The sequence below is a fragment of the Choristoneura fumiferana genome, chromosome 4 (assembly GCF_025370935.1).
Source record: "Choristoneura fumiferana chromosome 4, NRCan_CFum_1, whole genome shotgun sequence".
NCBI classification, from domain to species: domain Eukaryota; kingdom Metazoa; phylum Arthropoda; class Insecta; order Lepidoptera; family Tortricidae; genus Choristoneura; species Choristoneura fumiferana.
In genome coordinates, this window is record NC_133475.1 from 4,573,311 (window position 1) to 4,645,399 (window position 72,089).

The window sequence follows — 72,089 nt, forward strand, 5'->3', positions numbered from 1 at the left end:
TTTCACAACTTTAACCATCTCAATATTGCGATGAGAACTCATTTTAAAAAATAATTACGATAATCAGCAGATTCAACTTGAAAGAGACGATCAAACGATGTTGCAAGCAGCTGAACAAGTAGCAAAATCTTTGTAATAAAAACTTAGCCTGGTAGTTTGAAGATCTTCAGTCTACCCTCTTTAAGTTTCGTTAAACACGCATGACTTACCGATTAATTTTAAGACGACCCGATATAGATCCGATTTTCATCGCTTATGATAACAGTAATATGGTCAAGTGGTTATGAACTTCGTTCTTCGTTCGTATGTCACAAGTTCAAATCCCACCAGGCGATAATATTGAGTTTGTGTTTTTTGTAAATTTACTGCTAGATTTGGAGATTACTAAAGTTGACACTCATTCGCAACATGGGTCATCATAAATAAAGAATTTCATTATCATCAGCCTCCCAGCCTATAGATACACGTCCCACTGCTGGTCACAGGCCTCCTCTCAGAATGAGAGGGCTTGGGCCGTAGTTCCCACGCGGGCCCAGTGCGGATTGGGAACTTCACACACACCAAAGAATTGAACAAGAAACGATAGTAATGCGAATAATAATATTCTCCTTCTCTTACGATAAGTACGAAAGAGACAGAAAATGTCGTTACGCGATTCGCGGTATCATCCCACGGTGTCCCACCCAGGCAGGGACATAATTTAGTTACTACGGCAGCGAAATATAAAATTTCTAACATGAGTATAAAATATTTTTTTAAGGTCAGCGCCAGCGCCATCTAGTGAGATATTAATAAACTACCTAAGTTAGTAAATAAGTAAATACCGCTAATACACTTCAAACACATAGATGGCGCTGTTTCTCGCGTCAGACGATTATGTTTTGGAATTGTCCATCGACTTTTGCAGGCCATAGTACATGGTGACTGTAGTACTGGATCTGGATAAATTTTATTAGTCACTGAAATTTTATCGCGTCTTTTTGAGAACGTAAAAAAGTACCTACGGTTTAAGAGCCAAATTTTTTTTTATCCACATGAATATGCTACACGAATCCGTATCAGCCTATTTGGTTCGAAGTGAGAGATCCATAAAACACGCAGTAGGAGGTTATTTTACATTGGTTATTCACATGGACAAACAGGCAGAAAATTAAGTTTTTTATTGGTTGTGGTATTAAATTAAATACCTTTATATAAAGTTTCGAATATCAAGGACAACCCTGGAAGTACCGTAACCGGGGTGAGTAGGGACAAAATTTAAGTTCAAACCTCAATAAAAAATCTACCTATACCTACTAATTTCAAATGTAATTAAATAATTACATTTGAAATTACCACGAGCTTTGCGGTGAAGGAAAACATCGTGAGGAAACCTGCACAAACCTGCGAAGAATTCAATGGTGCGTGTGAAGTTCCCAATCCGCACTGGGCCCGCGTGGGAATTATGGCCCAAGCCCTCTTGTTCTGAGAGGAGGCCTGTGCCCAGCAGTGGGACGTATATAGGCTGGGATGATGATGATGATACCTACTAATATTATAAATGCGAAAGTGTGTGTGTTTGTGTGTTTTTTGGCATAGAGATAGTTTATGCGGGCCCGAGAGTGACATAGGCTACTTTTTATCCCGGAAAAATGCACATTTTGCCGCGAGCAAAAGCTATATTTTCATATGTGGCAAGTTGATTTATTATATTTATATAAAAAAAAATGTTCTGGTGTTATGAACTTTACTTTAATAATGATTACCTGTCGTTTAATTTCATAGCTAGTTTAAAAAATAAACACTATTATATAAGCAAATCCCAGCTCACCCCTAGTGGGGTCAGAAGGGATAGGAACTAATAAAAAAATAACGAGAACAAATTACCAGAAAAAAGGAGATATTAATAAGTCTAAAAATCTTCTTCTTCTTCTTACGGTGTCTCTCCACTACTGGAGGTTGGCTGTCAGCTCCGCATATCTCTCCTTATCTCTCGCCAGAGAAATCAGTTCTTCCACTCTGGCGATACCGGTCCACTCTCTGATGTTTCGAAGCCACGATTTCTTTCTTCTTCCGACGCGTCTTTTCCCCTGAATTTTTCCCATCATTATTGTCTGGAGTAAATGATAACGCTCATGCTTTAATACATGTTCTAGATAGGCTACCTTTCTTCTCTTGATGATCAACATGACTCTACGGACCCAGGTTATGTGTAACATACAACGGTAAAAGCAAATTTCCAGTGCCTCCAGTTTTTGGCGTATGTGTTCCTTAATGGTCCATGCCTCTGGTCCATAAAATAACTATTGGCCAGATGTAACATTGAAGCATTCATAAGGTTGATGTCGAGTTGCTTGTTACAGAGTACCTTTTTAATTTTGTTAAAAGACGCACGGGCTATTTCCATCCGGGCCTTGTCCTCGTTGTCGGACTCCCATGCTTCATTGACCCATGCTCCCATTGCAGATATTTGTACTGCTGGACTCTTATAAGAGGTGTTCCTACAACGGTTATATTGGGACTAAAAGTTTGGTTCCGCGATATCACCATGAATTTTGTTTTGGATATGTTCATGCAAAGACCCGCATTCAAACTGCTTTCATTAACGGCATCTAGTATACTTTACAGGTCCTCTGGCTTGGAAGCAATAAGAACCGTGTTATCGGCATATCTAAAATTATTTATAACTTTCCCGTTGATAACGACCCCCCCACGCTCGCCACTCCAGATCCTCTGAGATAGCCTCTGAGTACACGTTAAACAAAAGTGGCGACAATATGCACCCTTGTCTCACACCCCGATATATAGCCACGTCATCCGTTTCTTTTCCCTCAACTCTCACTGTTTCCGTTTGGGGCCAATACAGATTTTGTATAATTCTGACATCCTTGCCGTCAAGTCCGATATCCAATAAATGCTTCAAAAGTACCTCGTGACGTGACGAACACGGTCGAAAGCTTTCTCATAATCTATGAAGCTTAAGCGTGTTTGCATATCTCTACACTTCTGTACAAGAACGCTCATCGCGAATAGTGCTTCCCTCGTACCAACGCCTGATCTAAAGCCAAACTGATCTTCGTTCAGTTGTTCATCACACTTCGCTCTAATCCTTTCATGAATGACAGAAAGGAATAACTTTAAAACGTGACTCATAAGGCTTTTGGTTCGGTATTTAGTACACCTTTTGGCTGCGGGTTTCTTCGGAGGAGATGTCAAAAAATATGTATAACTAAACTCCTTTTAGAGCAAGCTGAGCCAGAAATTTTAAGTAGCAAAGGAAAACAAAATATTAGTTCCATGTCTATTCCCCCTGCAATCCCTTCTCACTCCGTTTCATGGTACCCTATAATAATAGGTTTCGATTCCCTGTGAATTTGAAGGTACATATATAGACGTATTTATTAATGACTGTCTCTTCATTGAGTTTGATTTTGTCAATGTTCCAAGAAGCAGCAGATCTGAATATTTTATATTCAGCTTGATACCTCCATACGCTTTTGACGGACGGATAGACGCAGAAAGCAATCCTATAAGATTTCCGTTTATGCCGGCTGAGGTACTCGTACAAAACCCTAAAAAAAATTAAATCTAATTTTTAACATTAAATTAATCTTACATGAACTAAGTTTCTTTGTATGACAAGATTATGACTGACTATGTTGATAACATATTGTTTAATAAATACGAGGAATTATTGCTATAATATATATATATATATATATTATCGCCGTGTTGCCAACAAGGTAGAGGCCAAACGTTGTTTAAACATTTGATCATCTCAATCTGTATATACATAGCAATGATCAAACAATTCTTACTTTTGGTACTGTATGAGGAAATTAATAATTTAATAGCTACATTTAATGCTGACTTAATACATAAGTACGATTACTCACAATTTCACATATTAACAACCAATATTTAAACAAGTCGGAAGGCGGAACTCTAATAAAATAAATTGCGTGTTATATAAGAAAGCTGGAAGAAATAAATCTCCTCTCTAGAGACATTTCCTTTTGTTACTTAAGAATAAGATTCGAATATTTAAATTGTCTTTAGCAGTGTTTTTTTTTTTGAGGATGAATTTTGAACAAACAAGGTGTATCTCAAGGTATATCTGGCTATTAAATATAAGGTTGATTATATTCGCATAACTAAGCTACATTTGTTTTGTAACATTTTTATGTAACTTGTATTTATTTAGGTGAACTATTAATTCTTACAGTTTAATCAAACCGACTTACACTTATTAATTAGTGAAATTAATAATTACCTACTTAGCAAAAAAAATAAAGTTATGATTGAATTAAATTACACGGTACGGACGCCATCGCATATTCATCGATTCCTTTGATTCCTTCCCTAATGCTGTATTATAAAATAACAGGATCCTGTACCATTACTATGAGTTTACGTGACCGTACTCGATAGCGACGGCGTAAATTATTTGTATGGGGAATTGTACAGCGCCTCTACAAATAATTTACGCCGTCGCTATCGAGTACGGTCACTGTAAACTCATGGTAGTGGTACTGGTATTAATCATCGCCAAGTTGGAAATGAAACATCAATACACATAAATGAAACATCAATACACATCATTATTTTGTTGTTTTTACACTTCCCTTTCCGCTCTGTATGTATCCGAGAATTATCTTTGATGTTTTTATTTATTAACGTATTTAATATGTAGTGAAAATACCACAAACATGACTTATCACAGTTATCACGCTAAACACACGAGTAATATTTACCTTGACGATTCGACCACATTGCGCAGTGGCCGTGGTCACATTTAGACTGAAGTGTAGAGTGTCAAGGTCTGCCTAGCAGCGCGAGTTCTTCGAACTACCCGCACTTGATCGCAAATAGTACCGGCACTCGGATCTCGTGTCATTTTTATTTGTCACCCCATCACACCGAGACACACAACACTAACAATGCCCTATCGTCCCTCCGAACATTCATCCCGACACCGACACTTATTTATAACAGGATTCCACGAAGATGAAAGCTTATATCCATCGTCCTGGTTGAAATTTTTGTGCTTTTTAGGGTTCTGTACCCAAAGGATAAAAACAAAAACGGAAACCCTATTACTAAGTCTTTGCTGTCCGTCCGTCCGTTCGTCCGTCTGTCACCAGGCTGTATCTCTTGAACCGTGATAGTTAGACAATTGAAATTTTCACAGATTATGTATAACTATGGCCGTTATAACAACAAATACTAAAATAAAATAAATATTTAACGAGGCTCCCAAACAACAAACGTGATTTTTTGCCGTTTTTTGCTAATGTCTTACTAATTAATGTTGTATAGATGGTACGGAACCCTTCATGCGCGAGTGCGACTCGCACTTGGCCGGTTTTTTTTTATTTCAACCGCTTCACGCATCATTCTTGAGTAGAAATGACGGTCCGCGGTGTTTAATTATGTACCTACTAGCGATCCGCCCTGGTTTAAACCTAGCCCCAACTAGGTAGGTAGGTTGGTATAGTAGGTATTTAGACTCTTCTTCAGACAAGAAACGTGTTTATTCGGCGCGTTATTTATCTTAATTGTAATTGTTGTGCCTTCTGCTTTCTTAAGGGGGTTGCTCTTCCATACAAACCTACGGACAACGCGCATAGCTTCCACGGACATGTTTTCTTAGAGGATTTTTTGAGAATAGTAAATTATGGATATGCTCTTCAAGCAAAATCCAAAAAAAGTAACTTTATTGCATCAAAAGTGCAGCGTGATGCAGTAAATTTTGATGCATTTTACCATTGTATGAGTACAACTGTACTTCGTGTGCGACTCTAACTCACACTTAGAACGCTCGAATAAGATATGGCATTACAGTAGTTATCCTTGTAGGTATACGACCTCAATCGTTACACGCTAGTTTCGTGGCGTGTCTTGTAAAGCCTAGTTACTAAACGCCTAACCTTTTTCGTCGGGCTTTATTCCACTTGGCAGTTTACTACATTTTTGCATTCTCACAGAGAAAAAGTTTCTTCTGCTGAACTACGGTAAAGTGCATTGCATCGCTCTCTCTCTCTTCAAGTGCCTCTCCAACTAGTGAAGGTTGGCAGTCAGCTCCGCATATCTAATTCGATCTTTTGCCAGTCTAAAAAGCTCTGCGGCGCTCTTAACTCCCGTCCATTCCCGGATATTGCGTAGCCACGATTTCTTCCTACGACCCACTGCTCTTTTGCCTGCCACTTTGCCCATCATTATGAGTTGCAAGAGTTCGTATCTGTCATGTCTTAATACGTGACCCAGATAGGCAACTTTTCTTTTTTTGATTGTTTTTTGGATGGTGGTATTGCATCGCTATACTACCACAATACACATAACTACGTATGTTGAAAATAGCCTGAATGGCTTCGAGAAAAGTATGGTACGGCCGTGCCTTTGTTTTTGTTTTACTACTGTGATACTACTAAGTACGGTGTGGTATGGTGTGGTAGGCAATTGGCAAAAAAAAAAATTAAGGGCACACCGAGCTTTTAGCGCATTTATCGCATTCATTGCTGAGCCCCAGTACTGAGATTTTATAAGTTTTATCATAATTATAAATGTGTTCCGGCTGTTGAATTTTAAGTATTTAACTTGATTCTAGACCGCACTAGGTAGAAATTTCAATTTTCGATATTTTATCCATCGTTATTAGGATTTTCGAAATTTTTGCAGTTGAAATTTTAGCAGTCGCTAATTGTACCGTTCGATAATTTATACATTTTGAATTTTGACCTCATGATCGTTTGACATACTATTTTATTTTATTTTCGATATTTTGAGCTCATAGTATGTAGGTGAGGTAGACGACTATTGTTCCAATCCTGCTGGCTCGTGCTGAGCACCGACTTCGAGCTAGTAGGTACCTGGAAAATATTTTTAAGGCTTTTGTAGTCGATTCCATTTTTTGATATTTTTTATTGAATCGGTTTTATTTTTTTTTGTCTCTGCGGCTGTATGGAACTGTAGTTTTTATGAAGCTTTGTCACTGTGCAGTTATTACTCGTGTGTGTTTACAGCCATAAAACATCAAAAGGGATCATGCGACTTTGACCTGTCTTATCTAGTTCGCGAGGATAACGTGTTACCCGGTTTATTTGAATGAACGTTACGCCTCTTACCTATAAAGTGCCTAGTATAAAAGACTTTTGTGTACAGAGTGGTTCATTCACTGTAAAGTAAAGTTGGGTTTTAAGCTATAATACATATTACTTAATTAAGCTATCATCGTGAACCATTAAACGATTAAACGGTTTAGCTCGCGACGATAATTTACGAGTACATTTTTCCAACTTATCGAAAAATGTTCTTTTCAGAAAAAGTCGAAACCAGCGATATCGTGAAATAAACCGTTTTTTTTACATTTTAAGCTGCTGAGTTTCGTTAAGCTCACTATTACTCAACATTACTGCCGATATTTTACTGTGAATTAAATTATGATAAACAAAATCTGCCTAATAAGATTAACTCTAGTAATCTTTTTTTATAACCAATTAATTCTTGTTCATATAATACTATTAAGACTGTATAGTAGCTTCCACATTTTTTTTTCATTGCTCCTTTCATCTACTCAAAGGTTGACTGGTAGGGATCCCTTAAAGGGATAAGTCCGCCTTTGTACATACAAGTATCTCAAAGTTTGTCAATTGTGTTTTGTTTATTTTCTTTTGTACAATAAAGAGTTTACATACATACATACATGCATACATACTATTGACATTTCTCACTGCATCACTTTACAAACCAGTCAGCACCAGAAGATTGGAATAAAGCACAGTGTTAAGAATGAAAAAAATTGGAATTATTATACTTTAGTAAATTATCACAATATTCTTTTATCATTGCGACAATATAGATTTTGAGGAATAAAATAGTTGTGTTTATATCTATTTGATTTTTATCAGAAAATAGAAAATGCAACTGTAGTTGCTTTAACGGTCATTGCATATTGCAACGTTGGAGATACGGAGTATTGGAGTATACAAGCTAAGAAATAAGTACCTACCTCAAACACGGACCCAATATTTTTGTAAGACTAACATACAATGTTACTAACGTTTCTTCGACTTCAAAAGAAGGAGGAAGTTATCAATTCGGTTGTATTTTGTTTTGTTTGTTACCTCAGAACTCCGTCATTTATGAAACGACTTGAATTTTTTTTTTCGTTCGTGTTTTACCTTCAATTAGGTCCCATAAGCACCAAATTAGGATCTGATGATTGGATTCTAGGGAAATCGAGGGAACTCTTCAAATATTGTAGGGTAATTTGGATATATTTTGTAGTAACTTGTGCATTTGCTCTTGAAAATCATCATTTGGTGAAGTGGAACTGATATTTTCTTGATATTGGGTTGAATTTCAATTACTTTAATAAAGCAATCTTTCGTAAAAGGTGACGAGCAGTTGATATTAAACTATTGTACTAATCTTAGATTATTTAAACTAAAAAGCGTGAAAAAAAATTTAAAACAAAAAATTGAACCAACTACAAAAAAACCATGAAAATAATTTTCTACCAGTCTGAAGTCGGTGCCTTAACACGAGCCAGCAGGAATGGACCTATAGTCGTCTACCTCACCTACATCAATCATTCAATCACTCCTGCTGGCTCGCTGAGGCACCGACTCCAGACTGGTCGATAATTATTTTCATAGTTTTTTGTAGTTGGTTCAATTTTTTGTTTAATATTTGAATTAACTAGGTCAAGCGGATAGCAATGTATGTTCTTTCAATAAAAATGATAATCAGATTATCTACAGGAAACTACAGGAATCTAGAATTTAATACTCTGCTAATTTTACTAAAGCAAGATTTAGCGATAGACACGCCTGTCGACGTCATGTACTATTACGAACCGTGGTTGTTGAGCCACTCGCCACTGCTCATAGTTAAGCCGAGTTATACATTATTTGTAATAAGAATTTTCATTAATAAACCAGAATAACGTTATACAGCTAAATGTTCGCGACTGTACCTCATCATCATCATCATATCATGATTGGTTAGTAGCGACATCTCTTGTCTGGGTGAGCGGTTGGTTCCGAAAGAGTGTGACGTCTCTCGATGAGAGCGGAACATGGATGTCGCTAGTGCTGCTGCATAAGTAGCGTAGTAGAAATAAGCAACCTGAGATATAAAAATTCGTGTCTATATTCCTGTCCAGCGGTGGTGTAGGGGTTATAGCACGCAGCACGGACTGCTGAGGACCTGGGTTCGATTCCCAGCGCTGGTCTCTTTTTCTGGTTTTTCTGTGCATCCATGTCTCAGTTTGTATTTTCGATATCATCATATAAGCCGTAGAACGTCGACTCTTAGACATAGGCCTCCCCCATAAACCTCCAGTTGCTTCGGTTGGAAGCGGCCTGCGTCCATCGTGAACCTGCCGCTTTTTTATTCTTTCTATTTTCCGTATACAAGTGGTTCATCTTGCATTTAGCGTTTTAATGCGGAACTCTAGCAGTCTTGAATAACTAATGCGGCCTGTCGCAACTTTACGACGGTCCAGTAATTACTCACGCTATAGGGATAGTCGTTACTCGTATTAGGAAAAGTAATTACTACTCCGAATGTTATCTCAGCGAACGAATGGATACAGCATCAGCAAAAAAACAATCTTAATTTGATTGCTTAGTAACGATATCTCTTGTCCGGGTGAGCGGTTAGTTCCAATGGAGTGCCGAAAAAAGTTTCTCGATGAGGGCTACGGCATAGATGTCGCTAGCGTCACTGCTTAAGTGGCTAAATAAGAAACAAACAAGCTGAGATATGAGGTGCATAGGGGAAATTCGTGTCGGTACCGTTGACCATCAGTGGTGTAGCGGTATAGCACGCGGTACGGAATACCGAGGACCTGGGTTCGATTCCCAGTGATGGTCTTATTTTTCTGGTTTTTCTGTGCCTCTATATTTCAGTTTGTATTTTCAATTTACAGCATCAGCTCTTTTGAGATCCAAGCAGCTTTCAAAGCAATCATTTTAATTAGTTTTTTCAAACTCAAACTAAAGTTATTTTCTTTTCTTCTAGTTCTATTTAACTTGCAATGTTTGTTTAAATTGACGACCTGACAGCCAATTGGTTAGAGAACTTTATTATGAAGCTTGAGGTTCCGGGCACAGATAGATAATAGTACCCGGAGAAGGACATAAGATAATCCCGGAAAATTGCATAGCTTCCGTGGGACAGCCATAAACAAACTTTACGCAGGCGGAGTCGCGAGTAACGGCTAGTGTAGAAATACTACAAACAGAAAATGCTTATAATGAGAGTGGGCAGCAGCGCTCCCTATCGCCAACTACGAACATCGGATTCCAGCATGGCTCTGTAGAAGGTAAAGGGAAATCACCACACTATTTCCTTTAAAACAGCTATTTTATTTAAAACAGCGTTGCGGCTTGCCGTAACATTATGCTCCATCCATGATCCACTGTATACTATTCGATGTTATTTATATGTGTATCGAATATGTGTAAATAAATGTTTCTCTCTCTCTCTCTCTCTCCCTCTCTCATTTCCCCAAGATAGCCGTCATAAAAGTACACTCTTGACCCTCAGCCGGCGACCATTACCACTCTGTCAAGAGTCTAGTGAATTAAAAGAGAAGTGGAATTTGAATACCTACAATAAAATTATATATTTCCTGAAAAAAAAAAATTGCCGCTTTCCTATCCCCTCAAGCAACAAATCTAAAGCGCAATTTAGATATGTAAGAAAAATCGTGCATGAAGTTACATTGCTGTGCTCGATCGACCACTTCAATTCAAACTCGTTCTCTTTTAAGCCCCGCATTGTTATATAACTTGCACCACTTTTCTTGCAAGTCTAAACTGGGCTATAGTCATAAAAAGAGGTTTAGATACGCGTACTTTATGTAACCCATCCCGTATTTCTTGGTGTCATCATGTCTTTTTATTGTAGATAAATGCGTCTCTATCTTACAAAAGCAGTTAAAAGAGGACCCAATGAGATGCCCGTACTGGTCGCTAGGGATTAGTTAGATCTATTGTCTGTCAGCAGCTGTGTTAGGATAAGTTCACACTAAAGTTCAACGCGACAAGCAATTCATGAAGAAGCCAGAGGTCCTATTGTCTAACCAATATAGTATCGGTTCATTTCGCAACTAAAGTTTGGCAACCTAATTCATTTCGCAAACTCTAAAACTGTAAATATTTCAGGATCATCGTATAGAACGCTTTAGGTTAGGTTAGGTTAGTTTTATGAAAATCCTGAAATATTTACGAGTACCAACAGTTTTTTTTTTTTTAAAGCCGTGGTGGCCTAGTGGTTTGACCTATCGCCTCTCAAGCAGAGGGTCGTGGGTTCAAACCCCGGCTCGCACCTCTGAGTTTTTCGAAATTCATGTGCGGAATTACATTTGAAATTTACCACGAGCTTTGCGGTGAAGGAAAACATCGTGAGGAAACCTGCACAAACCTGCGAAGCAATTCAATGGTGCGTGTGAAGTTCCCAATCCGCACTGGGCCCGCGTGGGAACTATGGCCCAAGCCCTCTTGTTCTGAGAGGAGGCCTGTGCCCAGCAGTGGGACGTGTATAGGCTGGGATGATGATGACCAACAGTTTCAGAAATATTAAACAGTCGCGAAACGAATCAGGTTACCAAACGTTAGTTGCGAAACATTAGTGAGCCGTGTAACATACTTAGGATCGCAATCGTTTTCGTCACTTTTTCCTGTCACACGGTATAACACGAGGGTAGAAAGAGACGGCAAATGCCATCGCGAACGTAAGTGCGTTAGACAATACAGCCTGTGTTTTCAAATGCACCTTTTTCCGCTATGAATAAACAATAAGTCAGGCAATAAACTAAAAGAATTTCCTTGCTCACCGCGACCTTACGATAGCTAAGCTTATGCAAAATATGCGTGTTCATGCAGTTCCTCCACTCCACACTGTAAGAACACACACAAATGTATTCTCAAATTTACTTATTAATATGCTAATATGAAGCGGTAAACTAGAAAGAAAGAAGAAAGAAAGAAAATACATTTATTCACAACACAAGACAACAATATTATTAGGTACAAAAAAAACAACACAAAGGTATGTGTCATTGCGGTTGTGAATCGGACACTGGCACAGAAACAGTCTATTTCATAAATATGGCTTGATTTCTAATAGTTATGTGTTAAATAAAAATATATTGTATCCGTGAACTTGAGCATTTACGGCGTAGAGTTTGAATATTTTTTATCGATACTTATATCGATATTCTTCCAATAAAGATTATTATTATATAGCCTATAACTGTGTCCCACTGCTGGGCAAAGGCCTCTCCTCTTGACTTCCACATCTCCCTATCCAGAGCTACATTTGGCCACTCACTCAATTCCGCGTCCAGGTCATCTCGCCATCTCCGCCTCGGCCTGCCTTGCCGTCGGTGCCCGTCATGTGGTATCCACCATGTGGCTTTGTGCGCCCATCTTTGTGGGTGCATCCGACAGACATGCCCGGCCCAGTCCCACTTAAGTTTGGCGGTCGCTTTTCCAACATCAGCTATTCGAGTCTTGGAGCGCAATGTGGTGTTCCGGATACGATCAGTCCTTTTTGCCCCTAATATGCTGCGCTCCATAGCTCGTTGGCAAACCTTCAGTCTGGATTTCTGATTCTCAGTCAAAGACCATGTTTGCGCACCGTAGGTCAGGACAGGCAATACACACATGTCAACGAGTTTGCGCTTCAGCGTTAAAGGAAGGTTACCCTTCATGTGTTCCTTCATGGACCAGTAGCTCTTCCAAGCATTTTCAATACGCCTTTCAATTTCTTTGTCTTGCCTGTTGCTGAAAGAGACTACTTGGCCCAAGTAAATATATTCGTCAACATAGTGTACTGTCCGCCCTGTACTTGTATCCTGAGATATGTACCAATAAAGATTTGTACTAAAATTTGTAGCTGCTTTTTTCCGATTTAAAGATTTGAGAAAATAAAAGTAAAATAACAACATTGAGAATTTAATGATTTTAAGTAAGTAAATAAAATATTAACTATTTGTTTAGAAACAAAAATTCAGTGTTTTGTTTAAGGGTTCCGTATATAAATGGTGCCAAACGGGACCCTATTACTAAGCCTCCTCTGTCTTTCTGTCTGTCTGTGCGTCTGTCGTAGAGCAGTATCTTTGGAACCGCAAATAGGTAGATATATAGGTACTTGAAACTTTCACAGAGTAGGTAGTTATGTATTAGTGTGGCCACCATAACAAAAAGTGTCTAGTGTTAAGTTAACGACGACATGAGTGGGAGTGACAGAAATTTTCTTGTCTTTTTTTTAAATTTAGAAATGTTTATGAAGTTTCTAGTACCTACCTACTTTACTGCAACAGCCCTTAAGATTTATTTGTACTGTGTACCTACCTTACCTATTATGACGATACCGGATATACGGGGACACCGGGGATACGGTACGGTACATGGTTATCGACAACTCATATTTACCAGTAAGCGCAACTCTAAAACTCACACAGACATTTACAAATTTACACAAACAGGCCCATCTCACTTTCGGTCACGCTGTCAAGCAAGGTCTAAGTAATATTAAGTTTATAGGCGTGACGTCACGGGTCACGGGACTCGTGAACTGTGACGCGCTTCATCTATGTCATTTTTTTTTAATTAACGAATGAAAAAATACATGTCGTACCTACAATACTTTCTGATAATCTATGTAACTGACGGAATAATTTGATTTCTTTACGACGCCAGCCTATTGTGACATGAGTATTGCCTACTTATGATTAAATAAGTTTTTGTTTTTCATTTTAATACAAGCTTTTTTTTTACTGACTGTACTTTTTGTCGACTTGACTTGCATTGTCACCTAAACTACATTCGCGTACCAAATTTCAAAGCAATGCCATTAACCGTTGAAGAGTTCCGTCCTGCGGAGACGATCCTGGCCAGACTAACAGATTTTTATATTGTCACGCAATTTACATAAGTATCCAACGAAAATACAAACTGAAACATGGATGCTCAGAAAAAAAACCAGAAAAAGAGACCAGCGCTAGGAATCAAACCCAGGTCTTCAGCATTCCGTGCTGCGTGCCATACCCGTACGAGTACACCACTACCTGGACAGGAATATAGACACAAATTTCTCTATGTACCACAAATTTCAGCCTGCTTTTTCCTTAGTCACTTAAGCAGCGACACTAGCGACATCTATGTTTCAGCATCTATGTTTAACCGTAAAAGTAACAAAGGAGTTGAAATTAAAAAAATACAAAAAGGCTCCAAAAACCAATATTAACCACAAAAGTATGCCAAATTTCAAGTCAATCCGACTACTGGAAGTTGGTCGAATTTAACTTGCAAGATTTGACCACAGACCTTCCACAGACAGACAGACAACTGGACAGGTGAAAGTAAGAGCCCTTTCTCACGGACGTCCAGTTTTGCAGGATCGGCTTTTACTGGATACCGCAAAAATCATACCTGTGTTTACACACAGAAGTTTGCATCCTGTTTTTTACGGGATAGCATTGGCAGTCGGAGAAGAAAAAAAACCCGTATGCAGGATGCTAGTGCAAGCACTTCCATTAAACTATCATCATCATCATCATCATGTCAGCCGAAAGACGTCCACTGCTGGACATAGGCCTCCCCCAAGGCTCTCCACTCAGACTGGTCTTGTGCTTTTCGCATCCACCGCAATCCCGCGATCTTAACCAGGTCGTCGCTCCATCTTGTTGGAGGCCAACCGACAGCTCGTCTCCCGGTCCGCAGACGCCATTCGAGAACCTTTTGACCCCATCGGCCATCAGTCCTGCGAGCAATGTGCCCGCCCATTGCCACTTCAGTTTCGCAATTCTTCGAGCTATGTCGGTAACCTTAGTTCTACTGCGGATATCATCATTTCTGATTCTATCCCGCAGAGAACCCGAGCATAGCCCTCTCCATAGCCCTTTGAGTGACTTTGAGCTTCCTCATGAGGCCCATCGTTAGCGCCACGTCTCAGATCCGTATGTCATCACTGGCAACACACACTGGTCAAAGACTTTTGACTTCAAACACTGCGGTAATTTGGATGAAAAGACACTGCGAAGCCTCCCGAACGCTGTCCATTAAACTATGTACGTAACTAAACTGGATACCGTTTTTTTACTGGATCCAGTCGTCCGGTTTGTAGTGGCAAAACCGTACAGCACATTTCGAACGGATCGGATTTTTACGGTATCCTGCAAACCGAATGCTCATGTCAATGTTACCACAGCAGCACGTATACTACTAAACGTGATCCTGCAAAAAACCGAATCCGCCAAAAACTGGACGTTGCCGTGGGAAAGGGCTCTAAATAAAAGCTTGTAAAAAAACGCGACTGAAGGTTCCGAAAAAAGTGTCAGTGGTATCAGGAATGTAGTGGTAGTAACGACACGATAGAGAAGGAAATTATAGAGCGGGAAAACTGATAGAATAATATATTTTTGTATCCAGCGAAGCACCCAAATTAATCGCATTAACAAGCGTGTAAAAACGATCTTATGTATAGTAAAGCACCGGCCAAACGCCCAGTCTAAAGCCTCCCTAAGGTCACCAAGGTTAAGTCCATGATGCTGTCGTCAATCAAACTGGATTAGCCTTGAATTGTTTAGCAAGTTCTGTCGAGTAAGATATTGCTTTACCCTTAAGGTTAACTCGAGCTAACTGTTGAGAAAGATCAGTTATTGAGCGGTGAAATAATTTATCAATAGGAAAATAATACTAGTTTAGTTAATGTACGTAGGACAAAGCTTGGCTTATTGGTGATACTTGGTAAGTAATTCGGTGATACTACGTTATTATCTTACACAGAACTCAATATGAGGAAATACAAGCTCATATTAAATATAATGACCCGGATAACTCACGTCTTAAATCGAGTTTAGCTCGACATGTTTCAGGCTAATCCGTAGCCCTTCGTCTTCGGAGCAACGCGACTCAGCGGCTGCTGCAACACGCGCACCCGCGCGTGCAGCAGCCGCTGAGTCACGTTGCTAAACTCAAAGCTAAACTCGATTTAAGACGTGAGTTATCCGGGTCATTATATTTAATATGAGTGAGTCTCATGGTAGTTTCATGTTCAGAAATACAAGCTATAAAATCTAGTGTTAATACTTGTAATCGGATTGGCAGTGATTTACCGCTTACATTAATAAATTCACCACTGTGAGCTCAGCGTAAGATTATAACGCAGTATCACCGAATTATAAATTACTTATCATCGTCAAGCCAAGGTTTGCCTACCTAATCTATTATAGCGGGATTTCATTCGAATTAAGCTGTATTGACTTGACTAAGTAACTATGTACGCCCATTAACAACGCACCCGATCAAAACTATCCTGGACTATAAAAAATTACAATGAGCTCCTAAAACTAGATTAAATAGGTAATAAAAACATTACAATCAGGATTCTTATTTTGTCTCTGCACTAGAATCACGAAGACCCGAGTTTATTTGCTATGTTTCTTGAGCTATAAAATAGTTGATAGGGTACGGTATAAAAGAGTAGAAATTAAATGAGTTGCCACTTTCTAGACTGTCATAATTTTGGCGTAAAAGCCTAGAACAAAGTAACAATTTTGTTCGTATTTTTTCCCTTTTCGCCACTTTTGTACTGTTTTGTTGTGTTTGGTGGCGCGTAGTGTGCGTGTTCCGGCAGCCGCCGAGTCGCGTGCTCCTGAGAAGAAGGGCTACGAAATAGCCCGAAACATTCGAGCTAAACTCAGTTTAAGACGTGAGTTATCCGTTACAATATCATTTAATATGAGTGAGTCTCACGGTAGTTTCATGTTCAAAATAAACTATCTAGTCGTTTCCTCTTGGGCGGTGAAGTAGCGGTTATCACTGTAACTTCTCAAAATGCATATAATAAAATTTCAAGCCAAAGGTTGACATTATTACAAGCTATTAACTGACCTAACCAATAGTTATTTTAAAGTTAAATATTTCCAAAACGGCAGAACCGGTTTTAATAAAACATAGTTAAAAACCACCTCAGGGAAACTCACTTACACACAAAAAACCGCATCAAAATTGGTCCATCCGTTTGAGAGCTACGACACCACAGAAAGATATACATAGGCGTTGAACTTATAACACCCCTTTTGCCCCTTTAACACATATTTTGACTTTGAAGTAGTGTTATTGGCGGATAAAATCGGAATATTAAACTTAACACGGAAAAGCGTAAGAAAAGGTGTAAGTCGCTTAACCGCCCAATCACGGATGCGACAGAACATAATCGTTAATCTTGCTTATGTTAAATTCCTTCGCCTTGCTATGTCTTAGCGTATTAAACCATCCGGAGGCGTCATACGCATTCCCTTTTAAAAAAAATACGACTATTTGTATTTTTACCCGATCGCCCGTTCGATATGTTTTTCGAGCATATGTTGTTATCCTGAATATAAAAAATAAAATAAAAAAATATATATTTGTTTGGTCTTCTCTGCAGCCTAAACGGCTGAACGGTTTTTAATAGGTGTATACGAGGTATGATTGCTGATTAGGTTCGTCAAAACTGTCAGTGACATAGAAAAAAAATATGTTTAAAAAAATCATTTTGAATACATGTTTTTTTTGCTGACTCAATTTTTTGTTGACTGTACTTGATTTGTCATTTACCAGCATATCCATACCAATTTCAAGTCGGTACTATTAACCATTAAGAAGTTCCCTCCTACGGAGATGATTTGGCAGGACCACCAAGATGTCACTACCAGATTATCGTGTTGTCACCAAATTTACGCAAGTAGCATGTCAAATTTCTAATCTAATTTATTTTATAGAAGCCTACATCCGTCTTTGGGGTCTCCAGTTGGCTTAATCCCCTAAGAAACCGGGATCTCAGGGAAAATGATTAAACGAATTCCTTTTAAGCCGCAAGTTCACGGACATACTTTTTTACGGCGGTTGCACATCTACGTGTATATTTACAAAACAGTACCGTAAATGACTGACAATGATTATATCATATCATGGACAGGGATATTTGGAAGTAATTCCGATCCCTTCAAATACCGAACCTACTGTGCTAAAAATAAAGTTGTGTTAAATACTTGTGATGTATAGATATCATTTAATAATATTGTAAATCTGTTTCAAAAAATATACCTCGTTGAGTTTCTTGCCGGATTCTTCTTAACAGAGGTTTTCCGAACCGGTGGTAGATTTTTTTGACATTCATAAGTGCTTGTTATAGCCTAAATTGAATAAAGATTTTTGACTTTTGACATTGACTTTGAATGCACAGTTGACTAAAGAGTAGAAATCTGGTAGACTGGTGTACAAAGTTAAATTTTGCTAACAGTGTCAGCTGGTACCTACATAAAATCTCTAATATTGATGCGACAGTTGCTCCGCTAAATCAATAGAAAATGAATGTGAAAGATAAATAATATATCTTACAATACAACGTCTTCCATTGAAGTATAATTTATGTTTCACTAGCCTCTACTCTACCCGTGGTTTCGCTCGCATAGATCGGGGTCCAACGAGGGCTATCGCGTACGACATCGCCGCTAGAGGCGCTAGTGTAGCGTGAGGTCTCCGAATGTCAAATCTCATAGTTTTTGGGTGAGCTATGCGGGTTTATTTATAATTAGAATAATTTTGTGAATATTTTGCATTACCTGAAATTAATTATGGCAATTATGTGATACGGGGCAATGAATGTCTGTGTTTTGAGACAGTTTTGTCTTTCGGAAACTTTTGTCCTCCCTTTTTTTCCGAACAAAACGGGACTACGCAACACTGTGGTTGCTCGATATTTTTATGGTACGATTATATTTAAGGTGTATTAAATATGATTTTAATCTAAACTTTGTGTTGACGCCCGTAATAACAGACTTTGAAAGCCACACTTAAAAACCTCACGCAACAGTGACGCCATCTAGAAAGACAAAAAACGATAACCCTCATTGCATTACTGTGTATTATTGTGTCATCGCGTACCTACATACATACTAACATAGATTAAGGAATTGTAATTAACAAATTTTTATGGTCCCCTGTCCTGAAATAAACGCATATTAAATTTAATTTAATTTAATTACAAATTACAAGCAAATAGTATTAGTGAATTTCGATACAAAATTGGCTTGTTGTCAAATTCAAATTTCTATAGAGATTCCCGAAAATTACATCATGGTCCTCATTTACGTTGTATGAAGATTGAACACCCATACGAAATTTCATATCAGGAGTTTGAGAGCTACACAACAAAATATAAATCCATCCAGCAGATTTTCATGAAAGACCTAAAAAAAAGACATGTGCTCTTTCGCAATTGTACTTTTTGTACATCTTATTATCTTGTTATCTGTTAAACTCATGTGTTTTTATGCGCAATAAAGAGTTTACAATACAATACAAGATTAATAGTAACAGAGGCCTTATTGCCTAACTCTGAATCACAATAAATCGAAATAATCCTTTTTTTCTTTTAGTCGGAAGATGAGGGTAGAAAGAGATGATAAATGTGACCACGAGCGCCTAAGCGTTCGACATAGCCACAGTTCTAAATAGCTTACGTACTCGTTGCAGTACTGTTTGATAAAGGTATGGTGTGCTACGAATTTGTTCCCCTACGTCGTAGCACTATTACCTTTCGTAGCACCTGTCGCGTAGCTCTTTGTTTCGTAGCGCTTCAACAGTGTATACAACGCAAATTTATCTACAAGCATTTTTGAAATACAATTTTAAAGGCGTCTCCAACTGACCGTGTGATTTTAATAATAGATTGTCAAAAAGAGCATAAAACGGGCTATTTTGTCCGAGACGTTTATATCCACTCAAGCAGTATCAAGTCGTGAGAAAATAGATTTTATGAAGTAGGTAGTAGGTATCCGAGATAAGCCTAATACAGACTTATAATTTTTGATCCACTCTCATAGAAACATATCGAATGTTTATAAAAACCAGTTAAAGTCATCACCACTACGAGTAGGTATAGGCTAGGCTCTCAGAATCAAACGGCTTAAGTTGTAGCTCCCACGCGTGCCCAGCGCGGACTGGAAACTTCACACATATCGTTGAAATTTTTCGCATTTGGTACAGGTTTTTTCACGGCGTTTTCCTTCACGTATACTCGCGACAACAGCGATTGTAATGTGGTTGAAACTTCAACGTAATTATTATTTGTGTGTTTAGCCTGATAAGTCCCATTTGTGGAACATATTTAATTAGGTTTTCAAACGTAATTTCGCACATAAATTCCGAACAACTCAGGTGCGAGCTGAATTACCTAAGTATTTCGCTCCAACGATACCTGAATGAGATCTTAACGGGATCTTCATTCGTCAATGTGAAAGGAAAGCTCAACTTAATCCATCTTGCTACGGGCATACAAAAAGACAGATGTGAATGTGTTTTACCTACAATATGGAAACGTACAGATGTAGTGCAAAATGATTTTCTGAATACGACGGCACCAGAAGTGTCATTCGATTATTGTATTCTATGAGTGACATCTACGTATTCATTAATATGGAACTTTATTATTCAGTGTCAAAATGTCACAGTGGCAAAATAGTACATTGTGTCTTAAGGGCGGTAAATAAGGAATTACGAACGAGAGTCTATTAGAAGCCCGAAATCAAAGACTGAGGGCTTTTAAGAGTAGATGTTCGTAATTCTAGTACCGCCCGTGCGATATACAATGTTTTTCATCACATTTTTGAGTAAAATTGTAAGTATATTTGTAAGAGAAAAACTTATATTTTTTCAAAAATGCCAAGCTGGGCTCCCCTCCCCCCACAGCACGCCAGCACGAGTAGCACGCCATGCAGTATCAAACTCATTTACCGACCTTGGTCTTCATGACAAGCACATTAAGGTCGAGGGTTTTATTTGGGGGGTTGCAACCACCATGTTACGACACTGTTTACGAGCAAGTGTGATGAAAATCATTTTGCACTACATCTGTACGGATAATTTTGCTTTTACGGATCGGCTGCGTTTTTTACATACGACCTATAATTTAGGGTAAAGTAAAACCTAAAAAGATTCCATTAGGAATGTCGTCTGCACGTATACGAGACATTGGAGCCTAAAGGACGAACTGGCCCCGGGGGTCCCTATGTCGGGGGTCGCCCTTGACCGAACCGAAACATGCCTGTATTGTGGCGTCAGAGATGAAATACTAGTAGGTCTTTTTTTATATTTTTCGGGTTCCGTACTTACATTCCGTACTTACATCCCTCTGTTTATTTGTTTGTTACCTTATCACGTCTAAACCGCTGAACCGATTTAGATGAAATTCCTAAGAAGATAGTTTGCTGTTTTTTATGTAAGAGGTAGCTAACGAGTATGTGGGTCACCTGATGGTAAGCAATCACCGACGCCCATAGACACCCGCAACACGAGGGGTGTCACAGGTGTGTTGCCGGCCTTTTTAGTTGCACAAGTTTTTGGTAGTTTTTGGTAAATGAGAAAGGCGAAATATCGCTAGATGGTGTAAGTAGGTATACCAACGCCATCTATGAGAGCTGATTATTATCTGAAATATATTTTTTAAATTATTTTGCGAAAGTTCTCAATATGGTAACTTTTTCGAAAGCTAGAAATGGTTCGTTACGTAATAAAACTAACATTATTAAATATCTCAATGCTGTCATCGTTTAATGTGGATTTGCCTTTACAGAGGGATGTTGTTAGTGTTGTGTGCTACCCTACTTTTGACAATAATAACAAAAAACCGGCCAAGAGCGTGTCGTACACGCCAGGATAGGGTTCCGTAGCCATTACGAAAAAATCAAATAATATTTTTTTAAGGATTTCGTAATGTGTACTTCTTCCAAGTTTAGGTATATTTTGTACCTTAGGCTGACGCTATAATTTTCCTTGTAAATTTTATATATTTACTACCATTCTGAATTTTTTCAATTTTTCCCACCAAACAGTTTAGATTTTAGGGGGAGGGGGATGCTCGATTTCAATGAAAATTTGCACTTTAAAGTTGAATATTTCACAAACAGATCACTGAATAGAAAAAATTTCCTGCAACCCCCAATGGTTTTAAAAGACCTATCCAACGATACCCCACAATATAGGGTTAGTCGTAAAAAAAAAGTCACCCCCACTTTACGTCTATGGGAGGTACCCTAAAAAACGTTTTTAATTTACTTTTTTTTATTGTACCACTTTGTCAGCGTGATTGATATGTATATTCATGTCAAATTACAGCTTTCTAGTACTAACGGTCTTTGAGCTTACCCGCGGACAGACATGGCGAAACTATAAGGGTTCCTAGTCGACTACGGAACCCTAAAAATGACGATGAAAATGCGGATAGTCGTGCGCCGGTATTTGTTTCGTCGAGTAGTCGCGCGAGCAGTGCCCTTAGTGTAAGTTTTCGGTTACAAAATACGTCTCGATCGCGTTCGCGTTAAAATCTCAATTTGTATGCAAACACGAACAGCGCCTCTAGCGGAACTTTTGCGATGTTCGTGTTTCCATACAAATTGAGATTTTAACGCGAACGCGATCGAGACGTATTTTGTAACCAAAAACTTACACTAAGGGTACAGGGTGGTGGCGGTGGCGCGCAGTGCGCGTGTTGTAGGTTGTAGCAGCCGCCGAGTCGCGTTGCTCCCAGAAGAAGGATTACGGATTAACGCGAAACATGTCGAGCTAAACTCGATTTCAGACGTGAGTTATCCGTTGTGTTATCATTTAAAATCTTAATACTGTACATACGACGATGATACAGAACCCTCGAAGCGCAACTCCGACTCGGACGGCCATTTTATAGCTATAAAACTCTGGTTGCTTTATTTCTTTCGTTGAGCCATCATTGAGCCAACGTTTTTTGCCGAAAAACAAAAAATGCCTTGTGTTAGGTTTAGCTAAGGCTTATAACTGGTCTACTTTTTATAACAATAACTTATTTACGAATTCCAGCTTTATTTTTTTGGGTTTCACGCTTTATGTAAGTGTGGAGGTCGTATGTAAACACCAGGTACCTATGTTGGAAACTATGTTTTTTTATCTTGCTAATAATAAAATCACTGATTCTAGTAAATATAGAAATTTATTTCTTTGAGAGCACATTTACATGTTTCCATAGATGAACGGAGAGAGCGAGTGCGAATGAATGATTTTACAACGTTGATGCGGAAATCAATGAAGAATAAAATAACGACTTTCTTATTATTCGTTTGGTGTTGCCAACACCTATTTGATTTCATTTTTTTTTAATTGTCGCCTTCCGTGAAGTCGTCAAGCGGTCGCAGCGGAAGACCAGCGTTGACCCTTGGCCCACACAGCCAACACTATGCTGAGCTGGAACCGTTTCACGACTTCACAAAAACTTTTTTTATTTTGTTTTGTCTTAAATTCTACTATAAAACTGTTTTTGCGAATAGCGAATAATTGATTCTTATCTTATCTTATCTATTAAAATAAGGTAGGTAACGGCTACGGAATCCTACTCTGGGTAATGGGACTTTTGGGACAATAATATGATAAAAATATTAGTGCCACTTGTCCCATGGGACTACTGGGACGTAATCGTCTCAGTTGTCCCATCAATGGGACAACTCAATGGGACTAGTGGGATAGACGGACTTTGGGCGTGTCCGACACGCTTTTGGCCGGTTTTTACTTTTAGATACGAAACTCTGAAACGCAATTTTTATCTAAAGTTCTCAAACACAGAGATTCATTAGGGCAGTGCGGAAGCGCGAACCCACAAAAAGCTGTCACTGCGAGTATAGCCTTTCATTTGCACAGTCTTTTTTTTACCTATTTGACGGGCCCTTTGAGATGGTTTGCTTTAGACTTCCACAAGCCTTGTGGTAATTAGAATTCCGAGAAATATTTTATGAATTTATTTTACAACTTCGTTTGGTTTTATTAGTAGTCTTACGGTTTTCCTAAAGAACTTATTTACCATTCGATGACAGATAACTCTATTTCATAAAGTGTAAAATCGGTTTAAAGTCGGATTGTGAATAATATATGTAGGTACCTACTTGCCAAATAATGAATAAGAAGTTAAATTGTTTTTAACCCCCGACGCAAAAGGAGGGATGTTATAAGTCTGTCTGTGTGTGGTACCGTAGCTCTTACATGGGCAAACCGATTTGAATGCGGTTTTTTTATTTGAAAGCAGGTTTTCTAGAGATGGTTCTTAGACATGTTTTATCAAAAACAGTTCAGCCGTTATTGAAATATTGAACTTTGAAGTGACAATGTCGGGGGTTTTCCAACTTTTGGTTGGTTAGGTTAGGTTATTGAACAATAAGGACCGGGCAATACGAAATAATTTGATCTTAAATCTTTACATTGTAGGAATAAAATGATGTCACTACCCGCCGTCTGTAAATTTCAAGTCTTTAACTCCAGCTGTTTAGGCTGTCACTCAGTAACGTTTTTCTTTTATAGGTAGGTTCATCCAGTTCCTTTCATAAATTACGGCACATTAATTTTGATCATTTTAAACCACTTTTAAGCCTTACTTACTAAATTGAAAATACAAACTGAAATATAGATGCACAGAAAAACCAGAAAAATAAGACCATCACTGGGAATCGAACCCAGCTCCTCGGTTCACCATGACCATCAGTGGTGTAGCGGTATAGCACGCGGTACGGAATACCGAGGACCTGGGTTCGATTCCCAGTGATGGTCTTATTGTTCTGGTTTTTCTGTGCATCTATATTTCAGTTTGTATTTTCAATTTAGGTTTTACGGGATGACCGTAAAAGTAAAAATTTGGAATTGAAATAAAAAATACAAAAAGATTCCAAAAAACCAACCTTACTTACTACTATATTATAACCCCTTTCAAACCTAATCAAACGTTAGTACCGTAAAAATCTTCGTGTCACGATTTTCCAGACCCCCTTTCCTCTTTTGTGAAGTTATTTTATGGATGCCCCTTTCTAGCACTTTAATACGATTTTCTGTATTCACAAACTTGAAGAACAACTGTCATGGCCATAAGTTTTTTATTGATACTTTTAACGCTTCAAAAGAATCAGGGAAATAAACTTTGCAACCTTATTGCCATCTTTAAGTCTTTGAATCCATTTATATTAAGTCATGGTTCAAAAACCGATTACTTTTGTCCTTAAAAGAACTGATTACATAGTTTAACTATTTATTTCAACATTTATATAGGAGACTACCGCTTAGATAAGTATACCTAATAACAAAAAATTAACTAAGAAAAGTTAACCTTTTAAGTCCATTCCATCGTCATTTATAAATTAAATTTTTCATAATCAGCTTAACTGATTTTAATTAAACTTATCAGAGAACCATTTCAGTTTTTTCAATTAAAAAAACGGCATGAAAATCAGCTATCCGTTTTGGAGCTATAACGCTACAGGCAGACATATAGATCCAAACCGTAAGCATTCCTTTAAAAGCTCGTATTTCACTTTTGCTTATACTAAAGTTTTAGCAAAGTGGTTTTTACAACTGCGCGTCTGGTTAAAGTTACAAGTCTGTATTAATAAACGGCAAGGCAAGGGTGTCTGTTCACAATTTATCCAATATACTGCAGGTGTGACCATGGCCATTACATAAAACCTTTCCATGGCTTAACGAAAAAAATGCAAATCACTTACTTTTATTGTTCATCTATTATTCTCCCCGGTTTTTATTACCACTTGCTTTTATGTCGTCACATAATTCTAGAAACTCTTTGATAGTAATAACGGCGTTATATTTCAGTTTGAACGTCAGAATTAAAAGACGGACTTTCCGTCCTCTATAGAAAAATATAATTGGATTTTAAAGGACTCCTGTTGACGGACTCATTATGGCTTTGTTTTGAAAAATATCCTCGTCAAGTTTCTTGACGCCTTTTGGAAAAAGGGTGAGAGAAAGGCCTTTTGTAAATGCTAAACAAGCTCAATAAGCGCGACTGAGCTACTATGGGTAGGTACTTGGATTTCACAAGCTTTTACAAAACTTGCAATGATTATTTAGTATTAAAATTTTGTGAAAGTAAAATCTTGCAGGTTTAATTTGCAGTGATCTAGTAATAATATGATTCCTTTGAAATTTTCACTAATATTATGTAAGGTGCTTTGGGGTAATTCTGTAAACGGGGTTTTCCAATTATTTAAAATTTCTCCTAAACGTGTTGATGTTTAACCACTGGCAGCACTTAAATGGACGCCCTATTTACCGCTCCTCGCGTCTCTCCAGATGATGCGAGGCGCTGACATCGGTTGGACGTGCAATATATATTTTTTTGGGTCGAGTGCATTTTCGTGCCAAAAAATTAAATACGAAATAACCCCAACACCGCTATCTCTAAAACCTGATAAGTTACAAGATTGAACTATTAATGTTATGACAAATAATCGTTTTTGCGAATGACTGTGTCAGTCTAAAAGGCCTAGATATAATTAAAAAAAAAACCCGAATTACCCCTTTAGGGGTTATTCCAGTGAAGTGATTCCCGAAATAACCCCAGCTTACTTTAGTATGGTAATTGTCTGAGGTATTCAAACTTTCAAATTTTCATGATTTAGATTTTTTATTTGTGGTGTAAGGGGGCCAAGACTCCAAGCCAACCTTACCTGCCCGTGGTGCACCCTGCCGTCTAACAGACTGGGCTCTGGCAGCTGGCTGATTGCGGCATAGCGCAGCCAAAATCGGCACAGTTAAGTCCCCGGGCCCCGGATGGGCTGCAGCATCGGCGGTGCAATAAACTGTGCCCTACGATCGCCAACTCGCATGCCCAGTGTGGGGATTATGGGCAAACTCCTACCAGAATGAAGCGCACGGCAAAGAGATGGCCCCCAGTTCCCGGTCGCCCCGCTATTCCTTGCCATAGTAGCGTTCATAGTAACGGCGGGGCAGAGGATGCTAAGAATCCCGGGCGATCCAAGGCTACCTAAATAAACTGACCCTGGCTACGTAGAACGGACGAACTTTTAGGACTCTTCTAGCGCAGTTGGAAGTTGAGCTGGACAACATAAGGTGGCATATTCAGGAGTTAAGTGAAGTACATGGAGAGGAGAGGGCACCATCATCTTAGACTCGGGCCACCTTCTGTACTTCCGCGAGGATGATCAAACATCACAGGGTGGCGTAGGGTTCCTTGTTAATAGGTCCCTCTCTAACAACATTAAAGAGATCTCCAGTGTGTCGAACAGGGTAGCGTACCTGATACTTCGGCTATCAAAACGATGTAGCAAGAAGTTTATTTAGTTGCTTGCATACTTGCTTCTTTGAAATGATTATGATTCACGCGAGCGAAGCATGCTCACTTGCAAGCTTGCTTAAATGTTTGCTTGCATGCTTGCTTGCTTGCATACTTGCTTGCAAGCTAGCTTAAATGATTGCTTAAATGCTTGCTAGCATGCTTGCTTGATTGCTTGCTTCATTGAAATGTTTATGGTTCACGCGAGCGTAGCCGCGGGTAAAAGCTAGTTCAAAATATAAAAGTGACAGGCATTTCTAATTGTTTTATATACTTACTAGTATATTCCCGCGGCTTCACTCCTCTCCCCCTATTCTGCTATTCGGGGCGGAGACAAACTCTACAATCCACACATCAAAGAACATAATAATCTGTCCAGCTGTTCTCGAGTAATAAATGGTGTAACTAATCCAGCTTTGTTCTATAATGTATGTAGATTTAATATTCCTTTGCGGCAAAATTTTGAGAACCACATTGCGTTTGTGGGGTTATTTCGGAATACAGAGATTGAAAAAATCTGTAACTATGGATATTACTAACGAAATAGAAAATAAAAATGAATGGGTTAATTTCAGCCTAAAAAGAAATATGAACCTTGAGCCAAATTATAATAAAGTCCACCTTTCAATAACACGCAGAATAACCCCGCTATATTCCGAAATAGCCCCTGTGCAAAAATAATAAGTAACTAGTTTTGAATACCAATATTTCCATAAATCGATCATATTTTAGAAAACTTTTTTATATAGTATATAAGATCGATTAGTGGAAACGACAGAAATATCCTAAGACTTTAAATATAATGTACCAACTCGGAGTAATTAACAAAATTACAAAACGTCATGTCAACTCATCAAAAATCCACGTGGAATTACCCCAAAGCACCTTAGTCTATATGACTTTCCAAGTGCAGATTATACAAAGTAAATAGAGGCAGATAAAAAAACTTGTACTTATTGTAAAATTCTTTCTGTGTAAACGATATTAATTCCTGTGGTTTTAAGCGTGCTCTTATATAATAATTATGCGAGGTGTTAAATATTAAACTGAAATCCTCAGACACTCTAACTGAACAAAGACCTCCCTCTAAATACGCCACAATAAACGACAACTCGCCAATTGCATCCACCGATTGCCCGCAACTCTCGCAATGTAGTCAGTCCACCTACTGGGAGGCCTGCAAACGCCTCGTCTTCCGTCCTGCCGTCGGGTTCTCATCATCTTAGCCAGAGCTTTACTAGATTTGGATACAATATTATGTATTAGTTTATTGTTTATTTATTGTTTTGTAATAGTGTGTACCCATATATGTATGTGTAGGTATTTATTTATAATATATATATTGTTTAGGTTCATTTAAATTTTTCGGTAATTTTATCTTTCCATTGAAGTGTCTACTCTTGTTTCTGTTGTCCTTTCAATCCTTCGAAGGTTAACTGCAAGAGATTCCTTTAAGGGATAAGTTCGCCTTTGTACATCTCTTTGTCTTGTTAATTGTAATTTTCATATGTTTTGTGTACAATAAAGAGTTACAATACAATACAATATTCCACTCTGAATGAGTACCTAAAGTAATTATCTAGACGCTCACATCACTCAGAAAGCTTATGACCTCCTAATTAAATAAAAACAGTTCGGACTAATAGCCTCCAACGCTCGTCCCAAACTTTATTACTATTTGTAGAGTTGTAGACCAAACCATATTTGCTTGCACTCAAGAGTACTAGTAATTACAAATCACCTTTAACGAAACCAAAGTCATTCAAGTGTATAAATACGCACATCATTATCAACATCCCAGCTTATATATTTGCCATTGCTGGGTACAGGGCTCTTCTCAGAATGAGTGAACTTGGACCATAGTTCCACGCAAGCCCAGTGTGGATGGGGAACTTCACACACACTGTTGAATTGCTTCGCAGGTTTGTGCAAATTTTCTCACGTATCTTACCCTTCACTGTAAAGCGTGTCACACACTACGCAGATACGATAATATTTTATCTGCGTATAATTACTTAATGATCTGAAACTATCACACACTACGCACATACGATAATATACGAGACGATACATTCAGTCTAAATCCTTCAAACTGAGTAGACTTGTTTTTGGTGCGGATTGTTTATACAGGATATTTTCGTGTTTATCTCTTCTAGATTTACTCACATGCAGCGAGGCTCTCACATCAACCTGTATCAATCTGCAGATAAAATACTATACCATATTTATATCGGCAGATATTATACACATATCAATTTATATACGCATATAATATCTTTGCCATCTTTCGATAGATGTCGGTGCCCACAGATACTTCACGATAAAATATATGTTATCTGCACTGTGTGTGTTAGCTCATTGAATTGTATTGGGAGCGATATTTACAGATATGCGTTCAGATACAGATATATTATCGTATCTGCTTAGTGTGTGACACGCTTAAAGCTTGTGATACATTTCAAATGTAATTTTGTACACGAATTGTGTAAAACTCAGAGATGCGAGCTTAGGTTTGAACCCATGATCTGCTGCTTGGAGGCCATTATGGTCAAAACTGGGTCACCTGGGCTTTTAAATACGCACGTATGGATGAGTCAAAACTAAAATCCTTTTAAAAATGTAAATAAATGTTAAAATTTATGAGTACCTAAGTACCTGTGTGTTTATTACTCTTTAACGCTTAAACCCCATCAATGGTCACATTGTACAAGTTTAACAAATGGTAGGTTTTAAACTTAAACATTATTATCACTTTAATTTTCTAACTGACTTTTTTGTACAATTGGTCCCGTAAATTCATGTGCACGCTGCCAAGTATTAGACAGCAGACAAGTTCCAGGCACGAAATTCGGAAACAATAGATTCTGCAGGGCTACTACGAAACTCGAAACTCGAAGTTCGTATCATACCGCCCCTCTCGCTCTCGTATTAAATAGTGTGTCAGAGGGACTGCACGACACAAACTTCGAGTTTCGTAGTAGCCCTGCAGAATGCTACTTAGATTGTTGAAAAAGTTTCGACTACGGCGACGGCTTACCCGAGTTTTCATTTCGCTGTATTTAATTTTATGATTTAAATTCGGGTTTTGTTCCACGTACCTTGTTTTTAGAGAAGCTCGATATTTCGTGACAGTTGCATGCGCCATGATTAATCACGAGACGAAAACATTGTGACGCTGAATTTATTTCGACTGTTTTTTTTCCAAAGCTTATTCTTTTACAAAGTACTAAGTAGTTGTAATATTTCTCGGAATAAAAACAAGAAAGGAGGGTTACGGGATAAGAGAGCCAGGATGCAATGCCACGGGCCTAGAGGGTTGAATGAGATAATAAGATACGACGTCTCATTCCGAAACCGAGCTCCGACCCAGACCATCCCAGTCTAGATAAAAAAACATTCTCATAATAAAGCCGTATTCTCAAAAACTGGCCAAGAGAATGTCGGACACGCCCAAAATAGGGTCCATAGCTATTACGAAAAAATTAAGTAGTATTTTTTTAAGGATTTCGTATTTTACACGGAATCTTCCAAGTTTAGGTAGGTATATTTTATACCTTAGGCTGCTATTTAAGAGTAAAACTACTAATAATTCTCAAGAAAACTTGACCGTTATAGTTTTCCTTGAAAGTTTGTTATACTTACTACCATCTTGAATGTTTTCAAATTTTTCCACCCACTGATTTAGATTTTAGAGGGGGCGACGCACGATTCTAATGAAAATTTGGACTTTAAAGTTGAATATTTCGCAAAAAAATCAATGAATCGAAAAATCGTCTTAGCAAACCCCTAATGGTTTTGAAATACCTATCCAACGATACCACACACTATGGGGTTGGATGAGAAAAAATAATCACCCCCAATTTACGTCTAAAAAATTTTTTTTTTATTGTACCATTTTGTCGGCATAGTTTACATATAAATCCATGCAAAATTACAGCTTTCTAGCATTGATAGTCACTGAGCAAAACCGCGGACGGACGGACAGACAGTTTGGCTCCGGAACCCTAAAAATGATTGCAGAAAATGTAACTTGTATATTTTAGAGGACCATTTGTACTTTTCTACCAATCTTATCGTGTGTCTAACTATTTTATATTGTCATGGACCCTCGCGTTTCTTTATGTTTCGCTGTTGTTCGAGGGCTGGTCTTGATAAACAGGAAAAATGAGCGTAATTTTGCTACACGACAATTGCTCTTGAAGTTATTAGATTCCTAGTCAAAGTTCAAACAAGCCTTAATAAATTCGTCTTTATCATTGTGTTATTTTGAATACGTACTCGTATATTCTATTCATACGTACGAAGAGAAAGAATGAGATTTGTGTGAGTGTGAAAGGAACAGAATGATGAATAGGTTTTTCTTTTAAATAAATTTAAGGATGACTGAGAATAGGAAATGAGCGAGAGGCGTCATTTTGTAAAGTTTCCTAATTTGATAATTTTAGTATTTTTAGTCTGAAAAAAAAAAATAGTTTTCTTCGACTTATACTCTCGTATTAGTATAAATTAACTAGCTGTTACCCGCGACTCCGTCCGCTTAGAAGTATAAAAAATAGTTTACGTCCTATTCTCAGACCTACCGAATATACGCAAAAATTTCATAAAAATCGGTCAAGTCGTTTCGGAGGAGTTTGGTTACAAACATTGTGACACGACAATCTTATATATTAGAAGAATTAATTTTATTCTATTTGTAAAAGGGCTGCAATGTTAGTCCGGTAAGTACTCCTGTTCTGTAAAAGAGTAACTGGACTGACTGACTCATGGGTAGACAGATTAACGCACAGCCTAAACCACAGCAGCTCAGCTAGTAGAGGGGTCTATATTAATTCGCATATGTTTTATTAATTGTCCTAATTGAAATTTAATTGACATAACGTTATTTCGCATAACGGTATGTTAACATAAATTTAATTAGCATAACATTACTTTGCATAAGTATAAAAGAGTATAAACATAAAATGATTATTATAATGAAATTGTAAATTTTATTTGTCAAAAAATATTTATAAAGTGTTACATTATGTGAAAAATTATTACTAAAAGTAAAATGATTATTGTTTTATTTACTCAATTCAATTACACGTGAGAAGTGAACTACTATGTGAAAATATCTATTATTGAACTATTAAAAAAATACCTAACATCCAAGGCTAAGGCGGGAGCTACGCTACGCTGCGCTAGCGCCTTAGCCTTCTGAACCTAACCTTACCGAGTCGATTTTGCCCTGAACAAGCTAGTTCATTCGCTTGAAAAAACTATGCGTATTCATTTTATAACAGTTTAAGTTATAAATAGTTAATAATGCTATGCATATTTCAATTATGCGAAATTATTATTACGCTAAATAAGTGTTATGCTTCTTTATAATTATGCAAGTTCGCTGTTATGCAAAATTATTTTATGCCAAATCTGTTATGCGAATTCATATTAGGAAAATAAATGTTATGCGAAATAAGGGACACCCCAGCTAGAGACTTGAAATCTGGCACACATAATACGCGTAGAGCATTAACATTTTACAAAAGTTTTTTTTTAAATATCCACGGGATGGGGAACTAGCCTAATTTTTAATTTTCCACGCGAGCAAAGTCGCTAGCTCAAGCTAGTCATGTATAAAGGTGTAGTCAGATATAAATCTTTCAATATTCCAACCAACAAATGACCAACTTCGCGCGAAAGATACGAGTATGGTATTACTGTAAAAAATCTATCAAACGTGGGACATGTTTGCGCAGTGCCAGAAAAATGGGTTAGATGTATAAAGCGAGATGGCATCTTGCGGAAGTCGGGACAGAAACTATTTCCCCGGACGGCGGCATCAATCAACCAGGACCCGGACCGCTTCCGGGATTTTATAAGGCGATGATAAGACACTCTGTCAAGACGCTTCGCGATCTCTTTGCGACTTTGATGACGTAGGAGTATTTGTATAAAATGTCCGAATGAAGAAATAGAACGTTATAAAAGGTAGGGTTTAAATACAGTTTGATTCAAATCGCATACCTGCGCTACCTTTGATCTGCAATTTTTTTAAAACATGACTAGTGTATTTTTTTTCGTACATATTAAATGAAATGGTAAATGTATGCGAAACAATATTTATTGACAGCACATTGATAAATGTTTATCCCTACGTTTATCCTAAAGAGATGTCAAATGTCAGAAAATTATTAAAAGACCCCATACCAAGGAAATTTTGGTCCTCGTACCATGAGACAGCGATAACACCATGTTTGTTACACGATTTAACGATTAAACTTTGAGGATCAATGAATTAAATATCTAATTTCGAGTCATATGAAAACATATCGCAACAAAATTAGTTCAGATAAACGAGTAAAATCAAACCTTGCATTAAAAGCCCCAGTATAATCCGAGGCATCAGAGGCATCCAGTATAATTTATTGATTCAAGCGTTAATTTACAGACGTGCATGTTGAACTACTTTGCTCCTCTGCTACCAAACTGTACTCAACGAACTCAACCAGAGCTCATCTTCAGAGCAACACAACCGTACACCATACTACCAGAGGTTAGACTGATAAACCACAACAAACGTTTTAATTCAACACCACTGTTTCAGATGTTAAACATCCAGATGTTAAAACGAACAAAAAATGGTTTTGTACTACCAGTAGTACCTATGGTGTACGGTTGTGTTGCTCTGAAGATGAGCTCTGGTTGAGTTCTAAACGCGTCAGTGTATATTATGGTGGTGGTGGTAGATGGGTTTGTGTGATTTGTGTGTTCTTACAGTGTGGAGGTGGAAGAACTGCATGAACACGCATATCTTGCATAAGGTCGCAGGTGAGCAAAGAAATTCTTTTAGTTCATTGATATGGACCTCTGTAAAGTGACGCCTGAATCAATAAATTATCTATGCTTAAATATTAATAACAGAAAAACAACAGAACCATTACAAAACTTTATCCACGCAAGTTGGACTCGCTATTGCTCGGTTTTTCCAAGGCTTCATATCTTAAAAGAAAAATCGAAACCCACAAAGTTACCACAAGGATGCCACAAAGAAAAGCCACAATTGGCTCTACTCTCAGTTCTGCAGCTCAATATGTCGCCAAATCCTTTAACAGCACATAACCTTTCGATAAAGAGATTTGTAGTCATTTCTCCACGTTTTCTGGCTAATATCCAAGACGAGCTTGTCTATAAATCATAGCCTGACGCGTGAGGCGTACGCATTTACTGTGATAAGGTTCTATACTCCATATACAGGAAACTCTTAATGTAACCTTATGGTTCTATAAGATAAGTTCAAGATGACTACATAGCCTACAGTGTGGTTAAAACTTTTTGTGCTAGATATGCTAGCCTGACAGTGTGTTGGCTTTGTATATTGAATTTCTAGATGGCTTATCTAATAATGGCTCTAAATGTAGTAAAAATTGTGTCTATGTCTAGTAAAATATCTACTAAGTATATGTCTAGGGCAAGCAACGAACAATTAAATCGATTATAAACAATGTAAAATAATAACAAACATGCAACCCACAAGCTAAAGTCTTGCATTTACAATCCTAATAATATTATAAATGCGTAACTTTGTGAGCATGAAATTTAGTACGTAGATGGCTGGACGTCTGGAATAACACACAAGCTACTTTTTATCCCGATACTCTCACAAGATAGGAATAAAAGCCCAAATTTTTAATCGCCTGGTTTAGAGACGTGAAATTTTGCACAAGTTTCCATCATACAAACGTGTATGAAGACCACGATGTAAATTTTGAAAATTCCCTTGAGACTTTTTCCGAAATTGCTGAAGTTCCATTCAACTGGATCTATTAGGTTTACGCCGAAGCCACGGTAAAGGCTAGTATATACAGCTATCGATCGCATCGTTAAGTGTGCACTTTTCGCAGAATCGTCAGGCAAAAGCCGCGACCTCGTTTATCAACACCAGCCGAAACTTGACGCTTATTTTTTACCGCCACCTCATTAGGGGGCGTTTTTGCGGAATCACCAGCCCCCCAGGCACTAACTCTTCCGGTTTTATAAATAAACCCACTCAATTTCGCTCTGACAAATCTTAATATGGTGACGATGATGTTGGTTGTAAAGTTCAGAGCACAAAGGACGGGTCTCTATTACGATACGATACGCCTACGCTGTCCTTGTTTCAGCTTCCTATAAAATTGTATAGAACTGACATTGTATTCAAAACCAATACAAAATCCTTTTTATATGTCTTTGCTCGTATTATGTTAATCTAACAATAGACTTGATGATATTAATTACAAAAATACGTGGAAATTAAGGACTTTGTATTATTTTTGCTGTTCATCAATCCGAATAGTAGAAGTGGTTTGCAGGTGGTAGGACCTTGTGCAAGGTCCGGCCGGATTGCTACCACCATCTTGCTCGTTAATCCTGCCGTGAAGAGCAGTGCTTCCACTGTTGTGTTTCGGCGTGGAGAGTAAGACAGCCGGTGAAATTACTGGCACTTGAGGTATCCCATCTTAGGCCTCTAGGTTAGCAACGCATCTGCTATACCCCTGGTGTTGCAGATGTTTATGGGCGGTGGTAATCTCTTACCATCAGGAGACCCACATGCTCGTTTGCCATCCAGAAGAATAAAAAAAAATGTGGTGGAAAATCAACTCGCGCTTTGACACAAGCGCACAAATACTGGAAATCATATTAAATTCCTATATTAAACTAGCTCTTGCCCACGATTCCGTCCACGTAGAAGTATGAGAATATATTTCACATCCTATTCTCAGATCTACCGAATACACAATTTTTTTATATAAAAATGTCAAGCCGTTTCGAAGGAGTTTGGTCACAAACGTTTTTGACCCGAGAATTTTATATATTATAAGATTTCTAATACTTATGGGAAGAAATTTAGTTCATATTTATTTAGTCAATCAAGAAATGTTAAGAGCACAACAGCTGTGTTCTCTATTCGGCAATTTTCGCTACAAAGCGGAAACAAGTTGCTACTGGTATCAAGAGTAGCGCGTAGCCGCGTAGCGATAAGTATGTGGCAGCTGCTAGGCAGCTGCGATAAACATATATTCAAAACGTTGTGCTGGTCTTAGAAGAAAAAACTTTTTACACAATTTTATTACTAGTAGCCACAGCTTTACTATATCTCAAAAGGGCGCAGTATTTGTGCAAAGTCCTTACTTATTTATCAAGCTCTTAGATACGCCTCCAGCCGGCTTTGACGTAACCTATATTCTTTTATATGCTGATTGCTGGAGCTTCCATGAAGATGTCGTAACTCCTGAGGGCTGATTTACCCTTATACAGCTCATCGCCCTTTCGACGCAGACTTAGCCAATATTAGGCGAGAGCTGTTTTTAAAAGCTCTTTTTACTTATATTTCACGTAAAAAGTTATTACTTCGCAGGCAAATCTTCCTTTGGCGAGACTTACCGCGCTTTTCTTGGAGTTCTTGAGAAAGATTTATGAAAAGGATAAGTATTATGCTATTTTGTATTGATCTTAACTGGGGAAGAATGATTAAAAGCCATTCGTTTTTAAGTACGTGACTATCACCTACCCTTACATTATTTAAACATGAATAAGTCAGTTGTGTGTGTGTCAGTTGTACAATTGTAAGTCAGTCCGAGTATCCATCCAGTTCGTAAGCCGAAGTTGACAAAGTGTGTAGGTAAATCAGTCAATCAATCATCAATAATCAAAAACGATGTCACCCGTAGATGTTAAACTAGGTCGCAAATTATAACACCGATGCCCTCTGTAAACAAAATGTTTAAGTTCCAAAAAATGTTTTGTTAAGAGTTCTTCATAATAGCATTGATATTAAAAATACCTACCAAATCTAAAGTCAATCCAACTGAAAGTGGATCAAAATACATTTGCGAAATTTAAAACAAACAATAAAGAAATATATATGTAAAAAGATCACTAAGCTAGGTTTGAAAACTTTTATATGCCTAATATTTCACTCGCAAAGTCATTACACAAACTTTCTTCAGGCCAAAAATATATCTTTGTCATCCAGAGAACGTGTTGGATATGACAGACTCTATAAATTAAAAGCCCAGAAGAATAATGTTTTGGAAATGCAACGTTATTTTTATGAAAAACACCAAAGGGCTATTTTTATTTCTTAAATAAATATTTTTAAAGTCGCCTGCGTGTTCATTTTTAATTGATTTAAAAATTGATGTTCTATTTATTTTTGTTATGTTTGTTACCATAGAACTCCGTCATTTGAAAACCGTTTTGATTATTTCTCAAGTTGTCCATTTTCTGTTGTCCACTTATAAAAATATATATTTCCTTACGCTATTTCGATACAAAAAATGAATAATAATATTATATTTAAATACACACAAAACCTTGTAGTAAAGGTGATAAAAAGCCAGATAATCTTTGTTGTTGGATCCAATAGAAAGTTTCGATGTAGTTACAAAATTACGATTTTTTCCTCACCAGATAAAGAAACATGTCAAGAAATTTTCGATGTTTTATGCAGTTTATGTTTAATGATCTCGTCCTTAGTGTTAATAATTTCTTGACAAAATTAAGATTTTTGAAGTCACTATTTTTTATTAAAATAATTCAACTTTGTATATAAATCGACCAATAATTATATAAAATAATGCTTTCCAAGTCACTTAAAAAACTTTAGAAGACGAAATGGCGGCGTGTTCTAATCCTTAGAACAAAGAGAAAGTCATAACTAACTACAACTACAGATAATTTTTGTGTCTTTGTCTCCACAACATAACTTGGTTAAATAATTCCCATCGACGTATTTGCGATCTCAATATTGTCCCCAAAACCTGCGACCTACCGCGTATATCGTCAGCAGAAAACGCTAACCTAACTCAAACAAAACATAAGGTGCTTACGGGCGCTAATTTGAAGGAAAATACTGTTTTTGTATTGTTACATTCGCGAACAAAATTATTTAAGGTAAGTACCTAATTTTATCACTATTAATGTCGCCATTTTCTTTATTTTATATTAGTCTACTACTTACTTATTAACGGTTCAATATATTTAAGCTTTTTATTTCACTTTTTAATGCATACTTTGGTCTTTACTTAAACTGGATGATCATAATATCGAACGACTACTTCAACCAAAATTTAAAGAAAAGGGTGGATTCAGCCCACTTTACGTACGTACAAGGTCACTAGGAGCTATTTTCGCCTGATAAATGCTGATGTTTTAAGCATTAGGTTACGAATCCATAACGTTCTGCTGACTTGAGAGACGTAAAGGTTTTCGTATAAGTCTGGGATATTGGCTCTTTGAGATTAAGCACTTTTGGCCCAGAATAGTACTAAAATATTGGAAAACTAGTTTCAAAAAATCAGCACCTTCTTGAAATATTTCAAAGCATAATTACGTCCACGGTAATGACATCCATGGAAGAGACTATGGGCACCAAAATTTGAAATACCCAAACCAGTAAATGTAAATATTTCCTTGACTTTTATTTGATATCAACCATTTTTGTTTAACCATAAATATAAATTGGTAGAATGTAAACGCATTTTCTACGAGAAAAAGCTAAATGGCTATTTCTACTATAAACTTGTCGCCATCGGAGTTTGTCAAGAAATCAATTAATCGTCTGAAATCTAGTACAGAAATTTAATATCCGGCCTATTTTCTTTCATCATCAGTTCACCACGTAGGTCCTAGCTGCCCAGAGAGAATACTTTTTCAATTTTGGATAGATCCAAAAGGGTTTTTGTTTAAATTAAGGTCTTAACTCAGATAATTCAGCCTGCTGCCGACCTCGATTTGCTTTGCGAGACTGCCGGGCTAAGTAATGAAAAAGTATGTTCTAAATTAAATTATTTTGCTAAGAATCATCCTACTAATCCATATTAATATTATAAATGCGAAGGTGTTTGTGTTTGTATGTTTTGCAGTCTTTCACGTCGAAATGAAGCGACGGATCGACGTGATTTATGACATAGAGATAGTTTATGGGCCAGAGAGTGACATTGGTTACTTTTTATCCCGGAAAAATTACAATTCCCGAGGGAACAGCGCGCGATAACCGAATTCCACGCGGGCGAAACCGCGGGCAAAAGCTAGTAAATTGTATATCGTGCGTGTGCTCGTTACTCCTTCTGGTTTAAATGGCTCGATGAAATCGTATGAAATTTGGTATGAAGATCGCTGGACGTCTATATTTTTGTACAATAAGCGTTTACTTACATACATAATATAGTAGAGGAAACTAAATCACGCACAAGGGTGGATCTTTGATGCTACTAATGTCATGCTGACATCACTAACGTTTGCTAAAAAGCATAGGAAATTAACTTTGAAAAGGTTCCACCCTGGTACTATTACCACGCCCACAGATAAACAGTCCTAATGCTTTCAAGCTTCTGGTCAAGATTTAAATGATCGAGCCTTTAGACACCTCGGTTTAGACGTCAAATATCCTCCCACAGTTTGAGTATTTATTCAACAATCTTCATCAATTAGATATACATTGTTCTAGACAATTTTATTATGTAGTGTATAATAAAAGCGCTAAGATACTAGCTCCTTATTTATACATTACTATACTAGCAGACTAGCTGTTGCCTCTGACTTTGTATCCCAAGAGTTCGTTTGTCGCTACTCCACGAGAAATATGCGAATTTCCAGGATGAAACCTATCCTAAATCCTTCCGCAAGACTTAAACTATCTCCAGAATATCTAATGCTACAAAATAAATATATACATACATAGTTACAAGTAAAGCGTGATCAAAAAGAACAAATCTCACGCAATGGGCCTTTTGGGACACCCACACTAATTAAAAAAATTAAAGTGCAAAAAGAAGGGTAGTTCTATTTTATCTACGTCCTAAAATTGCGTTACCGCAATAACACTCTGGCATCGCCTAAATAAAGCCGGGTTAAGCCGTTAGGTGGCGCTCAATAATTGACCAAATCGTGCAACACTGACACACGTCGGGATGGATTTCCGGGAAAATTGTAACACTGTCGGATAATTACACGTGCAACCTAAATAGCTAAGTTACTGAAATTATGAGAGAGCTGCAAAATTAACAGGAAGCCGAATAGACTATTACCAAGTAGTTTTTGTAAACAAGAAACAATTAAGTACTTCGATCACCCGCGACCTTAGGATAGCTACGTTTATTCAACAAATCTGTGTTCAAGCAGCTCCTCCACCTCCACACTGTAAGAACACGCATAAATAACACAAAGCCGACTATCACCACAACCACACAACACTTACCGTTTCGAACTCAACCAAAGTTCATCTTGAGAGCAACACAACCGTTCACTATGCTACCAAAATTGTTAGATGTTGATATGGACCTCTGCAAAGTAACGCCTGATTCATTTTTTTTAATGTTTTTAGGTACATGGTGCTTCGCAAACGAAGGGATGATAGTAGGTAACAATAATGTCATTATCATTGATAGTTAAGTAGTGTACGGACATCGGTGTGTAATTTCTTAAATTAGGGACAAAATAACAAATAGACATACTTATTTAGACACGTTTGATATTCGAAATATAAGACTGTTATGCGACTCTACCAAACTAAATAAATTATTATGTAGTAAAATTCACCAAACGTTTTATTCTGCGAAACAAAGTTCAACGGACAAATGTCATTCATGTTTATTACAATCTTTCGCTTACATCGTTCTCTAATGTAAATTTATTCCACCGTCCAATTACAGATATAATTATCATAAATTTCACAACCCCCCACAGTACTAGGTATCGTAATCTTCATTTATGCGAAATCCTTCAATTTTTAATAAGAAAGGTTGGTCACCAAAGGGACGTCCGTCCCGGGTTCTCGGACCCGATACCTGGTTAACCAATTGGGATCCTTGAACAACGTTACACTGAATCATTTCGACGAACTCAGGTTGATCTTTTAGTTAACACGGGTTTTTTATTGGGATCTGATTGAAGTGGGTTCATATCGGCTCGCATACTTATGAAAGGCCGAAGTAATGCAAAGAAAAAAAAAAGATTTGCTAACAGTAACAAAAAAATTTGTTGCTTGTAACTTATCTTGAGTGTCTACAAAACTTAGGCCTACTAGTACCTAAAAGTTAGGTGATGTCTTACAAAATCAGTTTTGCAATATTAGCATTATTTTGGTTCCTAATTAGTCAATTTTAAGATTACTTTTTTGAAGTATTTTTGTATTTTTTATTTTAATTCCAAATTTTTGTTACTTTTACGATCATCCCGTGAAATCTATATATTTCACACGAAAACTAATATAATAATAGCATGCAGCACGGATTGCTGAGGACCTGGGTTCGATTCCAAGCGCTGGTCTGTTTTTCTGGTTTTTCTGTGCATCCATGTTTCAGCATTGTGTTTTCGTGTAAATAATATAATAGTAAATTTTGGCTAAACGTCAAGTAGCCAAACTAGTTCAGCTATCCTTTTTTCCAGTGATGTTGGTCAGAATGATCGCTTTTCATAACTCTCTTCTCTATGAATTTAATAATAATTGTTCAGAATTGTCATAAAACAAACCTAACCTAACCTATAGTTTTCTATGCGATAACCATTTAAAATTTTCAGAAAAATGTAAGGTTTCAGTGGGAAAAAATTATGATAAACGTTGATTCGGACAAAAATTACGCTATGACTAGCGAAGAGTATGCGAACTTTGGCGCTCCCGATTTAATACTTATATTTGTAAATACGTGTAAGTTTGCTGGATCCAAAGATTTTATGACTCATAAAATCATATTTTTTAATCGAGAGGAATTCGTACCAATTTGTGAAATGAACGAATCTATGAAATTATGAATATCCACTATTAACAGAGACCTCTCTAAAACATAAATTCCAATTGATTCAGAGTTGCAAGCCCGATCTCGAACCCATCACTCTGCTTGACAGGCCATATGGCTACCGCCGTGTCAGCCCAGGCCGTAGCAGTACGGACAAATAACTACTTTGACAGCAGTCTTTCATTCCTTCTATTGTTTCTTCTCGTATTTATTAATTTTCTGTCTTTGTCTGTTCTGGTCTTTGACTGTTCAAAACAAATTTCATTGGCTAGAAACTTTGGCATTTTGTTTAACAAAACTTATTCAGTTCGTTCTAACTTACGCGGCTACGAAATAAGAGCACACGGGGAATTTCATTCAAGAATGAAAGGAATACTTTGTAGGAACTTGGTCAATTTATTTTATATCCCGTGATCACTGCAGAGTTAAAGTTGCGTACAAGTTGCATTGAGCATTAGCAAGAAGTTGCTAATTGACATCAGCGGGGTCGGAGACGAAACAGAAAGTCTAAAAAGTTAACTCTGGTCATCTTATTTTACCCATCCTGAAGCATAAAAAATGCAGGGCAAATACAAAATAAAAGTAACACGCATTTAAGAGCATTGCGGTTGAAATAAGCCAAACAAAACTCACCGACATAACTGGAAGATTTATGCAAGCAGTTTAGTAACATTAAGCATTACAACTTAAAAGTTTTCTTTCTATCTTTCTTCTTTCATATTCTTTTTGCAATTTCAATCTGTTCATTGCTCAAAGAACAGATAACCGCGTTGAGTGAGAAAAGTCATCGCGATTCCACACCACACACCTTCCGACACCACACTTTCGCGGAAGGTGAGGCGTTGGCAAGCCTACCACTAGATGGACTGACGAGATCGCGAAAGGTGCAGTGGGGCTACTCTGAAATTTGAAAATCGAAGATCGTGTCGTGCCGCCCCTCTGACACTTACACTATTTAATACGAGTGAGCGTACGATACAAACTTCGATTTTCGAATTTCGGAGTAGGCCCTCTGGTAAATGATTCATTGTGGCATTATTAGGGGGAGGTTTGTCCTAAACAATAGGGGTTTTCCGGCTCATGATAATGATAAAACTAATCCAAACAATACGGCACGCTAACGCTTACGCTTACGCTTTAACCACAAAATAATTTATTATCATGACATGACAAAAGAAATTTGTACCTAGTAAAGAGACTGAATAATGCAATGCTTACGGGCAATATGTCTTTTCTTAACGCACAGCAGAGAAAATGTGAAAAACATGGTATTCGGTTCTTAAAAAGCCTTAACACAAATTCCTGCGCTTAATAAAAACGATAAGAATAAGCGGTTACGCAGCTGTACGATAAATGTATGCAGTTCCATTTGTGTCAGCTTACCCCGATGGGCTAAACCCCGTTTTATAGCAAGGCTAGTGTTGCCAGCGCATAATGTTTAGTTACCCTATTTGTAAGCAAAATCAGCCGTCACTTGAATATTTTACAGCAAGCGCGTCAAATATATGAACGCTATTAAATAATGATGGCATCAGTCATAGACAGGAACCAATAATGGAACTTTTTTCCGTTACCGCAAATTTTAACAAACCGGCACTACTTTTTCCTCAACTAGTAACACTAATGTTTAGATAACTGATGATTATAACTTGTAAAGTTATAAGTGGTGAGTTATAAGGCATTGAATCGTTGCTGTCCATCATGTTAACCTACAAGATCTAGTGCCAAGGCCGTCAAAAATTACATTTTATATTTAATGCAATTATGTGTATTTTGTAACTTTGTGCAGTGTAACTTTATTGCTAAATAAAATTATAAAAGCTTAATATTTTTTGTGCTAATCGCTTCATTTCAGTAAATGCTACATACTTATTTCGAAAAGGTGATTAGTTTTGGAAGATATTAAGTAGGTACTAAAAATATGATTTATTCATTATGTCTATGAAGCTAGCAGCTAAAAGTCTTTGTAGCTTTCGGAAATTTTTCAAACGCGATAAATTGCGAAATCCCAGATTATTAAAAATTATATTTATTCATTATGTCTATGAAGCTGCTAAAAGTCTTTGTAGCTTTCGGAAATTTTTCAAACGCGATAAATTTTCCCAGACTAAAAAAAATATTATTTAAATACACTGGGTTATTTATTGGGCAAGTCACGTTAGAATGCCCTAACCGGCGAGGAAGCACTGGCGTGTCGGCCTGTATAGTTGCGATATCTCGGTTATACCCTGCTTTACGTAACTATACATTCCTGTGTACACTACACATTTATGTCACCTAATAAATGTCTAAAAAGAAAAACATGGGAAATTCTTTCTCTGCTTTCTGTGCAGTTGGCGTAAGTATCGTATTATTATCATATTTTTCCAAATTCTCGTCATAATAGCAACACTGAGAAAGGTGCTCGAGATTTTCCACAGACATCGATAAATGATGCGCCTATAAAGGCCAAGTTGTCACTTAGAGTGGTAATTATGGCCTTGATATAGACGCCAGGCTTATGTAGATTCGGAGAAAACTGCTCTATCTTCCGCCACTTTAACGCTGCCGAACATTTATATCGTTTGTAAGGATTTTCTGGTAAATATGTAAAACTTATTACATTGTATAGATTGTGATTCTACTTCTAAATAACCTAACCATAAAAATTTCATTTTTTACAAGCTTTTTTTGCTGACTGTACCCAAACTACATTTTCATACCAAATTTCAAGTCCTTATAACCGTTGAAGAGTTCCGGCCTGCGAAGCGATCCTGGATCCAGGATGTCACTACTAGATTATTGTATTGTCACGCGATTTACATAAGTATTCCAAATTTCAAGCCAATCTGACTACTCGAAGTTGGTTAAATTTAACTTGCAAGATTTGATGACAGACAGGCGGACAGACAGACAACGGGACAGGTGAAACTAATTAAAAGCTTGTAAAAGTAACAAAAGCTCTAGTCAATGAATAACCAGTAATCAATCAGATTACATCAGCTTCGAACACCTGGATGCCAAACGTCTTGTTATAAATAAAGACCCGCCCGAGAGACCTTTCTACACTTACACGTATTATGACAGTGGTCAATTACATTGCGCGCCCTATAATAGGACCTTTAAGACAAAGTTTGCCTTTGCCAGCCATATTCGGGCACATAATAAACAAGCCTAAAGGTTCGCCTTTGTTGAACACGATATAAAGGATATAATAATATCAAAGAAAGCCAAAAATCAAAACAGCTTCAGCAGTTAGAAATTTAAAAAAAAACACGCTTATTTCCCGCGCGGTATTCTGTGTGCCCTCTTTCATGTTAGCTCAAATATTATAACCGGTACCGCCTCCGCGCCGCGCTGCTTCGCTCCGCCTCCGGCGTCAGTGTGTTCCAAGCTTTAGGTGATCAAAAAATATTACCAGGCAATATTACTTTTTCCATTGTCAATTATAAAATTCATATAATGCCGCCGTGCCGCCTGGCTATAATTTTTGCTCTTTCCCTAACTTTGCCATTATTTCTTTAATTGACAAAAAAGACAAGATACCTGTTAATTAATTTCGATAATCTCTAAGACAACCATTTAGGGTGCGTTTTTTATTTGTAACTATTAAAAGCATCATAATTTTTATTCACAATGTAATATTTTTCCATTACCTCATCTCGTAAAAAATAATTATTCACAGGCACAGTAAAACGATATAATAATTATCCTTTGACGTCACAGTAACTATTACGCCATTCCAGGATAAATACTCCTTTCTAGGATGACTCAGAACTCGAAAGTATTTATTATTATTATTTTTATTCGACGATGGAAAACGAGCAAGTGGGTCTCCTGATGGTAAGAGATCACCACCGCCCATAAACAACTGCAACACCAGGGCTATTGCAGATGCGTTGCCAACCTAGAGGCCTAAGATGGGATACCTCAAGTGCTAGTAATTTCACCGGCTGTCTTACTCTCCACGCCGAAACACAATAGTGCAAGCACTGCTGCTTCACGGCAGGATTAGCGAGCAAGATGGTGGTAGCAATCCGGGCGGACCTTGCACAAGGTCCTACCACCTGCAAAAAAGTATTCAGAGAATACTAATAATATGTACTCTATAAATACCTTTGCCCGTCGCAAGTTACTTAAGGAGCATTATTGTTCGACAACTTTGCCCTTTGTGTTATTATCCCGTTGATATTAAAAGATTAGGGAAAAAGACTCAAGAGGCTACACGTTGTTCCAAATAACGTTAGACTTTGACATGAGCAAACTAATATTCCTTCTTATACATACACGCTTGTTAAATGCCAGTGTCAGACACAAAAAATATTTTAATTTATAAGAAAAAAAAGTCCCAAATGACTGACTCATTAAAATCCAGTCAAAACTTAAATCAAGAAATATTTAATTTTTTGTTTTTTACTTATGATGTAAACAAGGAATGCGGACAATTTTTTTGAAATTTCTGAAAAGAGAATCCTAAATCTGAAAAAGAAACTTTGATTTTCTTACAAATATGACAAAAAACATATTTAAATGATATTGTAACGGATAACTCACGTCTTAAACCGAGTTTAGCTCGACATGTTTCGGGCTATTTCGTAGCCCTTCTTCTCAGGAGCATGCAAACGCAACTCGGCGGCTGCCGCAACACGCACACTACATGCCACCGCTCTGCTCGCGCGACTGCCCGACGAAGCTAACACCGGCGCACAACTACCCGCATTTTTATCGTCATTTTTATTGTCAATGTCTAATGTAGGGTAGCACACAACACTAACAACATCGCTCCGTAAAGGCACGTTCACACCAACCGATGACGCAGCACGAGTATTTAAAACTGTTTTCCAACTCGGGGGTACCGACCAACCGCAATCCCGATTAAAATTCGGATGAAGACTAATCTCAATGGCTTCACACACTTTCCGCGGAATGAAAAACTTTTCTCTCGCAAGTACAGACACCTTATCAAACCTGATGTAATGCGTCAAATCAGAAATCCAAGTCCATTGAATGCTCGGCCACAGCAGAGCCCCTGTCGTCCTGTTTGCTCATACTACGTATGTGCTCCGATACCCTAGTAGACACGTTACGACCAGTCTCACCGATATAGATTTTGCCACACGAACACGGAATCATGTATACCCCGGGACCACTCAGGGGCTCCTTATCCTTCGGCGATCGCACCAAATGTCTAAGCTGCATATGAGGACGGAAAATCGACTTGATGTTCGGCGTAACAAGTGCCCGATTTTATCTGTTATCCCCTTAATGAACGGTAAATATACCGGAAGCCTCTCAGCTCCCACTGGTCTTTGACGAGCCGACACGTTCGCCACACGGTTGCACTGCCTCCAGTTGTACCCATTGCTTATTTATTGGTTTAAGACGTGAGTTATCCGTTACAATATCATTTAATATGAGTGAGTCTTACGGTAGTTTCATGTTCAAAAAACATATTTTTTGCTTAATTTTTGAATTGGTGTCCCACTCGCATTTGGCTGTTTTTAATTTAAAATGATTGTAAATGAAACCTAGTAAAACGGAAAACTTATCTACGAGACCTCTGACCCCAATACCTAATTTAAGGGATATCAATATCTCAACGTCATAACATAAGTGGCACCTGAGTTCATTTTATTACGTTGGCATAAATATATTAATTTACAATACTTCCACGAGAATAGTTTTTTAAATGTAATGTTATTGTGAATAGAGTTTAGGGAGTGAAAACGTGCAATCGATTTATCAGAAGACGGCAGCGTCGATTGATTCTGGAAAATGTTATGAGCTCGTAAATCTGTCTTCGGGAGGTAATTGTGTTACATATATATACCTAATGAACTACCCATAGAAGTGTCGGACAAGCAGAGCACGTCGCTTATTTATTATAGGTAAAAAACTTAAGTACTTCACTCATCTTCGATTCGCCGACGACATTGTAGTCATGGCTGAGACCATGGAGGACCTCGGTGCTATGCTCGCTGACCTCAGTAGAGTTTCCGACCGAGTTGGCCTGAAAATGAACATGGACAAGACGAAAGTCATGTCTAATGTCCATGTTGTACCAACTCCCGTAATAGTCGGAGACTCTGCGCTCGAAGTTGTTGACGACTATGTATACCTGGGACAAACGGTCCAGTTAGGTAGGTCCAACTTTGAGAAAGAGATCACTCGTCGAATCCGACTCGGCTGGGCAGCGTTCGGGAAGCTTCGCAGTGTCTTTTCGTCCAAATTACCGCAGTGTTTGAAGTCAAAAGTCTTTGACCAGTGTGTGTTGCCAGTGATGACATACGGATCTGAGACGTGGGCGCTAACGATGGGCCTCATGAGAAAACTCAAAGTCACTCAGAGGGCTATGGAGAGGGCTATGCTCGGGGTTTCTCTGCGGGATAGAATTAGAAATGATGATATCCGCAGTAGAACTAAGGTTACCGACATAGCCCGAAGAATTGCGAAACTAAAGTGGCAGTGGGCGGGGCACATTGCTCGCAGGACGGATGGCCGATGGGGCAGAAGGTTCTCGAATGGCGTCCGCGGACCGGGAGACGAGCTGTCGGTAGGCCTCCAACAAGATGGAGCGACGACTTGGTTAAGATCGCGGGATCGCGGTGGATGCGGAAAGCCAAGACCGGTCTGATTGGAGAGCCTTGGGGAAGGCCTATGTCCAGCAGTGGACGTCTTTCGGCTGACATGATGACATGATGAAAAAACTTAGGAAGATGGCCTGTTGTATGTAGTACCTAGTGCACAGAATTGATTTGGGACTTAAATCTGTTTTTGAATATAGAACGTCGATTTCATTTCTTTTTGTTATTTCATACTTTGTCACGAATAAATGTTTTCTTTATTTTTGAATATAGAACGTCGATTTCATTTCTTTTTGTTATTTCGTACTTTGTCACGAATAAATGTTTTCTTTATTTTCTTTTTGTCTATTTATTTATACGGACACTTATTACAACATACAACAACAGGTCATCTACTTAAATTTTAATTATTCAAGTAATACTACATGTATTTTGCGTATATTTTACGCAAATTTCACTAGTGGTTGATCTTGATTAACTGATATGAGTAGTTAAATCATTTCAAAAAAACTGAATCGAAACTAAAGCGAGGTAGATTGTTACAATCAAGAAATAGTAACACGTTGATTAGAAAGAAAAACAGTTTTTTATTTATTTGATCGAATAGTGTAGGAAACAACACATTTATCGCTTCAAATTGAGTTGTATTAGTCTGCACTAGAGGCACAGATAATATTGGTTACTAGCCGTTACCCACGACACCGTCCGCGAAGAATTTGTTTTTATCCCGCGGGAACTATAAATTTCGGGATGAAACCTATCCTATATCCTTCTCCAAGGCTCAAACTATTTGTATACCGAATTTCATCTAAATCGGTTCTATAATTTTGACGTGATGAAGTAACAAACAAACAGACTTACAAACTTTCTCATTTATAATATTAGTAGGATTTTAAAAAACACATATGGGCTAGTTTAAGGAACATTGAAAACTTAAACAAATTGAAGAGAAGTAAAATTAGAGAGAGTTTCTCGGCCGTTCTCATGAACAATCACAATTTCTACGAGCGCAATGATATGTCACAAAAAGATTACGTACAATTTAACTTAGATCATGTGAAACTTGAGGATATGCTGAAAATACCAAAGAATTCTCAAATATACCAGTTTACGAGGTCAAGAGAATGACTTATTTCCATTTTACGATTTTTAGAAAATAAAAATAACCCGCGCTAACTCCCACAATTTGGCGGAATAACGGTAGAAATAGGTCAAACAAACCGTAAAAAATGGGAATTAGAAAATATTCGTGATATTGAAGCGGACGTTGAGTCAGTTCAGTAGAGAAAGAAAAATATCACATGATCGCAAGGAAAGGGGCATATGACAATCAAAAAACCTGCTAGTGCTACCCTGTGGCTTTGCTCACACTTGACCAACTCTCACATCATCATCATCATCCTAGCTTATGTATGTCACGTTCTGGGCACAGGTCTCCCCTCAGGATGAGATGGCTTGGGCCGTAGCCGTCCCACGCAGGTCCAGTGCGGATTGAGAACTTCACGACCATTAAATTATTTCGCTGGTTTATGCAGATTTTTAATGACGTTTTCTTTCACGAGAAAGCTCGTGGCATACGAATGTAGTTTCGATGATGAATTTCGAAAAACTCAGAGATGCAAGCCCGGGTTCGAACCCTCGATCCACTGCTTGAGAGACCATAGGTCAAACCACAAGGTTGCTACGGTTTTTTTTCTAGAATTCAAGATTATCTGTCTATTAGCTGTCTGTATAATTATGATTTCGACAGACTGATTTGAGGAATACAGTATTTTTGACTGAACGGAATCCTCGGAGTGCGAGTTCGACTCGCACTTGGCCAGTTTTTTAACCTAATTGTGTCAAACGTGAACAGTGATGGAGCTTGTTGACGTCGGGGATTACTGACTGAGAGAGTGGTAAAGGAAAGTTTTGCTCCCAAGCGCATTCGCATCTGGTATAATAATAAATTGCTACAATGATATATCGGTGGAGTATACTTGACGTGTGATTATGTAATATTAATAATTATCCACAAATGATCAATTATTCACTACTAGCTGTTGCCCACGATTCCGTCTGCATAGAATTCGTGTATCGCCATCCCGCGGGAAGGATACACTACATAAATAAGAAAAACTAAATTCCGAAAGTCGGAATCATGATTTTCAAAATACCGATTTTTATAATTCCAAATGTTTTAAAACTCCTAATATAACTATTCCGATTCTTCATAAATCAGATTTTTATAAATGCGAAAATTAAAAATATCTAAGATTTAATATTATATATAAGATTCTGCGATTTTGATAAAACATGTCTAAGTTCCATCGCTAGAAAACCAGCTTTCAAATAAAAAAAACCGCATTCAAATCGGTCCACCCGTTTAAGAGCTACGGTGCCACAGACAGGCACACAGACACACAGACATACAGACACACAGACACACAGACACACATAGCGGTCAAACTTATAATACCCCTCTTTTTGCGTCAGGGGTTAAAACACGAAGTTTATTTTGCCGAATGTCACATTTCCGAATGAGCGATGTCATTTCGGAAAATTGATAATCGGAATTTCGGGCTAATAACATTTCGTGTTTTTCATTCTTCGGAGTTATAAAAATCGGATATTAAAAAAATCGATATTTTGAAATTCGGAAAAATAAATTTCGTGTTTCGCGTGTATTATTTAAATAATCAGAATTACATGTCTTAGGAATTGTAAAAATCGGAATTAGCAAATTCGGAATAAAATATTTCGGAGTATTTGAGTATTCCCCCGCGGGAATTAAGCAATTTTCAGAGATAAAAACTGTTCTATGTCCTTCCCGGGACTCAAACTATCTGTATATCGAATTTCATTTAAATCGGTTCAGTGGTTTAGACGTAAAAATGTAAAAAACAGGCTTACACACTTTCACATTTATAATATTGCTAAATATAAGTAATTTCTTTCGCAAACTGTTTGCGAATTAATGCCAAGGTTTGGAAAACGCGGTAACAATCCATTAGAATGCGCTTTGAAGAAATTTAAATATATCGAACATACCAGCATTAAATATGGAAAGAAAAAAAAACGAGATGTGCATGGTTTACGCATTTGAAGCTGCGGGAATAGGCTAGTATATAAAGTTGATTAATTCATCATCCAATTTGAAATCATTTGTATACTGATTGTATCCCGTCGTTGAATTGGAAAACCTACATATATATTCTAATCTTGGTACAATGAAAGTGATGTCCTTATTGTGTTGAAATCTACGTCGACGAGGTTTTACGAGCAATTGAGTCAATTGCAGATATACTTTGTTGTATTATGATTCTAATATTTTGTACAGTCACAAACAGTTTAAAAAGGGCTTCACAAAATTATTTGAATCACAAATTGGTGCCTTTCAAAGGCACAAATTTTCAAAGTTTCAAGGAAGCCGGGGTATTGTACACTGATTATATTATAATGCCGTGGATGTAACTCCTTATTCAGTGCGTCTGCGTACATTGTTGGGTATACAGCTCTCGAACTGTCCTCCAGTGGGCCCTATTCGCTGTAAATCGTGCTGTGCCACAACACAAAACACGTCGTGTCCCTAATGTGCACTTGTCTTGTTGTATTGCTGTAGCAATAGGTTTGGGCTACCTTGAAGCTTTTGCTGTGGCACTGCGGATTTTTGCGATTTGCCTAAAGTGACACAAGATACCTGCTTCCATATGCATATAAACAGCACTAATATGAGTAATATGTCACAGTTAAAACCACCGGCAACTATGCGTAGTGTCGTATCACGAGGTTTTTATTTACGACTATCTGTGCCCTTAGTGTAAGTTTTCGGTTACAAAATATGTCTCGATCGCGTTTGCGTTAAAATCTGTTATGGAAACACGAACATCGCAAACGTTCCGCTAGAGGCGCTGTTCGTGTTTCTATATAAATTGAGATTTTAACGCTAACGCGATCGAGACGTATTTTGTAACCGAAAACTTACACTAAGGGTAAGTAAATGGTAGTGGTACCGTTTTCGTTACGATACGCGGCCGAAATAGTTTACGTAGCAAACCTACACTCACAAAAGTTGTTGCGCAAAATTTCCACTAGAGGCGCTGTCCGTGTTTCCATACAAATTGAGATTTTAACGCGAACGCAATCAAGACGTATTTTGTGAACGGGAAAATACACTAAGCATACTGGACAGACTGTCCGTAAAAGTGTTAACATCACACTTTAGTGTCGTGGATACCACTACGTAGTAACTAAATACCTACCGTTTCGAGTTCTCCGCAGCCTCTATAAAACGGAATGATAGAAAGATCTATTCGATACCTCAAGCGTTTGCCAGTAGTAGTGTAATGCAATAAGCGTGTTGTGATATGCGTTACTTTATTGGAAGGACGTCTAATACCCTGCTGCATACGGCATCGCGATCTGAATAATGCATTCTGGCTGTCGTGTCGTTCGAGATGGTATAGGTAGATGGATGGAGAACAGAACGGGACGCAATAAAAATGTATTCGGGCGAATATTAAATATCTATGGGATTTTAAATAAATTGAAATGTCTTTTTCATTTTAGTCTCGTGCGCTTTAACTAGGTAATGAAAGAATGTAGGCTCGATATTATATGACTGATTTTGAGATAAGTTGACCTTGTGAGTTCGTTTTGTCAACTCACTACGCGTTTTACGGATTTTATCAAATCACTACCTATACAAATCTTGTTGATTTTTTTGGCTGATTTCGTCATTTCATTAAACAGAGTCAGGAAGTTGATCAAATGTTTGGTTTTTTTCTAAGTAGGTTATGATAAAAAAGATTCGCCATTTGATTTGTTGAAATCTGTGTTATGGCCATTTTCCTGTGGCATATAGTTATTATTCGGAAAACTATTTTTTAACAAATAAATTCTTTAGCCTGTCCTAAATTATTTTCAATAAGATAAAAGCTATGCCCAATTATATTCGAAAAAGGCTTTATTATTATATTTCCAAAGTATTTTATTTAAACAAACGCATTATTGAAAAGGTACAATTGAAGTAATTATACTAAACTATCCTAAAAATAACTCAACTATATAAACAATTCCCCCAAGTCTTGTCCCTGAAGAAGGAAAGGGAAGAGTGAGTGTGTATCGTGATCCTAATAGGTACTTTATGATTATTGCAGCTTTCATTCAACTTACTTGTGCTCTAAAATAAGAGCATTGATTTTTATCCAAAACGAAATCATCGACGTAATGAATAGTACAAAATTCGGGTTTCTAACTTTACTTGGAAAAAGTTACTGGAAAGGCAAAATAACGCTTTAAAGAATTTTGGTAACCTTTATACTACTCGTACAGTCTAGCTCGAATTTCTTTCAGATTCTGATCAACCAGGTGAATATTCAGCGTTTTTTCCCTTATTACCGTCTCAACAACAACGAAGAGACAGCTCGGGTAATTGATAGAAATCATCTTTGGTCAAATCAATTTTTTTTTGTTTTCATACAACTTCACAGTTATATTTAAACGTCAAATTGTAAAACTCAGAACTTGACGAAATATAATACGTACGGCTTAGAGAGACATTTCACCTTTAACCTTCTTTAGCGACATAATATTGTGTTGTATAAATTAAAGAACACTTTAGTTATGTACTATAACAAAATGACAGAAATTTAAATCCTTTACACTATCTTACGTACTGCGCATAATTAGTTATTAACCCCTACCTGCGTCCTGTTTCAAAAACATAACCACCTATGTACGGTCTAGGAGACCACTAGTTTTAAAGGATATGCAAAAATTATAGAAAAGTTTGAAGATATCTTTACACTTTACTACCTCGTCGCTGTCACTTCATGTTTAAACTTTTATATAAAATTTACAGATGATGTACAGTGACAAGGTGCTAAAGTCTAAAGTAATATTCTTTGACCTCAACTGTACACGACGGTGGTACAGGATGTTTTTACGCCGGAAAGAAACGTAAATATCCTCGCAATTTTACGACTCCCCGTAACCAAGGCTTGCGTCATCCCGGAGTCATTCTACCGTACCGACTCACTGCACTCAGCCTCAGCACTCCAAACTACGAGTACACTGTGGCACAATTTTTTTTTCAAAGAAACTCAATGTTCATCAACATCATCATCATCCGATCTTATACCGGGTGTGGCCTGTAATACGAGCAAATAATTAAAACATAGATCATACTCGTCCAACTGAACAATATTCGTTCATCGACTTTTAAAAATAATTAGTTTTTTAATTTTTATATTTTTTTAAGTTTATTCGAAGAAGCAATATAAAGCAAAAATGCTTGATGTTTGTAGCGTGACAGGCAACGTCAGTTATGCGTTCTATGATGACGTACATTGAAAGCAGTATTTAATTTGTATGAAAATGGAAATTTCAAAGACTCCATTATTTTTAAAAGTCGCTGAACTAATGTTGTTCAGTTTGACGAGGACGATCTATGTCTTAATTTTTTGCTCGTATTATAGGCCACAACTCGTATACGTCCCACTGCCTAACACAGGCCTTCTCTTAGAATGAGAGTTCCAACGCGAGTCCAGTGCGAATTGAGAACTTCAAACACTATTAAATTACTTCGCATGTTTGTGCAGGTTTCTCGATGTTTCACCTTAAAAAACTAGTGGTAAGTAAATTTCAAAAGTGATTTCGCACATGAATTTCAAAAAACTCAGAGGTGCGAGTGGTTTGATCCCCTGCTTGAGAGGCTACACTAAGTCAATGCAGCACAGTCACAAAAGTAGTGATGTTTCAGAATGTATCTATCAATGTTAAATTAATAAAAAAATTAGCTCCTTATTTATTTTAATTTTAGTTTTGGTTCTGACGAGGTATACGAGGCTTTTAAAAATTATACAAAATTGATAAGTTTCGCCAGAAGCACCCAAAATTGGTCTTTAAAAGATGAAAGAAAGCGTTCATTTTTCTAAAATACTGTTTATTTCCATTCTCAGACCTAAATATACTTTATTTCTTAAAAAAAAGCTGGCAACCCTAACTGCAACGGTAATCACGACCAATTTGAAACCGGTTTCAAACGTTGAAACCGGTTTTAAAATGATCGGTCATGTGCGGTCGCACAAACTCAAAAGTAACAAGAACTTGCAGTTTCATTGTAGTAGCATTTCACCCTCTGTTTTGGATCTTAGACTTGATAGTCAAAGGTTTTTGAGATCTAACTAAATTCCTATTAGGATTCCCAAGAATAACACGCTATACGCGAGTTTGACGCTGACCAGATTTTCTTCATGAATTTGCGCTTGAAAACTTTTCTTTTGAAATGGAACCGGAGAGTAAATGCCGGACCGGAGTTGGCTATTAATTGCTATGAATTCAGTATTCGGGCACTGACTTAATAACCTAACCATAAATTTTTTATTTTAATAAAAAAAAACTGACTGTACTTTTTTTGGTTTGTACTTGCATTGTCACCCAAACTACATTTGTACACCATATTTCAAGTCGATGCGATTAACTGTTGAAGAGTTCCGTCCTGCGGAGATGATTCTGGCTGGACTACCAGGATGTCACTACTAGATTATTATATCGTCACGCGTTTTACATAACTATTCCAAATTTCAAGTCAATCCGACTACTGGACGTTGGTCAAATTTAACTTGCAAGATTTGATTACAGTCTGTAATCAATTGATCTGACAGACAGACAACGGGACAGGTGAAACTAAATAAAAGATTGTAATATTATTTTTCTTCCAACTATGCTTTAATTTCATCATAACCGCACTAAATACCCAGCACAAAGCGGGACTTGCACGGGAAATTGCACGACCAAAGAGGTAACACAAGTATTTTTGCTATAAAATTAGCCTGCATAGTGTAAAAAAATCTAATATTAGGATAGTCAGCCTGACGGTCTTATGAAATTTGGCAGATTAAGTACAAAAATTGTTGCTACCAATCCTACCAAAAATAGTAAGTAGCCGTATTTAAAAAAAACTTTGTGTCTTTGGTTGGCCAACCTGGCGCCCATCCGAAATTTGATAGATCGCGGGTAAAAATATCTGCTATATATACTATCTCTGCCAAAAAAAGTAAGAAACATAAAAAAAAAAAAACAAATTGGCGGGAATCAATGCGAATTTTCCGTAGTCATTTTTTGAGAGTGCGAATGTAAACTTACAAAAATGAAATCATCCAGTGCTAGTAACATTTCTTTCCTATTAATTGTTTAGCATGATTTTTTTTTTTTTAGTCTATAATTCCTGTAATAGTTGAAAGAAAAGCAGATTATGCACCTCGCATTAAGTAATTTATATTGCCCTCGTTCTTTTTAAAGGCCTCGCTAACGCTCGGGCTCCAAATCGGCACTCGGTGCAGTGATAAATAACTTTCTGCTTGGTGCAACAATCTACTAGCACGATTAAAAAGAAGTACATTTTGGTTCAATTAAATGTCACGTGACGTTTTCGTTGTACGAGATTGATAAAGATATTTTGATTCGCACTGTTTGCTTTGTATTTATCGCACCTTTAATTATTTTAAGCAGTAATATTTTGTTTTCAGTTCTCTGGGTTGTGGCAGAATATTAGTACTTTACTCCTATAAGCAATATTGACAAATGTAAGTTCATTTTGACCCACTTCCAGTGGTCGGGTTGACTTGAAATTCGATATACATGTGTAAGTTGGATGACAATGCAAGTACAGTCAGCAAAAAAAAGCTCGTGTTCAAAATGTATTTTTATCAGAAACTTATTTCAATCTATAATCAATGCCAACAAAGAACTAATCTTCCAATTATGAAACTCGAACTTTGGTCTGCTTATTTATAATTATAACACAAAATTATTTCGTTCCAAAATAACTTGGAAACAATATTCTCCATAATAAGAGAGCGAAGGAAATCAGCTGAAGTAGGTATTGTTAATTAAAATTAATACGTCTTTGTTACATAGACGTCGTGACAAATCCCCTTTGATTGTGGACCTTTTGTTATTAATTGGAAATGATTTCGGTATCGCCCTAGGGATGACGGCATTACGATTATTAAGCTCTCCTTCCTATTCAAGCAGCCATACAACGCGTAATTGGATTACGATTCGAATAAGAATTAAGGAAATGAGGGCTATCGCGTATGAATTCGCCACTAGAGGCGCTAGTGTAGCGTGAGGTCTCCGAAATGTCAAATCTCATAGTTTTTGGGTGAGCTACGCGGGTTTATTTATAATTAGAATAATTTTGTGAATATTTTGCAATATCTGAAATTAATTATGGCAAATATGCGTTCCGGGGCAATGAATGTCTGTGTTTTGAGACAGTTTTGTCTTTCGGAAACCTTTGTCCTCCCATTTTTTCGAACAAAACGGGGACTATGCAACACTGTGGCATGCTCGATATTTTTATGGTACGGTTTTAAGGTGTATTAAATATGATTTTAATCTAAACTTTGTTTTCACGCCCGTAATAACAGACTTTGAAAGCCTTACCACCTTAAAAACCTCACGCAACATTGCGCCATCTAGTGAGACAAAAAACGATAGCCCTCATTGTTGTTATGTTTGTCATTCAATTTATTTGGTAATTAATTGATGTAAGCATTACTTTGCGGGAGTCCTTATCAATGAACCACAAATTTATTTACGAGTTATATGAGTTTATGTATAAGTAAGTATATTCTTATTTTAACTATTATATTTGTTTATGAGTTTATGTATTGTATTCTTAAAAGCACTTTATTGTGGCTTCCACAATTTTATTTTCAACTCTTAAACTCACTCTTTCTCGGTCCCCAACTGATTGCTCCTCTCATCCACTCAAAGCTTGACTGGTAGAGAACCTTAAAGGGATAAGTCCACCTTTGTACAAGTATCTCAAAGTTTATCAATTGCATTTTGTTTCTTTTCTTTTGTAAATAGCTACAATAACATGTTTAGCTAGATATATACATACATACATTTATTTTTATTACGAGATTTTATTTAGTTTCACCTGTCCCGTTGTCTGTCTGTCTGTCTGTAGTCAAATCTTGCAAGTAAAATTCGACCAACTTCCAGTAGTCGGATTGACTTGAAATTTGGCATACTTATGTAAATCACGTGACAATACAATAATCTAGTAGTGACATCCTGGTAGTCCAGCCAGGATCGTCTCCGCAGGACGGACTCTTCAACGGTAAATAGCATCGACTTGAAATTTGGTATGCAAATGTAGTTTGGGTGACAATGCAAGTACAGATAACAAAAAGTACAGTCAGCAAAAAAGCTTGTATTAAAATGTTTTTTATGGTTAGGTTATTTTATACAATAATATACCTAGTAGAAGTGAGGCGTGGTGATCTAATAGTTTGGCCTATGGGCTCTCAAGCAGAGTTTCATGATTAAAAACCGGGTTCGCACTTCTGAGTTTATGAAATTCATGTGCGAAATTAGGTACATTTGGAATTAACCTCGAGCTTTCATTTAGCTGCCTTTGGACATTATCCAATCCGTGGGTATAACCGCTGGATGGTTGACTTTTTCAAAAAGAGAAGGACTTTTTCAAAGGTCCGTAATGTATTTTCACCTCTGTTATAGGGCTGTATTTTTTGAACCACGGTAATAATTTATTTGATACTTACTTACATTCTTAGTCATTCATCAATTATTGCCGTTTACTATAATAGCGGTTTAATTAAAGAGGTTTCCATACAAGACAATGGCAGAGGAATGGAAACAAAACTGTATGAACATTTGTATGAACCAATGGTCATGTGAAACCTTCTTACGTCCATTAGATCGGCTCAGCTTGATTGCGCGCTAAGCCAAGGAGTCCTGTGATTTATTGCCTAAATAATAACACTTAACAGTGGCTGTGATGACTGTGATTACACTTTTTGAACGTTTATTAATTTGCTTTTTAGATTATGATATTTATTTACGGAAGGATTTTTTTCAAGAATATTTATTTCAGCCGAAATGCGGTGGGTTAAAGTGCTACAGAGTGGGTGCCACAGGACGGATGGCGACGGCGGGGTAGGGCCAGACGGAAATGATGGGAAACCCTGGATGTGTTTTTTGTCGACAACGGCCTCACTGCTTTGGATCGAGTGGAAAAGTGTAGGACGTAGGAGAAGCAGTGCAGCAGTGGGGCGTGTATTATTGCTATAACCTCAAACTGTAACTAGGCGTAAATTTAAGTGCTGTGAACCGATATTAAAAGAAATTGTTAATTTAGAACTAACTACTAGAGCATTTTTTTTTTTTGAGCAGCAATAAAAACAATTTGAAACGAGAGAGAAGCGTTCTGTGACATCTGTCACGTGAACAAGTGCGACGTTTTGTATAAAAACAAAGTAGTATCACGTAATTAGTGATACATTGCGTGCTAATTTATTTTATAAGGAAAATCAGTCTCAATTTTTAACTTAAAGTTTGAGGTTGTATCATAAATACACGTTGTATATACATTACATACGTACAGCCAAATAATAAGAATATATTCACCCAGGAGAAGCTTCACTCTGATGGAAAAATACCTTGCTTCATTTCCTCCTGTTTTGACAAATTTTGAGCGGTATCCGGTCAGACGCTAAGGAACAGTAGTCTCGCCAGTGTCTAAAGGAGCAAAATGGGTAATTTTTATTTTAGGGTGACAAATTGTACATTAATGTCACTTCACTGTCGGTTGGTCTGTCCGTCTTTATATCATAAAGATGTATCTCAAGATTTGTAATAGATAGACTGTTGAACTTTGTATACGAGTGTAATGTGAATTTCTATTTATTATTAAATGAGACATAAAAGCGAAAAATTTATAACAACAGTAGGATGAAAAAGCCAGGCATAGCCTAGCTTATTGGCTAATTAAAAAAAAATGCTACGAGCTCATTTCAATGGCAATGGGCAGACCATATAGTACGGAGAACAGATGGCCGTTGGGGCTAAAAAAATCTCGAATAGAGCCCACGGATTGGCAAGCGCAGTGTAAGACGTCCACCAATGAGATGAACGGGTGACTTGGTTCAAGCCGTGGGTTCACGGTGGATGCAAACCCCTTCCAACCGAAGCAACTGGATGTCTATGGGGGAGGCCTATGTCCTGTCCAATAGCGGGACGTTCTATGGCGGGACGTTCAGATATGATGATGATGATGAGGCTGAATGATAACTAAACAAAACGGATAAACAGTAAAATAAATAAAAAATATATCATAACACATCTCTGCAGAAATATTTAACATAAACAAGCACTTATCGCTTTCCCTTCGCGCGTAAATCAAAGCGTGAGCGACATTTATAAGTATTTTCCACAAACAGATCAAATATGTTGAGTTCACAAGCCATTCCAAATCGAATCAGACCTGTCAAGTGAATAAAGACGCCCCGCGGCGAGGAGCGGCACCGACTATTGTGTCTGCTAAATCTCCTTTAAACACTTTATTACATTACTAGCTTTTACTCGCGGCTTAACATTGAAGTGCCGGAGACAATGGACTAAAATTCTTTAGAGGATTTCAGGTTACACAAAAAATACCCGCGCCAAATTTCGCGTATTTTTTTTCAATCCCGTGGGAATATCAATAAAAAGACGCTTTTGTGTTGATCATTCTTCGGACCCCGTTTTTCAAGCGACCCCGTATTAATAAAATAGAAGACATTACGTTAATAGGTCAAATATTTTTTCAGATAGACCTCAAATACTCTTCTAGCTGGGTCATTTATTATTTTCACATAAATTCTTTATTTACTAATGTAAAAAAAAACCATTCTTTGATTTTCGTGGAGTGTCGTTTGACTATCGTGATTTTCGTGACTTCAATTTTTTTACCTTCATTATCTTACGGCTATATGGCTCTGAAAGGTGCCTCTATTATTTTATGTATATTTTGAGTTTCAAATAATGTCTGATTGTCATTTGAGAACTTCCGCGTAAATCACCAAATAATGCTCGCCCGAAGAATGACCCAGCTATTTAAAAATATTCTGTACAAAAATAAAATTATCCTGTATCTAAATCTAAATGTAAATTTTCTGTATTAAAACGCAAAAGCTTTTAATTTTTAATTTCGTCTTTTAAAAATATTGTAATTATCTAGCGACGGTAATCAGCTTACACGTTAAATCTACAGGGAGTTTGGTAATAAAGGCCCTGTCAGATGGCTATCTCATTATCGGCGAATAAATTATGGGTTGTCGCATAAAGCTATATTTATATTTTAATATAAATAAAATATTGGTGTGCTCATAAGCGTATACTTTTTATGGGCAACTGAGTTTTATGGAATTTGTGTGGTACTTGAAATTGGGTAGTATTTAAACGCAAGTCAAAAAAAGTCCTTTTTGTTATCCAAAAAAAATAAATCCGAATTCACATCAAAATTACTGATTGCACAGCAAAATACTCCACTTAAAATATTACGTAATAAACCGCAACTTATATTCGTGGCGTACGGTACCGCTATTTATCTTAAAGTTAAACATTTTTATTATTGCACAGCTAAAAATGACTAACGCACAGCAGTTTACATAAATGAAACAGCATTTTATTTGACATATCATCTTATTATAGTATTTTATAAGCGAATCTTCCAAGTTTAGGTATATTTTATAGCTTAGGCTGCTATTTACTCTTAAACTACTAATAATACTCAAGCAAACTTAGCCGTTATAGTTTTCCTTGAAAGTTTGATATACTTACTACCATAATGATTTTTTTCAAATTTTTCCACCCACCGGTTTAGATTTTAGAGGGGGGGGGCGCTCAATTTTAATGAAAATTTGCACTGCAATTTGAATCGAAAAATCGTCTTAGCAAACACCTAATGGTTTTAAAAGACCTATCCAACAATACCCCACACTACCTGTAGGGTTGAATGAAAAAAAAAACACCCCCACTTTACCTCTACGGGACGTACCCAAAAAAATTTTTTTCTACTTTTTATTATACCATTTTGTCGGCATAGCTTAAATATATCCGTGCAAAATTACAGCTTTCTAACATTGATAGTCCCTGAGAAAAGCCGCGGACGGACGGACAGACAGACAGACAGACAGACATGGCGAAACTATAAGGTTTCCGTTCTTGCCATTTTGGCTCCGTAACCCTAAAAACGAAAGAGTTTTCCTTACCGCCAAATTACGACAGTCCGGTCGGTTACGGGTTTTTCCATAGTCCAGAATAAAAAACATTAAAAAATAATTTATGTGTTTGACTCGATCGTTTTGACAGGTGACACTCTTAACCGGGCCGAATTATACTGACATGGAAATACCGACCCTTATTTTCATGAAAACGCCCATAGAAACTGTCATAAGCTTCTATGGGTGTGTATGTAGGTTGAAATGTGGCTTGAAATTTATCATGAAGTGTGTGAAGCTCCACCCAAGCTGGGCCTGAGTAGGAACTTATAACCTAAGCACTTTCAATCTGAGAGGAAGCCTAGCATAGGGACGTATAAAGGTTGTAAGGGATGGTTTTAAAAAAGATGGGATTAGGAAAAACATCCATATTGATAAAAGGCCGATTTACTGTCTATTATTAAGAAGTTTATTTATCTTACAATTTTAGATCTACTTAATATATTCGTCCTAATGCTAATCGCTTTATCTTATTTTAAAATGAGTATAAAATATTTTTGAAACAATATTTTTTATGTACGTTTAAAGATGTTTACCCAAAAAAAAATCCGGTGTAGAATCGGAAAATTAGTTACTGCCGAAATTCGAAGTATTAAAGTATTCATTATATAATTTAAGAAAGGACAAGATTAAGATCGCGGGATCGCGGTGGATGCGGAAAGCACAAGACCGGTCTGAGTGGAGAGCCTTGGGGGAGGCCTAAGTCCAGCAGTTGACGTCTTTCGGCTGACATGATGATGATGAATTTAAGAAAGAAAGATTTATTATGCTTCCATCACCAGTAATAAGATTAAAAACAATATAACTTACTATAAAAACCAGCTAAGTGCGAGTCGGACTCTCGCACGAAGGGTTCCGTACCATCTATACAACATTAATTAGACATAGCAAAAAAACGGCACATTATCACGTTTGTTGTACGAGAGCCCCCCTTAAAGAAATATTTTATTCCGTTTTTAGTATTTGTTGTTATAGCGGCCACAGTTATAGCATAATCTGTGTAAATTTCAACTGTCTAACTATCAGAATGACGATAAATGAATGCTTCGCAGAATCGCAGACGAAGTCTCGGGCAACAGTCAGTAGTAAACAATTTTATTAATCTCTACGTTCTATGCGGTAGTCTAAGAATCAAATTAGTTGATTGTACAAGTTTAACCTGCAAACAGTGACTAATATAGTGCTATATGCGGATGACAAAGACAGGGAATCTCACGACTGAGCATGCTATGCACGCTCCACCATCTGTTTTTTCAATGGAGAGTGCACAAAGCATTGTGGACTTACACTTTAAAGTGACAAAAATACGTAGCTACTTTGAAAAAGTCCAGTTAAACTCTTTCCAATGATATTTCGTTTAAAAATCACAAAGAAGGAGCCTTTTAAAAAGTCCCCTTCGCGATCGGTTTGCTGAAGATTCGAACTCCCGAAATCGAATCACATTTTGTGCATTATGTCCCTCCTACTCTGACGTTAGGAGACCATTGTGCGAAAGAGTTAGAATGCATCCGGTTCACAATAAGGAAATGTGCCTGAAGAAATAGACTTTTTGATTGCTTACTTTTTATTTTTACTTTTTTCACTTAAATTATAGTGACTTGGGATTTTTAATAAAGAAAATACGTATTGTATGTATTTAAACTCTTTATTGTACAAAAATAGAGGTACATACACAATTGACAACCATTGAGGTGCACGGAGGTTTCTTTTTTCTTTCTACAAAGGGCAACTTATTCCTTTTAGGAATCTCTACCAGTTATTTTTCGAGTGATTGGATGAGAAGAGCATTCAGTTAGGGATTAAGAAAGAGTGACGAGTGAGTGATTATTTATATTAGGGTTCCGTAGCCAAAATGGCAAAAACGGAACCCTTATAGTATCGCCATGTCTTTCTGTCTGTCTGTCTGTCCGTCCGCGGCTTTGCTCAGGGACTATCAATGCTAGAAAGCTGTAATTTTGCACGAATATTATAATGTTAACTGTGCCGACAAAGTGATACAATAAAAAATACAAAAAAAATTTTTTTACTGTACCTCCTAGATAGACGTAAAGAGGGGGTGATTTTTTTTTTCTCATCCAACCTTGCAGAGTGGGTTTTCGTTGGATAGGTATTTTAAAACCATTAAGGGTTTACAAAAACGATTTTTCGATTCCGTGATTTGTTTGCAAAATATTCAACTTTAAAATGTAGATTTTCATTAAAATCGAGCGTCCGCCCCCCCTTCCCTCCAAAATCTAAACCGGTGGGTCGAAAACTTTGAAAAAATTTAGGATGGTAGGAAATATATCAAACTTACAAGGAAAACTATAACGGTTAGGTTTTCTTGAGAATTATTTGTAGTTTAAGAGTAAATAGCAGCCCAAGGTATAAAATATACCTAAACTTGGAATATAAAATATTACTTAATTTTTTCGTAATGGCTACGGAACCCTATTTCGGGCGTATCCGACATGCTCTTGTTTTCATTTATTGTTCTTATCAGCCTTTGCACGTGACTATATTTTTCACGAATAAATGGCTACTTTCGTGCATGTTCCTTATCCCAGAACTCGAAATTCAAGCTATGTATTCCCCTGTATTTACGTATTTACTACACAAGTGATTCAGAGTCCAGCGGACATGTTTTATTGAATTTCATTCAGCTTATCCGTCTGCGACGGGTTTGCATTTTAGAATCGAATTTAAATGGCATTTGGAATTCTTTTATCGTTCCAGTGTGCCATCTGTTTTGTTATAAACAAACACAAGTATAGGCTATGAACATATTCCATGAAGTTGTTTGACCTCTACTTTTGTTGTTCATTTTAAGAAGTATAAATACGGAAAACTTTTTTAAATACGGAAATAATTTTCGGGTATTCCAGGCGGCTCAAATCTACGCATCCCTTGTGACTATGCGCACCGAAATTGTTCTTCCAACAAGATCACCATATCATCAATAGTTGAAGTTCATTCGCCAAATCCTTCAAACGAAATAAAGCAAGTCATACCTTTGCCTAATAAAGTCTCCCGTATTTTCAATTTCTATTCAACCTCGTGCACCGAACATTAAGTTGAATTTTGAATACGCTCAAAATTTTGCTAGTAACTTTGTGAAAACCATCGTAATGTATTTCATTTCAAAGAAACAGCATACCATTTTGGCTCGCAACAAGTACGAGACAAAGAGAGGTTAGAAATACCACGGCATTAAGTGTACACGGGAGAGTCCTTAACGCATTGACATAAAGTAAGTATTAATGTTTTTTATGGGTGTTGTGATATTGGTCTTTTTTAAAGGGCGCGTATCGTCCTTTCACTTGACTTGATTCCCGGTCGGGCGATTACAAATTTGTTTGAACCCTTTATTGTGTTCTTTACGAAATTGCTATTATTTTTGTAACATCAAGGTCGTAAGGATTACGTTACTAAGACACCAAAAACGTCTATTACTGTCACGTGTGACATCCATAAGAACATAAATTTAATTAACGATAGCTTTACCTATTGAGAACCGTTTTATCGAGAAAATACAATTACCTTTACTAATGGAAAGTTATTTTTTTTTCTCGAGCACCAATGTAATGCAAACCTTTTATTTGACGTTTCAGAGAGGCAGCAAATGTTAATCTCAGTCAGGTACTCATCAAAGGTGTCAGTTTTTAAGCTGTATTAATACATTGCGTGCCGAATTAATTTGTTTGAAAAAAAAAATGTTTTTTTTTTTTAACTTGAAATACTAATTTACGTTCATTAGTTCAGATGCTTTCAGCCCTTAAACTAAATGTTCTTATGGAAGTCAAACGTTGTATGTATTTACAGTAAACGTAGCGCATAATATCCTGTTCTGTACTATAGCTACGAGCTACGACTTGCTACGCCGTAGACCGTCTACGCAAGACATCAAACTAATAATTATTATTAGTTTGGTCTACGCCCGGACATATGCCTGTCTTCCTCTAAAAAGGGTAATGAGCGGAGACGGAGGTACCAAAATGAGATCTTTCTATCCGTTTCTCATTGCGAAGTATTCATTAGTATTTTTTATGTCAAATAGATGGCGTACGAGCATGCGGGTCAGCTGATGGTAAGTGATCACCGCCGCCCATGGACACCTACAGAACTAGTGAGATAAACCTTTGGCCTCATGCACTTTACAACAAATGAGATAGGGCTCAGGTCAATCATGGTCAGTTTTATGTAAAAAAAGTAATGGGGCTCTATGCAGACCGCTCCATTTTTAGGTAGAAAGCACTATTTAAAAAGTCGTTCTGTATATAAGGTCGGTAAACCCTATTCATACAGACATACAGATATACCCCCTCACCTCACACCTCACACTTTTTTTCTGACATTTTAAATAATAATAATAAATACTTAAATAAATTTTGCTACTTGACGATCCCACTGAATAATAAAACTCATTTGATGACGAGATTGCGCTGAGTTTATCACGTTGGTCGGCGTCCTTACTCGGTATGGGTACTGGCAGAATACCAGCGCTGCGGCTTACCGCAGCACAATGCTGAGCCAGCGCCTGTTCTTCAGTGCATCACATGGCTTCTCATTTATGTGTCTGATCTGTTTAATTGTTATTTAATTTATGTTTTTATTTAATTGTTAGTTTTATTACTCTTTAGCTCCTAAGCCATGTCTTTGTTTTGAAGAATAAAGATTATATCTATCTATCTATCTATACAGAGATTGTTTCAAAAGTTTTTATAATAATATACCTACTGTTTGGTTGCGTATTTCCTTACTGTATTCCGTGTATTGTTTAGTCAAGTAAGGTACTCTTAATAGAAATACGTTTGTTTTATTCTTATCTTAAGTAGCCAGATATGTAGCATATTGTTTTTAAATAACCTTTTAAATAGTAAATGCATTATTCTATTCATATTTGCAAAGTATACTTTTGACGGTGACTTCAGACAATTTAACTGCACACGATTAAACTGTTTAAGCCGGTGTTGCCCTACAATTTAATAATTAGTATTTTTTTAAGATTGTTTTTAGATAAGGTCCTTACTGAAAATCAGCGCCACGGCTTGCCGTGGCATTATGCTGAGTGGGGACCTGTTTAGCGTCATGTTCATGTATGTCTTGTCTTTGTTCTATTGTTGATAATTGTGATGTTTTTATGGCGTTAAATAAATGTATTTGCTTTTTTTTTCTTTTTCAAAATTATAAGGGCGCTTCATTGATGCGTAGTAGAGACAAGCATTAACTAAAACTACGACACGCCGTTGACATGTTTTATTCCGTGTTACGTTTCATTACGTGCCTGAAACGTTCCTATTACGGTCATGATATGATACGGTGTAGTAGATAAGAGACATTTAAACTCCCGTGAAAAGTACATTTTCATCAGAAAATTCTTCTATTTTTCTCCGACCTCAATCCAGAGATCGCTGCGCCCTGAATGTGATTGGAAAAGCCAATTGATCAAACACAGTCCCGTTTGAGGCGTCTCTTAATTACGTTCCGAATTAAGAGCATTGCCGCAGTAAACAGGGTAACAGTAACCTAGCAAGTATAGAACTGAAAAATCGGCCAGGAGCGTGTCGGACACGCCCAAAATAGGGTTCCGTAGCCATTACGAAAAAAATAAGTAATATTTTCTAAGGATTTCGTATTTTATATATTTTTTGTACTTTACTGTACTATTTGGTCGGCATAGTTTACATACATATTCGTGCAAAATTACAGGTTTCTAGCATTGATAGCTCCTGAGCAAAGCCGTGGACGGACGGACAGACAGACATACATGGCGAAACTAAGAAGGGTTCTGTTTTTGCCATTTTGGCTCCGGAACCCTAAAAAAAGGATTTGGCTTTGTTAACGTGTATAATTATGTATCGAACGAAAGTGTTTACGTCAACTCATGTCTTGCACTTGTCTCATTGACGTTCCTATCATTATTTTACACATCAATCGTAGGTAGGTACATGAGCAATGAATGAATGAATGAATGAATGAATGAATGAATGAATGAATGAATGAATGAATGATTTATTTGTATAACATAGGTAAGTTATAGAGATTTTTTAGATTTAACAGGAATGAAATAACTTACATATTGTGTTCGCTATACATATTATTTGGTGGTGTAAAATGCCTAGCGAATTTACTATTCATGGTTTTATTTTTAACAACAAATGAACCCTATTAGTCATTACGTTGGACGTCAAAGTGACACGCTACCGGTCCCCAATCATTGGTGAAAAGGTAACAGACTTACAAAATTTCCCATTTATAATATAGTGGGATTAAAGTAGTATTTTTTTTAATTTATTTAAATTAAAAACAATTAATTATTACATTTAGTGTTACTCGCCAAACTGTAACGTTTATTGGCGAGAAGCGCTCAATTTATTTTAACTTAAGTACATAACTACCCAACCACCTTATTCTACATTGTACAAACTTGCAAACAGAAGTAACAAAAGAGAAAAAAAATGTATAAGTATGCATATAAAAAAAAACTTTACACACATAGGTACATATAATTATTTTGGATCCCCGTGGACAAGGTTACCGAGAAGAGAATCCCTCAATTTAGTTTTTAAACCTGTTTTACTTAGTTTAGGGGTCTTTCTTAGTAAACTAATTTTATTAAAAACTATTGGCACTACAAATTTTGACATTCTTTTACCATAGTAATTTTTAGCATTAGTAACATGCGTTTGTAATTATATAGTTTTTTAGCTTATTCGACAATGCACGTTACTGCACTGGATATCATTGTGGCACCTACCTCCGGAAAGCACTATGGGGCCAACCAACGTAATTGCTTGCCTTTTGTTGGCGTCTCAGCGCCGCAGATGATTCCACTTCAATACGGTTAAGGTAAATTATTATGAGCTAAACCGGGCGTCAGTTGTTTATTAGTAGCCTATATGTAGAAAATCTGTAAGTGATATGACCAATTCACGCAGGATGTTAAAATGGCGAATCCATTTTATCATTTGCCTAGAAAAGTCAGTCATTTGATCAAATCCCTGAATACGTTTAGTGAAATGACAAAAAAGGCCAATCGTTTTTTTTATTTCACCAGTTTTGTTTAATGATTTGACATTATAATCCCTGAAACACGTCGGGCCATTTCCTTGCGATGTAAATATTATAGTTGGTAAGTTTCTTGCAGTGGTGCGACCCTGGCATTTAGTTATTAGGGCTTTATACCAAAAAAAACCCTATAAGACCATTTTATTATCCGTCTGCCAAGACCCTTTCTCCCAGGAACACATGGCGGTATCTAGCTGAAATCAACATCAAAATTCAGGTTTCGTGACCACGGCCACTGCAATGAGGCTGATAATTATTATATATAACCAACTACCAAAGGAAATTAAGAATAAATCTTTAAATATTTTTAAACATAAACTTAGGGTCCACGTTTTAAATAATATTCCCGTCACCTGAATACGGCCCAGGCATGTTTACACTAATTGATGTCGGATGCATTAACGCAACGTATATTACTTTTCGACCTACCCGAATAGGAAAAAAAAATATATATAGGTACTGGAATATTGTCCACCGATACGTTTTTGTGTTCGTTGATTTAAGATTAAGTTGAGTTAAGATTCTTTGCTGCAAATGTGCGTGATTTTAATTTAATGTGGGTACAGAATTAGTATGGATCAAATCTTGCACTTGCTTACATAATATGTATACTGAACGAAAATGTAAGTACAAATAACGACAAGTACAGTCAGCAAAAAGGCCTAACTAGACTTATTTATTCTTTCTCCATGATTTTTCTTGTGTTTTTGGCTTATTCTATTTGTTTTAATGTAAAAATGAATTAACAACACTAATGTGATGTAATGTATAATATATTGTAATAAATCAATAACGTTCACTACTAACATGCATGATTTCTCATTAAGTGAAATGTAAATTTCTTTTGAGAGTAATAAATTTCTTTAAACCGAATTATTAAGAAGCAGCCACACCGCTGCTTAAAAAATGGTGACGATACGAAATCGCAGTGACGTATCGTATGCGCACCGCTGCTCAAAATACGCAGACGGTGCGGAATCGCAGTGACGTGCCGTAAACGTCACGACTTTTGGTAGAGAGCATGCGGTAAAGTCCTAACGTTTACACGTCACTGTACCGTTTGCGTATTTTAAGCAGTGGTGTGGAGGGCATGCGTTAAAAACGGTGCACATAAGATGCATCACTGCGATTCCGTACCGTCACCGTTTTTTAAGCAGCGGTGTGGCCGCTCCTTTACTCGTTAGCGTGATAAGTCCCGGGTGTGTAATACTACTCATACTACCCATAAATTCAGGAAAAATCAAAGCTTAAAGTTTTTTTTTGAGTGACTGGTAAAAAGAAACTATGAACGTTACGTTTTAGGTAACATAACTTTGTAAAGCATTTATGAATGGGTGGTTATCCTGTTGTATCGTCGCCTCGACCATCAGACTACATCATCAGACCCAGTGAACTGGACTACAGCTATCAATCCCGCCAGATATCTTACAGGTTATTTGAAGAGCTTAATAGGAAATCGAAAAGTTTTCAGTTAACAGACGAGGGATCCGTTTAAGGAATGTCCATATTCGAACCGTAAAATATAATAATGAAACTTTTTATTATTATTTATTACCGCTGTATTTATTTTTATTTCGTCATGTAAGGAGCCTTTGCCCAGCAGTGGGTCACAAATACCTAAGCGAGAAGAAAAAACTTTTTTCTATTCTTTATTATTGTTTTTGAAGTGCTTCGTGGGATATTTTATAACCAATATGTCTTCTCAAATTATGAAACTTTTCGTCCCAGATAAACTAAAAAATCGTGAACAGTGCTCGTTTTACTTATAGTCAAAATACCACAAACGGGGCTTAAAACGCTAAAACACACGAGTAATATTTACCTCGACGTTTCAACCACTTTGAAGTGGACGTGTTCGTTTTACTTGATTGAAAAAAAATAGACAGCAATAAACTCTATAATTATCATAAAAGAGTCTTCAAGCGAACTAGGATGAAAGGTTTTTCATAATTAAAATTGTATTCGTGTAGCTTCATAATCAGTTTCAAACTAATCATCAGCGATAACTTCAAACATCAGCTCTAATGAATTCGAGATGCGGTTTAATAGAATAGGTCCCCAGCTGCAAGGTTATTCATTAAAGAGCTATTGTTCGAATTTCCAATAAAACTTCACCCTCTTTTATCTTAAATACCCGTGATTAGGTGAATTTTTTGAAGCTTCTCTTTGGCAGGACGATGGGGAAGAAGTACTCAATGCCGATACCCGATACATTGAAGCTCGAAAAACTATTTTCAAATGACCTAAAGTACAAAACGTCAAAAGTTAAAATATCGACTAATTTAATTGTTACGTGCACCAGGTATAAAAATAATACTACGATATTCTAGAAGACAAAATAATAATATGCTAAGTGCAAATTTTTTATATTTTTTATTTTGACAAGAATTATTTTGTACATTTGGCATTGAAATGTTAAAAAATCAAAATTTTGCATTTAGCACATTTTTTCTTCTAAATCATCGCTAGGTATAATATTTTTTTAATAACAAGTCTCTTCCTGTTTCATTTTAGGTTCAAGA